The sequence below is a fragment of the Silurus meridionalis genome, chromosome 8, assembly GCF_014805685.1.
Source record: "Silurus meridionalis isolate SWU-2019-XX chromosome 8, ASM1480568v1, whole genome shotgun sequence".
NCBI lineage: Eukaryota > Metazoa > Chordata > Actinopteri > Siluriformes > Siluridae > Silurus > Silurus meridionalis.
Window position 1 is genome coordinate 2,277,501 of NC_060891.1, and position 54,783 is coordinate 2,332,283.

Below are 54,783 nucleotides of genomic sequence, written 5' to 3' on the forward strand. Positions count from 1 at the left end.
GCATATGTTCATGTAGCTCACTTTATGTACAGGGGCATTGTCTCTAACCCTAACCCTAGTTCAAGTAAAGGGAAAATTTCATGCTATTGCATCCAAAGACAGTCTATATGTATTAAGAAATGATACATTTCTGATTCTCATGTTCTTGCAGGTTTCAATGTTTTATCTTTTGTTTCTCAGACCCGGCCAGCCGATTTTCTACTCCTCTTGAAGTACTCTTGAACTTCAGCTGCCAGTTCTACCTCATTTGCTCATAGGCCGGACGGAGAATTTGGCCATGAAAGGCATGTTTGGTAACTGGATACAGCGCGCACAACCAAGCGGGCTTCGTCAACTCCCTCACACCCTCACACCCACACCCTCACACCCACACCCACACACAGAGCACAGACTTTCAGAGTTTGAATCCAGAGCTGCAGGCTTAAAAGAACACCGGGTTCAGCAGGGCTCTGGTTTTACTGTGGCTTGTCATTTAGGTCAGCCCGCGGCACCCCATCGCCATTCAAGCCTCTGTCACGGCTTTCTGAGACGAAACTTTCCTCCTTTTGTATCTTGTAAGTCGGCTCGCGTCACTCCCAGCCGGTCGGAAAACATGCGGATGCCTGTGTTTACTGGAGCTATGAAGGGGCTTCCTGTGGTCCGTTCAAAGGCCAAAGCGAGCTTGCTTCACAGAAAGATTTGATGCTTTCTCTGGCACTCAGCACACTTTCACATTTTACATCACAGCGGTTGATAGGTTTGGGCATCGACCCCCTTCGGAGTCGGCACTGCCTGATTGCAGGGTCCGGCAGTCAGACGAATGCGGCAATGATAAAGAAAGAAAGAGTAATATTTTCATTTCGCTCGCTTGCGTGGCATTTCCACAGACTCGTTTAGAGCAAGAGATCCATCCTGACCTATGGTGTAAACTTAATTCAGTAGTTTGGAGACTCAATCCTCAAATCCTTAGTTTGGAGACTTAAACACATAAACTCAATCAATGCATTCATTTATAGAGATGGCCAGAATTCCCCTACTTTAACCTCTCAAACTCAAATCTAGTGTCGTTTATAAATTGTTCAAAAACAGATTTTGATGTCTGAAGATCCAGTTCCATTTTTGTTAATGGAAACATAGTAAACTGGACATTAAATGTCTGAAGTGTAAATGGGTCATGGGTTTAGTAGAATTAGAACATTCGAGAAGAGTTTAAATCGTTCGGTTGGTTGCTAAAGTCTTTTATTCCTCTTATGCAACAGAAATCCACCAATTACCATTGGTTTAATTTGTCAAAGGACATTTCATTCATTTAATACTGTTCGAATGCGGATCAGATACAAATTCTGGCACCTTTGCAAACCCTGGAATTGATGCGAGCTTAAAAAAACACAGCCTTTCGTAAACCCGAGTTAATAAATCAGCTTCAATGTTTTTTTTCTTCAACCTGGTGTGAATATCGATTTCTTTCTTTTCTGTCTTCTTCACACAGAGATCCTGCATTCTTTCGCCTACACACTTCTCCTCCCCAGCGACCTCGGGATCACTTGTCAGGAGCTCAGACTGCACTTGACCGCCAGCCCTTTTTGTTCCCTCGGAGCGACAGGATGTGAACGTGTGAGGGCAGAAAGCGAGGGGTTAAGGCCGACACTCGGCGTGCGAACTGCTCCAACCTGTTCTGATGGTTTACATACCTCATCTCGATATCAGCCAGCTCGCCCCAGGGCCAGAGAGGGAGTGAAACCCAAGATCCAACCTTAACTCCTCCTCCCACCTTTGGTAAGCAAAAAGAGGACCCCTGTTCTTCTTTGTGTGTGTGTAAAAATGATCTGACCTTGAGGTGTGAAGCTATCTAGACATCTTTTCTTTTAGCGTCAAATGAAAACTTCCTGAAAACGGGAATGAGGGCGCTTACCGAGCTTTCAGTCTCTGTGATTCTTTTTTTTTGATAAAGTCGTAGCATTTACCTTCAATACGTCACATGATAAAATCTTTTTTTTTTTTATGCATATCATTGTTTGAACAGCGAATTATATATATATATATATATATATATATATATATATATATATATATATATATATATATATATATATATATATTTTTTTTCATCACTTGCATATGTGTCTGAAAGATAAGTTGACCTTTCCAGAATCGGCATCAGATGGAACGCTTATTGAAATATTCTCATGTAGCAAGATAAAAAATACGTAGAAAAAAAAGAAGAGGAAAAAAACGCATTGTGGTATTTGTGCATGTTGCTGTACAGTAAAGGCTATTAAAGCGAGAGTTCCTAGAGCAAGTTGGTGCCACAACCACTCCCTCGATCGCCCCAACCCCACCGCTCCCTTCCCTCCTTCTCAGACCTCTGCATATCATTTTCTCTGGTTGCAACGACATTCCAGGAGAACAAGACCAGACAGCGGTGCTGGGATTGAACACGGCTCTTATATTTCTTTAGGGAGAAAATGTTTCATCGAACAAGCATTTTTTTTACATGAAACGCAACAAAACCACATATCTCTCTGTAATTAAATGTAATATTGTCATAATTATAGAATATGTGCACATCATAAAGACATACATTGATCTAGCTAACATACAGAATGTAGCTTGCTAGATAGTTCTGAGGTTGCAAAACGTAATTTCAGAGTTTCCTAAAGAACACTGATCAGATTTCCATTTATTTTTATGCATTTTATTATTCCATTTTTTATCATGTAATTCCTATTGTATTCTCATTGGTTTGTTACCTCAATGTGTACAACTGTTCTGTGTTTCATATTGATATGATCGCTAGTTCTTAAGTCATGTCATGAATCTTGCCGAGCGCTCAGTGCCAGTCTGACATTTGTTTCGCGATCAAATGTTTCTGGTTTTTCAGTCTCTGTAGTATGTTTCTGGATAAAGATTATTTTGCTGTCAGGTTGCTTTTCTTTGATACTTTTATAAATTTCACGCCGGGTTTGCGCACCTGTGCCCTGCCTTCATGAACCCTGCATTACAAAAAGCTGCGTTTGCCGACAAGCATCCGTCGATGGCGGACCGTTCCGCTGACAACCAACTTCTCTCAGCAGTTAAACAATTCTATTGAAAATTTCCGTGAACGCAATCTAGCCGAACTCCAACATTATATTCAAAACCAGCCAGTTAGGGTCAAACAAGCCGGAATATTGGAATGCGGATTCACTCAAGTGGACCATTAGTCTTCATAATAAAATGTATCCCATGTCAGCGAGCATGCAGCTCGATTAATATTCGCATTGCTTGCATTTTCCCTTACTCAGACCGTCCCGGCGCATGCAGGCCCCAGACCTGCCTAGTGCAATTAGAGTGATATATAGGTCCAGGCTGTTTCCTTCAAGGGTGAATCCTTCCTCCAGGTCATTATCATGGCTAAGACTGGAGCTGCACTAGTCGGACATAGAGCTCTTCTTGTCCTCATTTTCATAATCCTGCGAGTCCGATGCCAGAAAAGCAAGCAGGAGCACAGTGGGGTTGATTCAGGAATTTGCTTATGTCAGGTGAGGGCATGTTGGACTGTTACCAGCTTGATTACGCAAATATAACGATTGTACCTGTAACTCATCCTCCACTGTAATGGAAAGCGATCAGTCTTTTAGAGCATGGGATCGTGGCTGGAACTACACTGTCTCACTGCCATGCACAAAGTAAAATGGTCTTCTTTTTTTCAGTCGGCATCCCTAAAAATTTTAGTACATAATTGGACCTTTAGGACTACTGATATTTCTCTAAAGCTTTACTCTAAACGCTAATTCAAAGTACACCATGTGCACCTACCCAGAAAAGAGACAAGGGAAAGTACAGTTTGCTGTCATTATCTGAGGTTATAAACAAGCTAATAATCAGTTGATTGGCTCCATCTAGCTCAATAAATGCAAGCATGAGCACTGTGGCATGCCCAGCAATGCCAAGCTGCCACTAGGTGGCCCTTAAACAAGGCCCTTAACTCTCACCTGCTCAGTTTTATCAATGAGTTTAGTGTAATAACTCTGGATTAGGGTGTCTGCCAAATGTCATCAATGTTGTTCAGGTTTGCGGTTTAAGAAAAAGTTTGAAGGCCCCCTAGTAGAATCTTTTTTAATGATTGCTAATCATCGAAATCAACTAAAGAAAACTAAACGAATTAGAATATAACAGTTCTAGATCAATCATGATCTTTATGTAATCATTCAATGTGATTACCTTCAGGGTAGACACACTACATGGACATAAGTATTGACACCGGAGATTTTTCTCCCAGATGTGGTTCTTGCGCAAACGGTTATCATAAAGTTGGAGGCACACAATTGTGAAGGACGTCTTTGGATGTCGATTATTCCCGCACTTGGAACTAGGAGACTCAAACCGTACAGTAGCACCATGAAGATATGCTTTACATGTGTTTAGGGGACGATCTCCTGCTATAGAGGTTTGACCTCAACCCAATCAAACAACTATGGGATGAACTTGAACACTGTCTGCACTTCAAGGCCTCCTTACCTCACCTATAATGATAGGAGCTTCTTTAGAAAGCTAAGAACCCCTTAACCATCGGAGGAACCCTTGAAGAACAATTTGAAGGACATTTCCATTAAGACATTTTCAGACATTTTGCTGAAGAGTGGTTTAATTGCAAGAGCGTAGTATGTAAGCATTCAACACAACACACAGCAACGTTCCACATAAAAGCAGAAACCGAAAGCACTTTGCTGTTTCATGTCAAATTTACATCACAGTCTGCTTTAATAAAGTCTGGACATTTCAATGGATGCCAAGGAAATATGAAAAAAGGGTCATCTGAATATCACTAGTTTATCCTGATGGCATATGACAATGCATTTCAATGGCTTGTGAAAAGTATGCTCTTCTCCAGACAAACAAATAACTAAAATTAGAACGTAACCTGGAAATGCTTTATCTTATTTAATGCATCTGCATCATTAATGCAACACTTTATTCAAACTATCTAGAAGTAAAACTTTGGCAGGCATAAAGAAAATAAGAAATGAAAACATTTGAATGCACGCAACTGTAGCTGGTAATAAAAATTTAAAGCAACCTTAAAAACAACAACAACAACAAAAAACTGTTTTTAAGTGCTGACACTGGAGACTCCTTCTTTTTTCATACTTTACAATAGTCAATGAATTTTATTTTCATTCATACTTTTATTACTAATCTTAAAGCAGTCTAGCTGTTGTCAAATGTAATCAACATCATCTGACCAATCAGATTTGAGAATTCAGTAAAAAAATTGTAATAATTGAAATAATAATAACAGTTTTCTAATCCAAAATGTTACATTTCAAACAAACATTGATACGAAAAGCTACGAAAAGCCGTTTCCAGACACAAAATTAATGCAACTAACCATTGGGGGCTGCTCATATTTATCTTTTCTATAGAGCCAGCCTAAAAGGAGGAAGAGAAAAAAAGGATAGCATGCTGAGGGAGGACCTGAATTACACATTCACTACATAACAAGGTAGGCAGACAATCTGTGCAGCTGCCCCTTTGCATTCCCAGGCAGATATTGATGTCAGCGGAAGCTAAATAAAAGGCGGTCTTAAAGGAAATGGCATTGAGGAGAGGAGCGAGAGCGTCTTTCGCCCATAAGGGTCTCCATATGGGACCGTGTGGATGGAGCTCCTTCATCATCCTTTCACCTGCGCTCCGACAGATGGACGGAGAGGGGACCGATCGGCCGTTAATTGCCCTTTTCCCTGCTTTTGTCGTGCCGTGGTCCTCAGGTTCACCGAGCCCACTCTAATTAAAGAGCTTTGAGAGCGAGAGCCAGGCATCTGGTCACTGCCATTCTCATTTCCACTCACCAAACAGAGACGGCCAGACAATGATAGCCAATTATCTTGTTTATTAAAAAAACGAAGAAAGAGGAGGAGGCCAGTCTAACTGGGTAATGATTAGTACCGATAGCAGTGCGACAGGCTGCAGAACATCACGAGGAGCTCGCTGGAATTTAGAGACGCATACAAGGATGTAAGAAATCGTCCTGGATTTTTGGCCCTATTTCCTGACACATGCCTCTTTAAAGCAATGAATGATGAAAGTGACATTTTGGGAAAATATTAACTTTATATTTTGTGTAAAAATAAACCAAGCAGGAGGAAAACAGCACCGGGAAACTGGAGATAAAAACATACTGATATACGAAAAAAATGAATGAACTGCAGTTATACGTTTGACCGGATCGACATTATAAATAAGTAAATTATAGATCCTTGTCAACCAATCGGAATTAAGCGTGAAATATGCTCTGACAGTTCTCATAAAGCACGTATTATCTACATCTAACATCTGCCGTAAAACATATGCTAAGTAGTAGTGGAAAATTTGCATGTTTTGTAGGCCGTTCTGGCATCAAATAAGACAATTACCAATTCTGTATGGCACGTTTTCCTACGTCGTCGAAACAGTCTTGTGACACAAAGTGTAGCTTTTAGCTTGTTTGACTATCGAACCTCATAACCCAATGTAGCTCCAAATTTTCTCACATTAACCCCAGTTTGATCTTCTTCCCTGGCTGGTCCTATTTAAGGTGTTATGTTTGTTTTCAGAGCTCTTAATGGGCCAGCCCCCTCTCTCTAGTTTTCCCAAGGGTCTCTGAGGTCTTCGAGGTTAGCTCCTGTGGTCCGTTCCACAATCTCCAACCGAAACCTGAAGGTGAAGGTTAAAATACCTTTGCAGACGCTGCTCAACGATGTACACTTGCACTTGTACTGGTACTTGCCTTTCTTTTCGTGCTAAATATCGATTTAATCGAAGAATTAGCGGTGCATCGAGCCGGAGTTTAGAGCGACACAAGGACATGGAAATGACGCCGAAGCGAACAGGCCCCTGCTATGATTTGTTAGCTTCTTTTGTGCTAAAGCGTCGCACCAAAGAGTCTCATGACACTTGGGGAATATGAGAGACAGTGACTTTGCGGTGATTAATTGACATCCTGTCTGTTGAGGAGGGTATAACAAAAAGCTAGTCATGCTAGGTCTCACTAACCTAACTGCTCTGTCAGTCCTGTATGTGGAATGACTCACTTAAGCTATGAACTGTTAGCATGCTAATTAATCAGCTTAGCGTCTTTATTTTGGCTCTGTACACAACCAAATTCTCACAAAATAAATTCATTAAGGTCTCATCAAACTTACTACAATTACATGAAAACAGCATCAAGTGCCTCCGAGCTCCCCTGAGAATGCTCCAGTGCTGAAGGTGGCACTACTAAAATGACATACTATGGAGGTAAGTTCATTAAAGTCATCCATTTATTTATCTATGATGAGCTAAAACTCATTTTAGTTTGTGAAAGCAAGGCTACATTTCTAGAACTTTCTCCAACCCTCATTTTTAAGTATAATGGTCTTTTAACTCATGGATAAGATCAGTTGAGTTCTGTCTGTCAATTTTGTAAATTTCCAGTTTATTTCTATGAATGCCTGTCAATGAACATGGAATGTTTCCAGTCTTAAAAATTCCCAGAATTTTGCAACCCTAATGCTAACCCTCAGGTCTTTAGATTCTGATCACTAAACATTGATTTTTCCCCACTCTTTTTAATTTCTTTAGCATTTTTTAATTTCCTCAATTTATAAACAAAGCATTGAGTTTGGACAGAGCTGGTTGTTTACAACAAATTTCATGCTGAGTTGATTGTTTTTTTTGCACTTATGTAGGTGACCTACTGCTTTCTTTGTGCCGTGTTCTGCTCCAGCGGATCAGCAGCAAATCTCGAATTTTGGGGTGTGCGACATTAAAATCGGATTCCACGGCTTCTTAAATTGAAAAGCAAATCATTTCACAGCTAATGCGCTTAATTTGAGGAAATAATTCATTTGAGCTACAGTTGTTCTTTGCATATAATTCGCATGTTGGCGTTACCGGTTCTTGATTAAGAAGCTTTTTTTTTTCTAAAAGCAACAAGAAATTAGAAAAGAGATATTTTGGTGCTAAATCCAAGGAAATGTTTTACTTGTTGTAGGAAAAAATGTTTGCTTATATGCAATTAAGGAAGCAAGGTCTTGATTTAACACTATAAAGCTTCAAACGTATACCAGAAAAAACAAGACTAGATAAAACGATCTCTTCCTAAACATAAAGATGTGCAAACAAGCAATTTCTCGTGCCGGCATTGTTTGATTGGACAAGGGCATACACAAAGTGAGGAACTCGACTGATTAGAATAAATAAATAGATAAAATGCTGAGTTATATAATTAAATGATGAATAAATAACTTTATAAAAGCTGATTGATGTCCGTGGATGCAGGGCTTCCTAATGGTTGGCTTTGACAGTGATTGCAAAGGCCCATTTAACAGCTGATGTTTTGTTATGATTGGACATGTCACTCGTCCTCCACTGATTAAAAAGAAGCAAAAAAAAAAAAGAGAGAGAGAGAGAAAAAAAAATCTACCCGACGTGCAACGTCCCCTATTTATTTTTTTTTTCTAGGCGAAAAAGATGAGTGCATATTATTTTGTCAATCCTGAGAAATCGGTGACATTCAAATTGATGCCAAAGATGAGAAGTGCCCTTTTCTCAAAGCAGATGAATGGAATACTATATAAAAATGCTATATTTACATAGATGACTGGCAAAAGAGTGACCTCGAGTGCTCTGGAGATTGACTGCGTTTGTCCTGTCCTTGTTCTCATGTGTCTTGCATAAGTATTCGCACCCCTTTCCCTTTAACCCTCTGATTTGTGATTGGATAAATATTCACGCTTTGTTTGGGGTAAATTAGTCCTGGAATGTCCGGGAAGTCTGGAATACGCTCAGTTTGGGTTTAGTTATGAAATAACAGGGACCTTTACCCTTCACTGACCACCTGGCTGCTTTTCTGACTAATCCCCCTTTTCCCAATGACTCTTGGTTGACTCCATTCTTAAAATTTTTTGAAAGAATGGGTTTAATAGCACCATTTAAAGTTTGGAGGATTTTATTAGCCGAATGCAGCAATGTTCTCCACCTTGTTTCACACTCTTGCGGAATGTTCCCAGTGTGTGTTTTACTGTGAAGCAGACATGGGCAGACTCTGGTGATAAGCAGCTCACCTTGCACTCTGCCGGCTCCCGGTGAGCTGTCACTGTATGAAAAGAGCTGCAGCACAGGACAGACTGAGGAGTGCTGGAGAGCTGTTTCCCCTTCAACCTGAATGTATAAATATATTATTCAGATATGGACTGCTGTTTACCTGTGATGCTCCCTGCACTTCTACAGCTCCGAGGGTTGAAACCTGGAGGTTGCGTTTTTGAGACTCGAGCTCCGCTTGTACTCCTGACCCAAAGTGTCAGAGTCGTGTTGAACGCCTTCGGTGTGACCTGCTTTCTGGCTTTCTAGAAACGATAACTTCATTTATGGATGAAGTGCCTTATAGGAATGTCAGCTGCACTTGTATGCTTAGTGGATACTTTTAAAGAAAACATTATTGTAAAAAGAGCATTTGGGAGTATAGCCAAAGGGCAAAATCAATCATTTGGTACCTTTTTTACTGGAACAAGCAACATTTTTATAAACTGACCCATGGCTCCATTGCTTTAAGTTAAACTTTGATGTTTAAAATGTCTGGTGGCATTGTTATGCTACGTTTTGGGGTGGGGGCAATTATTTTTGCTCTTATAGCTGGCCTGCACTTGTTTGGAGGAAAGAATTAGTGCACATCAAAGTTCTCCAAACTGACCACATTTACCCCTATAGTATTATGGACTATTTCTATCTTGGAGGATGTGAGCAATTTTACTTTGACTCCGCCCCCTTTACGGTGCATGGGGATTGATCAAATAGTTAGATGTGAATTATATGCGTTGACCTTCACGCTCACCAAATCTCAACCCCCATCTGAGGGAATATCTTGTGGGGGAACAGTTCTGTATTTCTACATCATCGTACACTAATGCTGTACTCTGTTCAGGTGGAAGAATTTTCTAGTTCCACCACAACCATTGGCAGAATGAAGCATTTACTTAAAAAAAAGAAAAAAGAAAAAGTAATCCATAACAATCCTTATATTCAAACTCATTCATATCTAAATGCCATGTAGACCTGGAAGGCTAAAGCCTGGTAAAGGTTTTGGCATCTTCCCAACTGCTATAACATTCATAATCAGGCAGTTCTGCTATAAAAAAGGATGTGCAACTGCAGAATGTCACTATTAAACCTTTAATGTAGCGTCGGTCTGAGCGTGTATTATCGTTTATTATAAAAAAGAGACTGTCGCATTCAGTGGCCGATAATAAAAACATGGCACTTTGACTCCTTGAGAGGTGGAACATGTTCCTATCACCTATGTCATTTCAATATGTTTTTTAATCATACCAGGTTACCGCGCTAAATCTTTCCCGTCTCTATTTTCATCATTCGCATCACGGACCTGACACAACACATCCCCAGCAGGCGGCCGAGACTACATGATATTTTCTTTTTTAAATTAAAAAGACAAATGCCAAGCGCTGGGCAATATAAAAGCTATAGTGCGGAGTGAATCCGGGGGCATGTTTTCACACCCTTTATCCTGTTAGAAAAGCCCTTTGTGTGGCGGCAGGGGGAGTGGACCGAGGCTCGGGAATAAAGACAGCGCAAGGCAGAAGTTGGGTGTTAATACGTAGATTGGCCGAAGATTACAGCAGGTTTCGGGGAGATTCAGCCACCAGATTTAACTTGGCGCTTTCTCTCACTTGTCACCATGCCAACTGCATCAGGAACCCATTACATGGCTCTGCATCTCAGAACAGGAGCTTTTGAATGCCAAAATATAAGACTATCACTTCCTAAAACATGCTAAGCCTCTCATTTTGGGAGGAAAAGTTATAAAACATTATTTCGATCAGGGGTTTTGTTGTGAACCCCATTTTCATATAAATAGAGTCAATGGCTTTTTAGGTATGAAATTAAAACGAAGCCTATTTAAATTGGTTATTTTGATTAAAACACAAATGCATGCGATTTAACCCTCTATTCCGATCACATATGACATATTAGAGTATACGTTAAAAACAGCTTTTTACTATTCAATAAATATTGTCAGCTGTGAGCTTTCAGAGGTACAAACAACTTTTCTAAAATAGACATTAAAACATCTTAAATTCGCTGTTTAACGGTTCTTACTTTTTCGACATCCATGTGACATTCCCTCTAACGCTTACTGAAATGCTCCTGCAGCACTTAAGAGTGTTTTGTTGTTGTTGTTGTTTCCGTGGTGTTGTAGTTCTTTTTTTCGCTGGTCCAAATATAATTTGCTGTATTACGACCTCAAATGAGACCGACGTGCAACAGCCAATCACCTTTCTGTTATTAGTGCAAATCTCTATTCGAGTGTACTACAGATGTAAAGCAGAATTTATTTTTCAGCTATGGGGAAGGAAGTCAAGTTAAGCGATACTTGGCTTGGGAAAAAAAAAAGGATTTAGGTTTTGGCTAAGGCCAGTTTGCTAACAGCGTATTTTTAGTGTGAGCTTTTGATGTCATGATATAGGGCTTGACTTTGATTCTTAATGATTTTAAAAAGTCTTAAAATGTCTCAAATTTGACTCGGTGAAACCTGCGGAAACCTGTCCACTTCTCCAGTCGTGATTATCCTACATTAAAACAGCTTCCACTCATCTGCATCTTTCCCACAAGAAGATGAAAATGCACAAAATAACCCATTCTGCTTGTTCCTATTCAGTTAATCGTTCTTTATAGGCATACAGGCCAAGGCACAAAAACAAAACGAAAAAAAGGCTAAATTGTAGTCTAGGTGGCTTGCTGGGGTATTATTTCACCCAAGAACCAGTGTTTAGTTGACAAGCGGCCTAAGCTTTTCTTTCTATGCTTGATCAAAAAGCCAGGCAACAGATGTCAAGCTTTTGAATTTGCACCCAGAGCATGACCTCGGGGGTCAGGCCCCATACACGGTGGCTCGGCTTCAAGCTGTGCCCAGACAGGAGAGTCTCCCTGGGCACAAACGCCCAGCCAGACAACCATCCCAGCATTCCCTTGCTCTCATCCTGACCGCGATGATGCCCCCGTTAAAACACCCCTGAACATGTTTCTTGTTTGATGCAGACACGACAAAGGACTGCAGGCCTTTTCTCTGGCTGTTGGAAGAGGTGAGGGTGGGGCTAAGGGGTTAGCATGGCTTCCTCCCTGGGAAAAAGAAACATCAATAGAGTGGGGCATTAGCAAAGCTGAGGAGTAGGTTACTCTGGAATTAAGGAACGTTCACTCTGACTCTTTATTTCAGTATTGACGAGTTGGAAGTCGGAAAGTCACTCAGGTGCTGTGCCTAGAATTTAATGCTAAATTGTGGCAGTGGAGTAAAAATGAATGGAGGCAGACTTTTGTCATAATGGATCCCTTTCCTTTTTGCAAAATACTGGGAGCATGGTGGAGGGAGATGTGCAGGGAGAGGTGATGCACTTGGGTGAATTTTTCTCCTTCGCCATAGCATGCCTCACCTAAGTCACGCGAGTCCTTTAATTTGAGCGAACACAGCGTTTCTAACTTTAGCTGTACCTTTTCTATGGTCATCGCTTTGTCCATGTACACAGGTATTTCAGCTTGTGACTGACAACATCAGCATTAAGCTAATTTTCCCTACAAATTTAATGAAGTCCCTGAAGATGCATTTCTTGGCACGGGTTCAAGGCACATATGCTAACCATACTATGCTGGAAAAAATACAAATTAGCGCCATTATGTTCCTCTTTATTAATTTTTATTGTTTAGACCAGCATTAACGCCTTCATGTCATAGTCAGCCAATATGTCAATATATTAAAAATGGTAGTTCCATGGATAAGTATTTGGTCTTCTGTTAAAAACATTTTAAGTCTTGCCACTGCTAATATTACCCTATCTTTTTTTGAAAAGGTATCTATTCAATTGAATCCATTTTTATTTATAGAGAACAAATGACATTGTCTCAAAGCAGCTTTGTGGAGATAAAGTGGTTATAAAAGACTGCATAAGTTTGTTCTTTAGAATTGTAAGTTTGTCCCTAATGAGTGACTTATGGTGTTTGTGGCAAGAAAAAACTCATTGTGATGGCATGAGAAAGAAACCTTGAGAGGAACCAAATCAGGTATCTTTTAAATGAAATCAAAAGTGATGTATGAAACCTGAATGCCTGACACAGCAGCACCATGACATCAGTATGAGCAGTGGTGGACAGTAGCGTAGTAAATGTTATTCGTTACTGTACTTAAGTAGCTTTATTGCGTATCTGCAACTCAGTCTTTCCTTTTTAATTATGAGTGGAAAAAAAATAACTGGTCAAACATGCAGCAAAGCCACCATTTAGGGTAGATCGCATGCTCTGTTTCGAACTTGTTTCGATTGCGGCTTGGTGGTATCTATTCAGTTCAGCATCGGTTGAACAGTAAGCGGAACATATTGAGAAGAATAAATGATGGAAGAAACTCTTAAAAAATTATGTTTTGGGCTCATGATCATTTGAAGAGTTATCAATCAGTGTTTTAGTCATTAATATCATTCTGTTATTAGATTGGTGTACTAAGAGTAACATTCATTAAGTAACATTAGAGTTGATGAAGTTGATTTTGTCTTGTGACAAAAATGATTATAGAACATAAATATGAAGGCAAATACTTATGTGCCTTTCCTCAAGTGAAAGTTCAAAGAGACACTTATTTTTACTGGAGTCATATTTTCAGGAAGCATTGCAGCATCTTCCGCCACTGATGTGCATAAGATGCAAACGGCTAACGGGGTTACAAGAATGAATGTGGATAAACTTGTACTTGCCATAGTTATTGTGTTTAGGAAGCAATTGGAGCTACTAGGAGGATGGTCCATTACAGCATGACTGGCAGCAGGGTTGAGGGTTTGTCAGTTCAGCACAGCTCCTGCTGAGGAGTGCAGCCCATCCTGCATTAGCATCCCTGCATTAACATAATTCCCCTGAACTGCCTCTGCAACTCCGTGATGCTACCTGCCACGCTAAGACTTCTTAATTGAGTCGTTATAACGTGGCATTGTTTTCCAGGGGTATGTGTTGGTCAGACAGGTGCGGATATGTCTTACTGAATAGCTGGGTTTGGGTGGGGGGGCACGGTGGGGTAGGGGTTGGGGTGTCTGAGTGTTTGAGTGTATAGTGATCTGGACGAGGTTTGTGCTCTTTGTGTCGTGAAAGAGAAGGGAAACGATGGGGTGGTGGTGGTGGTGGAGGAGGAGGAGAAGGGAGGTTTAACATGCCTCAGGGGACAGGAGACATACACTCTGCTATCTGTGCAGCAAGGTGAAAGAGTTGTCCAGCTAATTATACAAGCAAAGCCGAAGCATTCTGCTTGAGTGGCTCTGCCCTGATGAGCTGACAGAAGAAAGCTAAAGGATGCCATTTGGAAAAAAAAAGAAGAAATGAAGAAAATGGGAGAGATGAATGTCTTTGGTCATGGAGTGTAATCCCACGCCTGCTTTTATCAGCTTTTCTCCGCTGCACCTGAAACGTGGCCTGCCGCTTTCATGGTAAGCCTCAGCATAGCAAAGAAGAGATGCCTTGCGAAATTTGAGCTCCCATAGTTTTTTTTTTTTTTTTTTTTTTGCTCCCTCCTTCCCACCTCTGTTGTTGTGTGCCTATGATGCAGAATTATTCAAATCCCTGCATCGGCATCAGTGCCTTTTTTCTCTTTCTTTCTTTCGTTCCTTTTTGCTCCTGTGGCAGTGGTTGAAATAAAGGCGGACTTGGTGCAGATGCCCTCGGGACTGGTGGGGCGTGAGGTGAGCGCTGATTCAGACTGCACCGTGCCACCTTGAAGCTGTACTATTTGTCCTGCCTGGGCACCAAGCACCAGGCTTGGCTCGAGGCAAGGGTCCTAAAAACTATGCAAAAAAGCAAATGCTTAGCCCTTTAATATGGCCCTGGTGCACGACACAATCTGCATATGAAATGTGCAGACACAAACAACATGCTTTTCATCCACGGGGTTAAGGGAAGACTGAGGTGCACTTCAGAGTGTGTGAGAAGAAGAATAAGGAGATTTGACTGCATTTTCATTTTAAAGCAGCGCAGGATTTTAGAGTATTGAGTATCTTGTTTTTGCAGTAAGCATGTTTGTGAGTGTTGACAGGGCACCTTCGCATGGTTCATGGCGGAAGTAGTCAGAGCTCCGGGGGCTGCGAATCACTTGTGTTTGCTCGGCACGCACTAGCAGTCAGATCCGTATCTTGGCCCCTTTGTCTTAGCGTATCAGGAAACAGAGCGTGAACGCACTTGGACAGCAGAACCAGATGATCGGGTCAAAGAGGCGTCGGATCACCAGATTGGAGGCTTCTGGGCCAACGTGACCCCTTCGCTCTGTGAGCACCTTGAACTTCTTCAACCCTGCTGTCATGACAATGACTGCTACATCCTACCAGCGGACCACAGCTCAGATCTGAGAGCTGAAAATGGTGAGAATGGAAGGAGGCACGCTTAGCATCGCAGTATTTCCCAGCCCTTGTGCATTAACCTCTCAGTGTAATTATGCATAATTGCCCTGCCACATGGAACTCAGAATGCATGAGGTGGGGGCTCGGCTAAAGGCTCAAATATATTGTATGTTATGTTAAAGTATTCATAACACTGTCTCGTCTGCAGAATTGCCCTTGACTCAAGCATGCCCTTTTAGCAGCCATCAAAGGGCAGCAATATTATCCAAAGCTCTGGGTCTGGACAAATCGTACTCTTGTCAGAGTTCCTGGCTTCATCTGAGGCCCATCTCTGGAGATCCAGCCTGGGTAGGGGGCACATTTAATGGCCTTGTGAAGGAGCTGCAAATAGCCTGATTTGACAAGGAATGAGCCAGAAGAAAGTGGCCTAAAATGGGCCATGTGTAATGACCCACTGGGCTGCCCTTTTTGCCAGACATGACAACTTTGCTAATTAGGCAGGAAGTTAATTTCTTCAAGTAAGGATGAGTTGGGTCCACCAGCCCATTAGTCAGGGAATTAGGGAATCAGACCATTTTTGTTCTTAAAATGTTTTTTCTTTTTTTTCCAAAGCAAGCAAGAATGATTTAGGTCCACCTGCCCTTTACTTGGAGAACCAGGGAATCGGATCATTTTTGTTTTAAAATGCAACCTGGTTTTATTTACTCATTGAAAAGAAAATGTATAAAACATATTTTACAATTTATGCCATTTGTAAACGGTAGCTAACATCATCTACGCCGAACTTCCAATCGGTTTTTGAAACGTGTTTAAAAATACAACATGGCTGCAATGCCATCAGCTATAATTCTAGCTCTCAAAGTCTGTCTTGCTACCTTTGAGGCCTACTTTAACCACTTAACATCACTTAATGTCACCGACCATACTAGACGAGCTCTCCCCTGATGCCGCTAGCTTGCTAAATGGTTTGCTAAAAAAAAAAAACTTTTTATTCAATCCTGGCACCTTGCCAGCAGAGAGGTCAATGCTAATTCTGCCCACTTTTACATAGCTGGCATGGTGGATAGCCCTTCTCTTCCGTGTACGAGTTCCCGGCCTGTGCCGTCACTCTCGCAGTGTGTCAGGGTCTCATATCCATTCTCCTCTCAAACACTTATTCTTTCCTCTTGGCCTATTGGAGGCACGACTGCCAGAATTAGGGAGCAATTAATGTCAGCGTTGATGGCAGTGGTTATGTTAAACTGACTTCTGCCTCCCAAATTTAAGCCCATTTATTCCATTGTTCATTAACTGGGAGGGTTGAAATTACTGTCAGATGAAGAAATCAGTGTCAGGTGGAAATGGCCTGGGCGGGAGTGTGTTTTCGCTGCACCTGCCCCTGCCGTGCTCTCGCACTCTTTCTCTCACACACACACAGCAGCCTCTAATGGCCCTTATAAGTAAAGCTCTTGTGCCAAGATTTGTGTCGGACCGAACACTCGCTGAGGCAGCATCTCACCTTGTGTTACACCGGAGAACCTGGATTGAGCATCGCACCCCGATCCATGCTTTACCGCTAGCAATTAAATAGTCAAAACATTGCCGCAAATCGACTCGCCTGCATCATGTGATCGCAACAAATGCAAAGGCGAAGGACGAGGTTGCGACGACACACTTTCGAATCTATATGCATAGCATGTCGCGTGTATCCCTGTTAGCAAGGCCAAGTGCTCATGCTGAAACATTCTGCTACATGTCGGTTTGGATGTCGGCTCCGAAGCTTCCTCTGGGTGCGTTTTGGCTGCAGTTGTGTCCACCAGGCACACATTATGTGGCCAAATTTTACGACGGTTGGTTTTACGGAAACAAAAAAAAAGGCAAAGGGGAAAAAAATGAATTTAATTACTGTGATACAACAAAGCAGCTTAGCCATTGTGGTTTTTTATTTTACTCTTTCCCCCAGCATTCCCTTTTATTCCCCTGTGGTACATTTGGAGCAAATTTTGGTCTCACACACTTTTTGTGGCTGACCAAGGCCAAGCTGGTAACATGGAGAGCTTGGGGCAAGAGCCAAAGGATTCAGGCAAATCAGAAAAGCAATAATCCATTAAGAAAAAAAAGGAAGAAAATTGAAGGGGTTGGGGGGGGGGTTGGGGTTATTGAGTGACGCAGAGCTGGAAGCCACTCATTAAGGTGAAATGTGCCAAGGTCTGTCCTCACAAAAGACTCTAATTCAGCCATCGCCAGGTCTTTTTTTGTGTGTGCGCGTGATGTCATTCATTGTGATGCAGAATCGAGAGAGAGCCACACACTCATGTTGAGCTTTATACGCTTGCCAGGCAGAGTTTTATATCCCTTTAAAAAAATCTTTCTCCAGCCGCCCTCCTCCTCCCCCTCTTCTTGGTGTAATTCTTCCAGATTATTACAGCAGGGGGCAGTCTGGCATCCGCACCCGATCCCTGGCACTGTCGCTGGATCGTTGGCTTCCTGAGATGCCTGTTAGTGTGTGTGTGTGTGTAAGACAGATCTAGTATGAGCCTCTGAGAATTTCTTTCTTGTTTTCGTCTGTGGAAGTAGCAGCGCTAAGCCGTGCCAGTTGAGGTGTGGCAGAAATGCCCACAGTTATTTCAGTCAGCACACCTTTCCAAAAGAACGCACTGTATTCCTGGGCAGAGGCACCTGGAGATGGAGCGGACTTGTCTTGCGAGTGCTGGCAAACAAGGGGACAGCCGAACATGCCAACCGTGCCAAACGTACAGTTGGTAGCCATCCCTCTTGCTTCATTCCTTTTTTCTGAAGCCTTCAAACTTTATTTAGATAAAAACGCACGGACAGTACTGAGAATGGAGAGGGGGGCTTTGAAGCTTTAAAGGAATTTGCTCCATTTACATCCAGTTTAGACAATCTGCTAAAGCATATATAGAGCTACAAGATTGTTGTGTCTCCTTCACCCTATGAAAAAAAAAACTTTCCTCAAACGACATATTTCAAGTACACTAGACAAATGAACTTTATATGCAGGGTTGGTGGTGGTGGTTGGTGGTCTGTGCTTTTTTTTTTTTACAGGAAAGTAACACATCCATCCCCCTGCTGTTTAATCCTTGATTCTAATTAGTCAAATGCAGTTCGGAGAGTAGGTTTTATATTCAAGTCAAGAAGCTTTTATTGTCATTTCAACCATATAAACAACATACACTGAACAGGCATAACATTATGACCACCAGCCTAATATTTTGCTGCTAAAACAGTGGCGACTTAACGAGAATTAACAGCATTAACTTCTTCAGCAATTTGAGCTACAGGAGCTCATCTGTTGGATCAGACCACACGGCCAGCATTCGCTCCTCACGTGCATCAATGTGCCTTGGATGCCCATGACCACTTCCTTCCTCTTTTGATAGATACTGACCACTGCAGAACGGAAACAACACATTGTATTGGTGATGCTCTGACCTAGTCGTCTAGACGTCACAATTTGGCCCTTGTCAAACCCTTGGGAAATCCTTATGCCTGCCCGTTTTTCTCTTATAAGTTAAAATGAAAAAGAACAAAAAAATTAATACTGGGGTCTGGTGATGGCCTTTAGTTTTCAGCTGCTACATTATAGCTGCTACAATGCAAGTGCTTTCAAATGCTCACTTGATCTAACTGATGTAACAATTGCGGGATGAAAAGTATGAGATGTCAATAAACATGTATTAGATTGCGAGTTGCCAATAAAACACTTCATAATCTTCATATGTGGAATAAAAATAAAGGGTAACAGTATTAACTTTGCTTAGCCAACAAGCTACTGTCTACTGGGGGGCTGAAGTCTTTTTTTTCCCAGAATTATTTTTTTTTGTAGGAATTCTGATGATTTACTAATTACATCTTCATTTTTGGCCTTAAAAAAAAAGCTTGGTCAAAAGTTGCTCCCACGATCAGGTCAATCAGAAGCAGCTGGCGTGTTAAAAGCTGTAGTTATATTAGGTCTTTGTGAGGTTACTTCACTTGACACACACACACACACACACACACACACACACACACACACACACACACACACACTTTGGGTGGGACGTGGCACTGAGGTTTTTGTTAAGTGTGTCAGTGGGGCAGTGATGGCAGGATAAAATACTCCAACCTCATTATAGCGAAACCAAATTCTCTCTTTTTTTATGTCACTTTATGAATATTTTATCCGTTGATATCTGGGCCAATCAGGTGTCATATCATGTGCCTGAGCACGCGTCGTACTCGCATTTCCATTTTCTCCTCATCTCTGTTTGCTGCTCGGCCGTATTTAGGAGGTGAGCGTCTCACATTTGTGCAAACAGAAAATAAGCTACAGTGTGTGTGTGTGTGTGTGTGTGTGTGTGTGTGTGTGTGTGTGTGTGGAAGGTAGGGAAAAATGAGTGTTAGTGTGTGAATGTGTGTGTAATTACACCGAATCACTTAGTAAATATAAACGATTGAAGCTATAGGAAACACTCAACTGTCATTTCAGGTCTGTCAAGGTCAAAGCCGAGCAGGTCACCCCACAAACTAATTTAAAAAATATAGCACAGATGAGCAAAGAGAGTAAGAAAGAGAGAAAGAGAGAGAGAGGAGGAAAAAATCTGATGCAATCACCATTTTACATTGTAATACTCATTTGAGAAAAAGCTATTGAATATTAGTCTCACATTATTAGCTCCAGGGTCTCGAAAGTCAAATGATCTGAATAAAAAGAGCAATAAACGTGTGCGTAATATACTTTTATTGCCACGCGGGCCTTTCAACGCTTTTGCTTAATCAACTCAAAAAAATATAACAACTGTAAGGTTTTTTCCCCCATTTAGGTAGATAATACAGTATTAACAGATCAAAACAGATTATTAAAAGTGTTCCCATCTTCTGAAGTGCATCTCTCCGGTGGGAAATTTCATCTCAGGAGGTGGAGGGGGGGGTTTGGGAGCTGCTTGACATTCTTTAATTAGAAGCAATTATTTTAAAAACGCTGCATAAATATAGCCCGTTTATTGTCATCGTAGGTGTATTTCAATTATAAAATGCCCTCGGAAGCCGTTAGGAATGTGTAACAGATATGGGTTGTATATTTCGATATACATTTCATCACACAGCATTTTATTATGTGCTTTATGAAGTAATACGGTTGGTTTATACAACATGAATGGGCTGATAGTTATTCTTAAAAACAACACATACACACACACACACACACACACACACACACACAGAGCAGTGCAGCGCAGTGCAGCGAGGAACGTTAGGCGTCGGTGACAGAGCTGACGGCACCTGAGCTAACACACCGTCGTCACGTTGGCCTGCACAGGAAACTGGAGCAGGCAAAGGTGTCGCGTTTAATTACACTCCCCGCTCTGGCCCGGTGCGAAACCATCTGCCACGGCGAAATATGACTTTAATAAAGAGAGAATTTTCCGCTGCATAATTTAGCGGTATTGGACGTACAGTCATGCTACAGCCATACATTAGGACTTGTGAAATGCATGCTAAGTTGGAGGCCACATTGTTTATTATTAATTAACAATTGACCATTATAAATTTGTTTAATTGTAATATTTCAAAGCTACTGTACATTTCCATCTTCTATATTTCGATATTTGTCTACATGTTTAAATATGGAAAACGTGACCTTAATGATATGTAGAGTGTGTGGACAAAAACTTTGTGGACACCTAACTTTAAGATTGGTATGTGTTTTTTAACATCCCATATTAATCTCTATTTGCTGTTATAATGATCTTCACTCTTCTGGGAAGATGTTTCACAAGATTTTGGAGTATTTCTTGTGGAGATTTGTGGAGATTCATTCAGCCACGAGTGTGTTAGTAAAGTCAGGTAGGTGAGGTGAGGAGGAATGGTTGGTGTCAGAGGTTTGAAGCAGGAAATCCACTCATCTTCATGGAGCTGGCTTTGTACTATACTTTATACTTTGTACTATCTAGGGTTAGGGATATATATATATATATATATATATATATATATATATATATATATATATATATATATATATATATATATAGTTTTTGAACCAGGTAGAAATTAAATGTGTTTTACAGAATGCAATAATCTATTATCTTTACTTCACTATTGCACTCTACATAAGGTACATTTTACTAAAACACTGTACTCACAATATACTTCAGTGTTACCTGAAATTTATTACACCACTATTACACTGTACTTACAACATACTTCACTATAACACTAAGTTACAGCGCCTGTCAAAAGTTTGGAAAGTCTTTTATGGTTTTGAGAGACATGTGCATGTTTGTTTCTATGCAACAAAATCGGTAATGTAACGCTATAAAGATTTACAGATAAATATCCAGATGTTCTACTTAATTTTCATTGAAGAATCCTCACTTAGCATGAAGAACAGCTTTTACACACTCTTGGCATTCGGACAGTTCGTTTTTCTCTAAATGTTTAGCTGAAACACTTTGCCGTGCCTCTGGTAAAACTTGGCAAAGATGTTCTTCAATAGTTGGAGATTTCTTTCTTTCTTGTGATCCAGTTCATCCCAGAGCAGTTCAATAGGATTTGGGTGCAGTGTCCGGGCAGGTCGTTCCATGATAGATAAAACTCCAGACGACTGTTTGCTCTCTAAATAAGGCTTACATTTACATTTACATTTGTGACCAGTGTCCAGAACGACGTACAAAAAGTGCTTTGAGCTTCTAGCAATGAATAAATCTACACTGGTATGCTAGATTACAATTTAAAATAAATCAGCCTATAACTTTTTTGAGGGGTTTTTGTTGAGTTCTCGGCGGTACGCCGGCGGTACGCTTCAGGTCGTTGTCTTGTTGTACAGTGAAGTTGGTTCCAATGAGCCGCAGTCTAGACGGAATTGCATGGTGTATGTTGAAGTAAGCAATGGTTGCCATGTTGGTTCCTCTCACCTAGAATAAGTCTCCAAACTTCCCTGCTCCAAAACAAGCCCAAAACATTAAGCTGTGAGGCAGTCTGATCACATCTTCTCTCCTGTTCTCCATCTTACACAAATTCTTCTCCTAAAGCAAAAATGTTTCCCATCTGTCTAGAACTTTCTTCCAGTCATTCACTGACAGGATCTGTATAATTCACTACTTATATACTTTATTGTTAATATATTTTCATAGCATATTTAATATATTTTCCTCATTTAAGTTTACATTTACATGGTAATTCATCTATCAAGATTTTGTACTTCACTTCCAAAAGTGATTCTATAAAATTATTTATTAAAACTGCTAAATCATATAACACATTTGATGTCTTGTTATGTACCCGCAGTTATTTTACATGATTTTAACATTTAATATGAATGCATTTTTACGACATTATTTATCATTGAAATATATTATTATTAAAGGCATTCAAAATGAAATACACCTTCGTTTATGTAACGAGTCAAGCGCGCTTTTATTCCTCCGCTCGCTCCAGAACAGTAACGAGTGAAGTGTGTGAATAGAGCTGATTTCTCTCTGTGATATCCGTATCACTGTGTAAATGAAAAAAGAAAAAAAAAAAACCCTGACTGGGCTCACGTCGTGTCGACCCGTACACGCTTTACATACTCCCTTATCCCCTTTTATTGCGAATTATCGAGGTTTTTTTTTTATTGCTATTCATAAAAAACGAGGAGCATCTTTCCTTTTTTGGGGCCGATTTACGGCGGAGCTTTTGGCGCAATTTCCGATACTCAAGTTTTATTTCCTGACAATCACATTAGCATGCTATTATGTGACTTGAAGGATTTTTTTTCCCCTTCGCCTCCTTTTCACTTGACTGCGAGGACCTTTCAGATGCAGTCGTGGAGGAGGGACGGAGAGACAAAGCCCTCCAGCTGCATGCACTTTGGCTTCATGCAGTGCCCGGGCAGATCTGGGGGCGTTGGGGAAGGGATACACACACATGCACACATACATACACACACACACACACACACACACACACACAGATTTAGGATTAAGGCTTTCACTAGCCGCATTCACACCTGAACAATGCTCCTTATTAGCACCAGTCGAACTTTATAGTGTACATTTAATGCGATTTCAAATATCTATTGATCAGGCACAAGCTTTGGAAATTGTTTTGTCACAGCGACATCATGCTCATGTTTGGCCCTGATCCATCTCCTCATCATATAAATTCCTTGGCGACGTCAAACTTTTGCATCTGATTCCACAGAGGCCGGTCGATTTACTTGTTGTAATATGTTACGACGTGGTAATCCTACACAAACTAATTGTAAATATGGTGATTTTTGGAAAGAGTGCCCAGGAGTCTACACTTTGTCCCAGTCTTCATGGCTTTCATGTGCTTTTACCTCAGGTTTTTTACAAAACTCTAAACTTTTAACACGATTAAAAAGCGACACTTGTGAAAGAACAGTGAAAGTTGTCAAAACCTCAGAACTCTCACACCGTCCTCTCCAGTGTGTAGCACAAATGCTAGCTCGCAGCAACTTTCATATTCCTCTCTTTCTTTGTATTGCCATGCACTCTTGTTTATGTAATGTCTGCAACCCTGTCTTTTCATTGGTCCATTCCATTCACAGCTGTTCTCACTTGCGTATTTATATTCTTGGGTTTGGTGTTAATTTTTGCAAAGTAATTCGTTCAGTGGATTTTGTTTTCTACAATTTATCAAGCCCTCATTGTGGTTTTTGAATTTGGTTTTGGTTTTCACGTTCTCGTTCACATCTTTTGCCCAGTTGATGATGTTTGCTCATCTCCTGACCCACGCTTGTTTTATGTTCACGGACTTGGATTACCATTAGATTTTTCTGCCTGTTTATTTTTTCCCCATTTGCATCCTCCATCTACCGAAATGACATGGCAAAAGTAATCGTAACTATAAATGAATATAAAATTCAATCTGCTGCCCTGTAATCAATAATAAAAACCGCACACGTCATGTTGTTGTTGTATATGATGACAGATCGCGAGATTAAAGTCAAAGCAATAAGAGAATGAAGTCGTAATATTTTGAGGAAAAGTCACATTTACGAGAATAAAGTCTTCAATTTATCATAATCACTTGAGAAGCAACATCTCCTCTTCGAACAGCACAAAGATGTAACTGTCGATATCCTTTGACTGAACCAGTGGTCGCCATTTCAGACTTCATAAATGAGGCAATTTCCTTCAGTCAGATTTTTTTTCATTTTTGAATTAAGTTTTCTACACAAAAGCTGCGATGTTCGTTCAGATTATACGCCAATAGACAAAAATTTCTTTATTGATAAATCCGAATCTAAAATAGGATTTAACCAAATCCTCAACATCCAATTTATACAAAACAGCGAAATGTTTATTGCAATTCTGTGATTTTTCTCAAAATATTACTACTTTAATCTCGTATTGCTATGAATTTATTCTAAAAGTATTTTGACGTTATTCTCATAATTTCGACTTTCTTTTCAAACTATTTAAAATTTATTCTTATAATTTTGACTCCTAAAAATCTTTGACTTTATTCTCAAAATATTTCGAATTTTCTTTTTAAATATCTTGACTTTATTCTTGAAATATTTAGAATTTCTTGTCATAGTTTATATATATATAATATATCGAATTAATTCTCATATTGCCGTTTTACTTTTTTTTAACGTGGCACTAATATGCCATTATAAAATAAAGAATTTGTTGGTAAATATTTTACTATAAAAGCACCTGCAATGTGTTTCATTCCTCTACAGTGATCTTTCTCTTTCTCTCTCTCTCTCTCTCTCTCTCTCTCTCTCTCTCTCTCTCTCTCTCTCTCTATTATGGTTGTGCTTAAATGTAAATTGTCATTTCGACGTGAGAGACAACCTGTAGTTAGGAACATGTAGTAATTGGCTACATTTAAAAAAATATATTTACTAAATTTACTAATTTAAAACACACACACACACACACACACACACACACACACACACACACACACACACACACACACACAAACAAACACACACACAAAAGAGATTTGCTTTAAACTTTGCTTTAGATATCAGAAGGTTGTATTATTGAATCCATGCCATGGTTTGTGTCTCTAAAGTAAGAAGCTTAACCTTATAAGTTCTACTGTACTGTAAGTCACTTTTCTTCAAAGCAATGTTGTATTATTATATATTATCTAATACATTGCAGTTGTTTGCTGTAATTACAGTGTTCACAGTGCACTATCAGTTCAAGTTCCCTTCTTTTTAAAAAGCGCCCTGTCTAATATCAGCTCAGTTTCATCCGATTCATGTGTGTGTGTTTGTGTGTGGGTTCGACTTCACGGTTCAAGCGAAGTCCCCGGGGCTCTCCGGCCTCTCAGTCCTGCAGGCATGTCCACGCACGTCTCTGTTTAGTCTCTGTTTTTGCGAGCGAGATCCCGTGGAATGCTGGGTTAATGCCGCCTCAGAGCCACCGCATGCTCCGCATCACCTCGCCATCAGGGAGGATATCACTCATAACCCGGCTGATGAAAGCAACACCCCCATCTCAAAGCATTAACTTGTTTATCTTGAAAAGAAGAAGATGAAGAAAAAGGAGGAAGAAGAAAAAAAAAAAAAAAAAACTTTCAAGCTCCATTGCTCATTCTGCGCGAGAGAGATAGACGGGGAGACACGGAAAAACAAAAGGCAGCCAGTGAAATTTGCATGGTGCTCAATTATACATTAGCGAACATCACTTGGCAATCTGTTCATATCAATTTAATTGGATTTTAATACTGCCTCTGATCTTGTTTTCTAATTAACAGCAGCGGCTGGCAATAAAGCAGAACCATGCACCCAGCAACACCTTTGATCCTGGCCATATGGAGTTCCTTAGAGCTCATTGGGAAAGAAAAAAAAAAAAATCAGTCACCTAAATATGGGCCCATGACAAACGTAGCGGAAAAAAGAGAAGGGGGAGGGTGATGTAGGCAGGAGTGGGCGCCCAGGAGCGAGGAGGAGTGAGCCGAGTGTGCTGGGGCTCGAGCGGCGGATAAGTGTGACCCCCCAGATGGCCGGATATCGCTGCTGCTCGCGCCTTCATTGATTAATTTCTCCCCTGATTGGTCGTGATTACTGATAAATAAAACATGATCTCGGAATCGGATGCAAATCAGCTTCCGAGCTTTAGGGAAATGTTGATTGCTTTTTCAAATCTGTTTATCTCTCCTCTCGTTGCCCTCGAATCTGTATTTGACGTGGGACTACGGAGATGGGATTTTTTTTCTATCCCTTTTTTTCAAACTCCCTTCTACCGTCTCGTACTTTCATGCTGTAAGTGGGGATTTGGAGGCTCTGCGGCTGCACAGAGAGCAACGGCGAAGAGCTCAATCTTTTGACCGTCAGATCTGGAGCAAATCAAACACTTTGGCCGCAGGAGGGATGTTGCAAACAGTGTAAACACAGCCAAGCTAATGCTTGATGTTTGATAACGCAAGGCAACATATACTGCACTGGTGTACAGGATTTTTCCCCGCTTTCCTTATTTATTTCAGTGCTGAGCTGATAAAGAAAAGGATGACCTGATAGACTCATTTTTACTTTCCCTTTACGTGCATCTCATCCACAAGGTGGAAGTAAAACATGAACAATATGACGTTATAACGTCGAAATGAATTGTTTCCCTATAACAGCTCATGCTGAAGTGTTTCAAAGTACGAGGCGGTAATAAAATGTTTCTAGACTCCTTTTTTAATTCGCCAACAGATGGCAGCACTAGGCTGCATGCACAGTCACAGGGAGCACCGACCTTCATAAGTCAGTCGTCTTGTGTGCATCAGGAGCTGTGCAACTCGTGCTATTCTGATCGCGTAAGTTACCACGTCTGCTATTCTGAGAACATCTGCACCCTGTCACCAGGCTCTCCAGCATTCTTACCGGAAATAATGCGATCTCACTTCCGCACCCACCTCACTTGCCAGATTCTTTTGCGGACTTCACCCTCTTCCCAAAGATGAAGATCCAGCTCAAAACTCACTGATTGTAGTGATCCGGCGTGAATCGCAGAAGGTGCTCGACAAGCTTCGAAAGGAAGACTTCCCGGACACATTTCAGAAGATCGCTGGGGGCGCTATATTACTGTGCAAGGGGACTGTTTTAAAGGTGAAAGTGTGGAAACGTAGATAAATGAAGTACTTTCTTGTAAACAGAGCGAGTCTTGAAACTTTTTGAGTTTCAGCTCCTCACCAGCCTCTTCTCGTCTAAAACGTTTCCAGACTGTTAGGAAGCACTGATATTGGACACTCTTTAAATGATGTTAAATAAACATCTTATTAATTTTCATGTTTCTATAATGAATTCTAATGTATTTTCTTCAAGTTTCACTAAAATCTGACAAATGTAAAAGAAACTTCATTTTAGTTTCTAACAGGAAGTGAGAGTTTAAAACACGAGCCTCATCATCATCTCGCCTATTTTTTGCCAAAATTCAGCTGCAGTAAGATCTTTCAGGCTGCCATATATATATATATATATATATATATATATATATATATATATATATATATATATATATATATATATATACACACACAAACACAAACACAGTGTGTATATACATATTAAACTCCAAATCGATGAAGCTTCATAGCATTTAGCTTTATAATCTTCCTTTACCGAACGAACCACAGGCTTCATCCAGCCTGGATTTTCCTCCTTCCTCGCTAATTAAAGACATTTCCGAGGCTACGCCACCAAACGATCGTCAGTCACTGCCAATATTCCAACCTCTGAGAGTCGAGAGGCAGCGTTCAGGCCCCACCTCAACACTTAGCTTCCTAATTGTTATTAATGCCCCTGATCGAAGCACTCACATGCATTAATGTGTGTGTGTGTCTGTGTGTGTAGAGCAAAAGAGTGTGTGAGGATGCCAACACTGGAGTCTCCTCATGTTTTCCTTCATCACTCTGCAGCAAACAATTGGGGGGGGAAGAAAATCAGAAAAGAAGGGCATGAATGAAGGAGGAGGAGTAGGAGGAGGAGGAGGAGAGCGATCTGCCGTGCATCGTTCGGTCTGCGGAGGAATTAGCAAGCGTGGTTGATTCACCGTCCCCTGGAAGCGGGGGTGTTAATTTGGAAATCTAGGACTGGTATGCGGAGAATGCTAATTTGTAATTAGGCAGATTAACTAAATCTGGGGAATAGAGAAGATTATTGACTATTATAATAAAATCAACAACGCGGCCCCGGTTAAATAATCACAGGCTAAAATCGTACGTTCCAAAACGCGTTTACACGGGCAGGTTGGCGATGCGGTGCCAGCAATAAGGCTTTGATCTATGCCATCCAAAAATAATCAAATGAAATGAGACAATTTCTCTATTGAAGTCGAGGCACACATTTAGGATGGTGTTAGATGGATTTGAAAGAGATTTTTTTTTGTCGGGTGGGATGGGTGTGTTAGACGTTTTGTTCACTTTGCAAAACTGCTTTGCAAATTCCCCACGTCAAAATGAGAAGCAATTAAGGATACGTTTGGGAAATTGTGTATTAATGCTTACTGCATTTTGTTCTTATCTAATAAACCCGGACGGAACACAACAGGTGAAAATGGATAAAAGCGTCAGTGTAATATTGGTCAATTTTTACAGACTTGTAGGGTCTCAGGAACCCTCAGCAACAGTAAAACCATCTAGGTTGTTCAATGTCCACCAAACTGGAAATAACTGAAGCCATGTTCCTGGAAGTTTGCTATTGGGGGGTATGTGGCCACAGTTCTGGTACTTTTCTGTCCATTCTCATCAACCTATGTCGCTTTTGTTTTTGTCAAGGTCTTATATGAAGGTCTAAACATCGGACCATAAGATTAGTATGTACACTTTGGGCATCCTGCTCCACATTTAATCCCCATTTGTTATAATAAGCTCCAAATTTCTGGAAAGATGTTCAAGATTTTGGAGTGTGCTTGTGAAGATTTTTGCCACAGTGTTCGAAAAGTCAGATACTGAATAAAAAACTATAGAGTTCAAGAGGGTTGAGGTCAGAGCTTTATAGCAGGAGATCTTTTACTTCAACTGATAAATAATATCTTCTTGCTTTCTGGAGCTGGTTTTGTGCACAGGAACACCATCATGCTGGAACAGGTTTGGGTCTGAGAGGATCCAGAGACATCCTCTACACTTGTACATTGTGGTAACAGTTAGAGGAAAAAACACATATGACCATATGAACATGAATATAGGTCAGTTGTCCTAATACTTTGCCCATAAAGTGTATCTCATATATAACCATTTTTTTCCTTCCACTATATATTGTTGCTTAATGCTTAAATTCTACAACACCATGGGACCAAGCAACAGTGCCCAAAGCATCTTTTTCTTTGCAGCATTGAAATGGTTGCCAGTCACATTCTCAAAAACTACTGCCCATTGATCAGGGTCCCTGATGTGATTTCAATGAGCATCCCAACCCCACTGGTCTTCTGTACAGTTCTCTTTGAATGTAAAAAGTATTTTTTGTGAAGTTGATTCCACATATGGAGTTTCCTCTTGCTTAAGTTTTTGATTGTTTCCCAAAAGACCTTGTTTATATAGTCTCCATATGGAGATAGCTGTAGAAATTGCAATAAGTACAAAACAGTCTCTGTAACAAACCCCAAATACACTCAAAACCTCATTTTTAAACCTATGCATAAATCTACATCCAAATGTGAAATTTGTCCACAATTGATCCTACACAGGTCTTGGCAACATTAGAGTCAAAAATTGCTCTGATATTTTACATGATGAGATGACTACTGGAGATAAAATAAAACCACTCTTTCAAAACAAACACAGATCACACGGGAATGATTACTTCCCATGATACTATGATGAGAGATCACAAAAATGGAATATAAATACATTTACAGACCAACTGTAATTTAACTGTCCTGGAGGATCCTCTGTCCTCGTATGGTAGTGCGTCCCCTGCTCCCACCACACATGATCTAAATAACCAAATAATTAATAGCCCTCTCAAAGATTAAATGTGTGTTAGAGAAGAGAAACTGTGCAGGACAGGGGTTCTTCAGAACAAGGGCCAGTGAAGTACACTTAATTACAAGTGAAGTACAAGTTGTAGATGTGAAAATGAGTGGTAATACACCTGGCATGAGAAGCCAATCAATTGCGAAACATCATAGAAATGTCTTTACACCTCGGAGCAATTGAGAAGCTGGGGTTCATCCAGACAACCAGAAGGAATCTGCATAGTTAGAGGAAGAAGATGCAAAACTGCGGTTGGCCCCTTAGCTAAGAGCTGCACCTCCTTCAAAAATAATATAAAAAAAAACACTTTGCAGAAATTAAGATGTATAATAAGCTTTTAAAAGGTAGTGATAGTGAGAAAAATTACATAAGGAAAAGGTCTTGAGAGATACCCTACGCAAATAAGGACTCCCATTCTCTTCTGGACAAGTGTTCAAGAGCACTATGCGATTCCACATAGATGTTCATGGAATGGATGCTCATGTATCAGTGTACTTGTGTATCTTGAGGCATTAGCACTAGCTGAAAATGCTCACTAGTCCCAAGCCCTTTGCTGTAAGATTGTCTGACTGGCCACTAAGTCGATCGCAAGGTCAGCCCTGATTCATGTTGAGACTTGTGAACTTATAATCTCCAGACACAGGGTTGATCTCAAAAAACCAGGTCCAGCTATTTTTTCTAGCTTTTCCACTTCCACTCCATCCAAGCTCTGCTCAATCTGTCTCGCATTGAACTCTCCACCCAAATCCTCCAGGCCCATTTCAAAAAACCCATTCACTCCTCTTCCGTCCAAGACCCCAGTCAGCCTGTTTGTAAGAAGATGCAGCTGCCTCCCCTTACCCCATCCCTCACTTGCTCTCCTTCCCTCTCCTTGCTGTCCTTTTATCAATGAATATGCTACTCTTGACACTAAAGACTTCACATCAAATGGGCTTGGGAATCCATTCCGCACTGCAACTGCCCATTTGTTTTCAAAGCAGAGGACGTGAAATTCACAGACATAAAGGTGCCTTTGTTCTCCTGCCCTCTGGCCTGCGGTGCCCGTGCGGACGGGTGCCACAGGGAGAAGCCCAGATCAAAACATCCCTCCAAAAATGCGCCATTACCTGGCCCCCAATGATACCCCCTGGCACTCACAATTAAATCAGCCGGCCTGAAAATTTCCTCATAACGTCAATCAAAATTACTTTGTCTGACACGGTCGCTTTCTTAAAAGCACACCCCTGGTTGTCTAAGGGGGCCTGTCCACTTAATTCAAAGCTCCTTATTCAAATCAGGCCGAGGAGGAAAGCCTGGCGAAGGGTCTTATCCTCCAGCATGCAGTTGCCTTCAAAAAACAGCACGCCATGTGGAAAAATTACTTTAGAAACGAGTGTGTCATTGGAATAATACATTGCAGCTTTTTTTTTTCCCATCCAGCTTGACAGGGACATGAGGTCCCACATATTTTCTGGACTCCATAGAGTTATAGGTGAGATGTATAGATTCTGGAGCTGGATAGATAACCTTAATTTGATCAGTTTCATGAGTTGAACTTGGCAAATTAGACATGATATCAGCAGTATTATTATGACCATATTAGAGAGATTATCAAAGTTCATGCAATCAGTCCTGCTTTTAATATCGTAACCTTCCTTTTCTGTTCTAAAGGTACTTTATACTTGTGGCATGTGCATTACAGCACAGTGATATTCTTTCTTCGCATATCTCAGTGATGTTAGGAATCTGGGGTTTGAGCACAGGGTCAGCCTGTGAACACAGAGGGTTAAGAGCCTTGCTCAGGGAGCCAAAGAGTGGCAGCTTGGGGGGTGCCAGGGATTGAAAACTTGACTCTCTGATCAGTAAACCAGAGCCTTAATAACCGACACTTTCTGTTAGAAATCATCAGTTCTTATTGTTTCATGTGTAAAGGCAATGAATATTCATGTAACATTCAGATTGTACATGTTTTGAAAAGAGAAGGTATTGCCCAGCGCAGGATTTGTTATTAAGAAGTCACCCAAATGGATTCGTCAGTGGCATAAAAAAATATTGAAATCTTTTGTTTTTTATTTTTTACGATCACATTAGTAAATATACTGCTGACCCAGACAGGTCCTTGTGCATGCTATCGATAGCAAGATGAATGACCTGATTTTAGATTTTGAACACAACCCAGTTTGAACCAAAAGATATTTATCTATTAATCACAGCAAAAAAAAAAAGCATCAAAATAACACTGAAAACTGGGCCATTAAAAAAGTAGCATGGACATTGCTTCAGCCTTAAAACCTTAATCTACTGTATTTTCTGTTCTTCATTTTATCTGTGGTTCTGCAAGTTCATCACATCTTTGAAAAAAAAAGAAAGAAAAGTTTGCAGGAAATGTTCAAGAAAGTAAAAAAGATATGTAATTAATTGATAGAGAATCACTTCCTTTACAGATTTTATGGAGCTAGAGTCCACGCAGTGCCAGCTTAACACTCATCAAAAAGAGAAAAACAAGACGTTTCTTCATTGCCAAATGGTCTGTACTTCAGCAGGAGACTTGCGGAAATTGGCGCTTTCCATTTTGGAGAAGGGGGGCATTTCTTTGTGTGAGACCAGAGGTCGGAATTGAAAGCGAGGGAGTGTCCACTGGGAGGATCGTGACCTCCCCATGACGATTCTTAAGCAGCTCTCTTAGGATCTTTTTTCCGAAAACGTTGGTCCCCAGTCTGGCAGAAGAGTTTTAATGAAAATGGATTCCAACAATGTTACAGCAATGAGAGGGTGTTAATTAGTAGTCACTTATTGTGCACTGTTCTCTGGTCTGCATCCAACAAAATAAAGTTCTCAGACTAAACTATACCGTGAGGACAGTTGAGGAAGCGATGTCCGCCAAAGAGCCTCGGGAGACGGGACGAACAGAGTCCGGCGAAAAAAGAAAGTGAGATGGCTGGAAAACCGTACACATAATCGTCCAACACTCAGTTCTGATTGGTCAGAACAGAGATTTATTTTTAGATAAAAGCAGTTTTTTGGAAGGAGTCTCCAGTATCAGGGTTTAGGAGGAGTTTCACTGTAGAGTTTCTACCTCTAAAATACACAGTGAGTGCAAAGATCCTCAAACGTTCAATGAAGGTTGGGATTTAACGCAGTATCAGTCGACTTGACAACATGAGCCTGGAGGGTCATCAGCCGATTCGGTTCGAGCGGAAGCTACCATTTCCATGATGCGACCAGAAGGGCAGAGTTGTTCGAGCGTGCCCCTAATTAACAAACGCAAAAAAGCACGAGGCCTCGTTTATTAGCATAAAAGTGAATCTGATGTTGTTTTTTTTTCATGAGGACATAATCGAATTGTCTTTTTTTTTTCCATGACTCCATGTTGTGCCAATCACGCATCAATCTGTGGGGCTGTTTGCTGAGTACTGCAGGCAGCACATTACCAGTAATAACATTTCTGGTGTAATCATGCATATATATTTCTTCTTCCCTTAGCCGGGGATGGAGTTGTAGGAGCTAATGTATTCCAAGTCAGACCCACTGCCGCTCACAAAGGGGAAAAAAAGAGCCTTGGTTGAGTAACCGTAATAATTGGAAAATTATTTTGATAGCCTGAAACAATCTAATATATTACAGAATTTTATTAAAATAATATCAAATCAAATTAACTACTATTCCATAATGAATTAGGTAACAAGGTAGGCAGATATTAATCGGCCCACCCTCCCTGAGGCCAGGAGAGACAGCGAGGGTGTGTGTGTATGTGTGTGTGTGGTAGGGGGAGGGTTATTAAGTTGGCTTTTGCGGCTCGTTAGAAGTCAAGGCAAAGCAGAAAGGAAACTCCTCCAGGATATAATTGCTCCTTTCTTCTTCTTTTTCTTCTTCATGTTCTTCTTCTTCATTTGACATGGTGTATTTGCACCATGACATTTCTGCCACTGCATATCTTCTCCACGATTAGCCAGTTGAACTTTATAATCAGCTTGCCATGCCATGACTCCGTCCCATAGTGCGAATCTGTTTACCCTATTTAGTGCCGCCGCCTATAAGACTTCAGCCAAAAAAACATGCCCCGGGATGGGTGGCTTTTTAATCAGGACCAGGTCAGTGCTTCCCTTTGAACTTGTATTCAGAGCTTGTATGCTTGGCTGTTCTAGACGATGTCCCAACCTCATGCCATGCACTAACACTGCAAGGTTCCTGGAACTCGCAGTGCAACCTTGAATTATCGGAAACATGCGACTTCTTCAGAAGCTAACCAAATGGTGTTCGGGTCTGTTATTCCTAGGATTTTGTTCCCTAATTATTTTTTTGGTGCATGGTAAAGAATTGTACTGGAAGTAGGGAATAAGGGAAGTTAGATAGTTATGACTGGGACACAAAGGTGTCTTTGGAATACCTGGGCCGTTTGTGAAGGATTTTCAGTACCTGGTCCACTGCAGGTATTTGAGCTTGAAACCAAAACAAACAGGGGTCCCAAAAATGCAAAATAAAATGTTGTATGTAGATGTTGCAGATGCTTTATTTCATACAGGGTCACTGGTTGAGAACACCTTACACACCCTTACACATGGGGTGATCTAGAATAGCCATGTTATGTTCTTTGCAGGTTGGAGAAAACCAGAAAACCCAGAGAAAAGACACATGGACATGATCAAGTTCACATTGATAGTGACTCATGGTGGAACCATTTTCGTATGAAATCACAGCATTTTGCAGATGCTGTTCTCCAGATCTAAATTCAAGCGACTGGTGAAGACCTACCTCTTCGTAAAACACACTTAAACTAGCACTTTTTTGTTTTATCTTTGTTTCTATTTATTAAAAAACATGCTAGAAATCCTCTCAACAGAGTTTTAGGTTGATATCTTAAATTTGTAATCTGGCGAGTTTTGATTTATTCATTGATAAAAACTCAAAGCACTTTTGTACGTCACTCTGGATAAGAGCGTCTGCTAAACGCTGTAAATGTAAATCTAAATATAAGAGCGACAGTTATCTCATTTATACAGCTGAGCGGTAGTGGAAATTCATGGTGCTGGTTATTGAACTCAAAACCAACAGATTATCAGTCCAACTTTTAAACCCCTGAGCTAGCACTTCCCAGAACCAGTGGTTCGAGAGCTATGAGGCAGCAAAGCTACCTTTTACCAGGCTCTGGGATGTAGATAATCCAAATGCAAACGTTAATCCATCCCGTTCTCTCATGATTGCAAAGATGAGAGTTTTTTTTTATCAACTGTATACGATCCATATCTTGTACTGGAGACAACAAAGATTTATATCTTGAAGTGCTTCCATGTTTTACCTCCCCATGTCCCCTTGACATGTTTTCAGGCACCTGTCTTCAAATAACCGTAAAATATAGATGATCCTACCACAGACATATCACTTGAGTTGAATCAAACATGGTTGGGGGCTAATGTAGCAGGACACCTATGCAGTTCTAACCAGCTGACTAGGAATAGATATAAAAACAAACACTGAAATTTATTTTTAATTACTAATTATTTTGGCATTTTTATGGCTTTATTTTAGCTGTCAGACTGCTTTGAGGGAGGGGGATTAAAGTCCTTGGGGGGAAGAGGAAGAAGATGAGAGGAAGGAGCAGGCAGAGGGAGGACAGCTAATTTTTGATCCAAACGGGGCTTTGCAGGCCGGGGGGGTGACAGCTGCACTGTCTTTAGCTTGGATTTGAATTTGAATTCTATCTAACGATGCAGCGTCGCGCGGACTTGGCAGGGCAGTCTGGTAATCTCCTTGACACAAATGCCTGGGCTTTTCTTGTGTGCCCTCACAGAGATTTGGGTAATTAAAGTTAAATTGAAGGAATAAAAAATATCCTTCTTGTAGTGAGGCTGTCTCGCTAATGCCAAGTGTGAATAGTCAGGGTTGTCCTTAGAACTATAATCCTAAACGCTGCTTCTCCTGGAAGAGGGGAACTGCCAAAGGTTTTGGGAAGCTCTAAAGACAGTGATAAGGCAAGACCAGAACGCTTTCATCTTCCAGGCATCTTTAAGTAGAGGTGAGAAGGGAAAAAAAAAGTTGAAAATGTTAGTGCTCATACTTTGTAAGACTCATGAGATATCTGGAAGATGCACATCTGCTGTCTCTGCATCTTTATTGTGCAAAAAAAATTGCAGTGAAAGTGTGAAGGCATGTGTGTGCATCAAACGTCCAGTTTATTAGGAACTCCTGCACTTTTTGGGAACCGAGAAAAAACTGTCTAGTTTTCAGCCTGATGTAGGTTCATTATAGGCTTAGATCTTGACTGACAAGAGTATAACCCAGTGTGATGTTTCACCTCTTTTGGGGTGCTTTTCTACTCACCATGGTTGTAAAGTGTAATTAGTAGATCAGATACTGGAGCCTTTCAGAACACCAGAAAGTGCCGTAGTATTCCTCTTTTGCCCCGTTCAAAAATCCCAGAGTAGTTTTTTGCCACAAAAAATCCTGTCACGCTTAAAGAAGACATTTTTGCGCATTCCGATGTTGGATGTCAACATATGATGCGTTGCGCTGATGCTTTCGTGAATGAACAGGGGTACAGGTGTTCATATTAAAACAACATACGCTAAACGCCCAAATATACGCTCTCCTCAGCTGGATGCTAAACGTTGGCACACGTAGCTACCTCCCTTTCTCCCTTACCCCCAAACCCCCTCCCCTCCTGTGTGCATGAATTCCACACCGGATCAGCTGATTCCAGCGGGGAACCAGAAGCTTGAACCGAGTAAACATAGCAGGAATTAAGTTCTGCGCTGGCCATCTGTGTTATGTTAATGGAATGGAAATGTCAAGAAATTAACCTGTGGTTTGAAAGCTTGGACGCTACCGACTTCCTATTAGCGCACTGGAGGCCCTGGAATCCGTGAGCGAGGGGACTTGGAAGAAGAATAACAGTGTATAATTGCGCTTCATTCATCACGCTATCTTTTACATAACCTTCAACCCGAGTTATACCTGAGCCGTCGCTTTCTTTCTTTCGTTTTTTTTTTTTCGACGCTCGGGTTATTGCCCAAAGCATAATAACTATGAAATTACTGCCGAGCTGTCTTGTCAGTAACCAGAGAAATGGGAGTGTGGGAGGCAGAGCAACAAGACTCCCATTGTAGCCTTGAAAATGGCTTGGCACCTTCCGTGTCACGCTGCAAGGAAAGAAAGCGAGGAGGATAAAAAAGAGCAAGCAAGTAAATGTGTGTGTGTGTGGAGGTAAGAAGAGGCCTCAGGTTTACCTGGTCCAGTCTGGACTGGTCTGGTCTGGTGCTATAGACAGAGTGGCAGCCAAAAGGCTCGAGGAGAGAACAGGCCAAGACGGGCACCACATCAAAGCTCCACCATTAGAACCACACCCCCATCCAGCTCACCTGGAACCTCCAAGCCAACAGGCAGACAGGCCCACCTGACAGAGGGGCCACCCCGAGCTTTCAAAGAGCACTCCAGAGACACAACACACAAATAAACGTCTAGACACTTTCTCTAAACATGTAGGCCTGTAAGTTGTGCAGGAGGGGGAGGGGTGGCAGAGGAGGAATGGGCTTTTCCCTTTCTCTTCATCTTGTCTGCAAATCAGCGTGATTGATTTAGGAAGTGTCTGGTAAATCTCAGGAGAAAAATAAAAAAAAGCCTTTGCTTATCCTCTTTTGTCCGTAACACAAGTACACTCAGTCTGCAACCTAATTGTTTAGCTAATGTGCACATAAAAACCATAAGGACCACAGTTGTGCGTTAAATACCAGGAATTGACTTTTAGTATACAAACCAAAGAATCAGGGCCTTAACCAGGATTGAAATCTTACAATTAAAGGATCTTAACCAGGGAGTGTCCAATCGTTTACACAAGGGCTGATGTGGGTGAAGGTTTTCTTTCCAACCAAACAAGTCCACACCAAATACTAATCATTCTAATGATTTTCATTTCCAATGACTATCATTTGTGGCAGTTGATTGGTTGGAATAAAAACCCGCACCCATGCCGGTGCTTTGTGTAAAAGACCCCTGATCTCGACATTAGTTTAAAAACCCAAATGTCCAATAAATATCTTGCGATTGTTCCCTATAAACTGCTCTGACCTGTTCAGACTAATTCATTTGAATGAAATAAAATTTGTTGGTTATTTTGCCTTCATGTGACACTTCCTCTTCAATGAGCAGGTCCTTTTCAAAAGGTTGCAATTTAAATTGAAGACATGTGACAAGTTCTTAGACGGAAATGTCTTGACTTTTTCAAGACAGACGCAGATTTCATCAAGACGTCTTCCTCTTATTGTAAATAATAGACCTGAGATGTTTATTTGCATTATTTTCTATATTGTAGCTGATATGCTTATTTGAATATATACACATGGATCTACTTTAAGACTTATCTAATAAAAAAAAACTGATTGGTGATACACAATATGGTCAAAAGTATTGCAACACTTGACTTTCCCAGCCGAGTGATTCTTTTTCCAACAACGTTAGAGGCCCATAATCTAGTGGAACGGCATGTTGGCTTTCATGCACATATATTAATGTAAAGGTCAAATATTTGATCATTTTTAGCATTTCCTGTATTGTACTCTGAGATATTTTTCTTCAGTTTGATTTCTCAAGTACTTCATATGTAAGTATAGTTATTATGGTACTATTAACACACTCCAATATCTAGTAGAACATCTTCCTGGAAGAGTGGAGGTTATTATAATAGAGACTAAATGTAAAATAATGGGAACTGATTTCTTTAACTCCAACCCCTGCAACTTTACAGACCAACTGATCCACCAGACCAGTGTTTTGTTCCTTCCTGCCCACTCAGGTTTTCATTCCATTCAAACATCATCACAAACCTGGTGCTTTAACTTTTCTTATTTGACTATATACTCACCACGGAATAACTCTAAGCTGCGAATCATGTTTTCAATTCATACCTGTCGAGGGTAATTAATTATATGTGCTATAGCCTTCAGCCAGAAGATTTTTTTTTAACCTGTCTTAGTGCCTCCTGCCAACAAGTGTTAAGAGACAGGTTTAATTGCTATGTGAGAGCCACAATAAAAACAGAGAGAACCTGAGTTTGGTGTAAACACAGAGTACACCTAGATTGGGTCATAGTTTGACTTGGGGAAAAAAAGAAAAGTAGAAAAAATTTTCATGGGGTAATTAAAGAGAACCCGGTCTACTGTGGAACTTTGTATGGCGTACACAGGTAATATGGGCAGGTGTGTTTGCTGTGCACCAGAACTTCAATAGAATTAAACATCTTTCAATTGGCATTGAGGGTCTTCTGGGAAAATGTTCCACTAGATGTATGTGAGATTCATTCATCCACAATGGTGTTAGTAAAATCAGGTAATAATGTAGGTGAGGTGCAGTCAGCTTTTACATTCATCCCAAAGGTGTTGATTAGGGTTGCAGATCTTCCATTCAATCCCAGGAAAGTATATCTTCATGGAGCTGATTTTGTGCATCATCATCATGACAGAACAGGTTTGGGTCTCTAAGTTTAAGCGAAACTCAATTGACTTTTATCGCATACTTTCTATGCATTTGTGTGCCATTTGACAATATCTTTGGCCCCAATGGTCTATTTCAACCTCAAAGCACTTCATTCCCACTGTCACATGGACAACCGACAATGGAACATTATTGGAAGGTGGTCATTTTGGATAAGTGACTTGTCTTTTTTTTTTAAATATAAACCACACCCCATTTCATTGTGGCATTTTAAAATAACATCATTCCACTTTCATTTCATTCGTTCATGCTCAGGAACTTTATCCTGGTCAGGGTTGATCCCCAGGAATGGATTTACACTCTGAATGGGTTGCCAGTTCATCATTCAGAAATTCATAGGTAAAGTATTCAGTCTATCGATTTTAGGAATCTGGCAAAAATGAGGAAAAAACCCATATGGACATAGAAAAAATGCAGAGAGATCAGAAATTACATACCACATTAAATCTGTATTTAGGTCAAATTCTTGTGGAAAGAATATCAAAAATTAAGAAAGTGTATGTGTGTTTATGGAACAGCTTTTACAATGGATGAGTCTAACTCCGCCCCCTTTAGCTTTCCGCACCAACGGTGTTCCTGATAGATTGACATAAAAAAAAAAAAAAAAAAATGTTCCTAGTTGTGCTGTGAAATGTCAGATAAGTCTGGTGTTCATCAGAGAAGAGCGAGTGATGAGCAAAACCTTCTCCTTCAGGCTTTTCCTCTGTTCACACAGTGACCCTTCACCCTCATGTCTTTGTGCACAGGATTGTGGGATGCCTTCAGAGGGGACGGGGTGTACGTTAGAGGGCGAGTCTGCTCTTCTGGGACCTGGTGCTGTCAGACGCCCGTGACAAAGGGGAAGAAGAACAGGAGGATTAGAGAGGTGAGTGGATCTGGTTAGTGGATTAGCTGCTCTGCTACGCTGCAGGAAAAACACTTCTGAAAGAGTAGCTTCAGGGAAAGAATCATAACGTCAAACCGTCTGCCAGTGACCAGTGTTTTCACATTAATAACATTAATGCATAAATATATAACATACTGGTGATATTGTGCTAAATGATGTCATGAAATGTTTTTTTGGGGGCCATTATTTAAAAAAAAAAAAAAATTATAATAATAGTTATTATAAAAAAAAAAATCTGAATAATAAGAATAACTTTTTAAAAAGCTGTTAAATATAGAAAAAGGCTTTATTTTGTAATTGTACATTCAGAAAAATACTTTAATTAATTAATTAATTTATTTATTTGTGTATTTATGTATTTATTTATTTTCCCATTTAATAATATTAATATTTTACAATTATTTTAGTTTAGCAAAAATTACATTTTGTTTAAACCTGTTCATGAAAAATGTGTTCCCCTTTCGATACATAAAAAGGGTATATTTTTATTTGATAACATTTTTTATTAATATGAATTTGTTTACTAATAATATTTCCCCATTTTAATGAATTAAAAAAGATATTGTTTTAAGTAATAATTATCCCTATTACCAATTTAATACATTTATGAGAAGCTGTTTATTAAACTTTTTGAATAAATAAAAAAGGTAAATTATATTTAATATATCAATATATATATAATTGAGTTGATATAATTATTATATATAAATAATAATATATATTAAATAAATATTAATATTACTAATAATATTTTATATACTAAAATTATTTAACAAACAATTGTGATGTGATTTTGAGTTGATTAAAAGTCAGATTTGTTCGATATGTTTGAATATTTCACCATTTACTGTTTAATTGAAAACTCTGATGCTGAAGGTAAGTATGTACAGTAGTTTGACTTGAGGAGTGTGTGTGTGTGTGTGTGTGAGAGAGAGTTAATACGCCATGATGTGTTGTGTGTGTGTGTGTGTGTGTGTGTGTGAGGAGCTGAGGTAAGCCTGGCTTGTCTGCCGGGTGAGACAAGTTATCAGTGGGAGCCATGAGTGTCCCTCTTCACTCCAGAGACGGAGGAGAACAACAGCGGCGGTGTGACGCATGGCTACACTTTGGCACGGCTGAGCCACCGAAGGCCTAATCTCCCCGCACCTCCTGATCCGCCTACTCACACACTCCTCACACGCTCTGTAGCCATTATTACTCTGAGATTATTGTGGCAGCGTGGCAGGAATGGCCATACGCACGTCTGCCCTATTCACTCCATCTCACACAGCTGTTACATTCGCAAAATAATCACTCAGTCTGACGATCAACCAAATACTCGGCTGGGGAGCGGCTTGTTTATTTCTTTTTTTTTCCCCCTTCCTGGTATATACTCTATCCATCTGCTGAGGGGACAAAGAACCTGGCAATGACGAAATATGGTAAATCAATTAGGAAATTCACAGTCTTTTTTTTCTGACTTGAAAATAATGTGACCAATTTTACTGACACCGGAGACTCCTTCCTGTGTAGGTTGTTACTATAGAAACAGGAAGGAGTCTCCAGTGCTCGTTGTTTCTATTGTTAATGTAGAAACCATTAACACATTAGAATGAGAACTTTATTATAAACCTGTTATTTTCATTGTACTTGTTCGGGTCTGAAGGTCTGGACATGTTTTGTTGGTCTAAAACCAATTCTTCCCTTTTAGAAGAATGAGAAGATTCATTAGGAACTGTTAAATCATTACGATTTGATTAGGACCCATCGCGATAACATTTAGATCTGGTATTTAGGAGACGCCAGATTACAACCCAGTATTTGATGGTTAAGGGCCTTGCTCAAGGGCCCAGCTGGGATTTGAACTTACAACCTTTTAATTAGAACACTGACTGACATTTCAATCAGAAGGATTTGTCACACAATCGTCATGAATCGTGAGGATTAACTAGGAAAAGAAATCGTAATAAATCATAACAAATCATGTGGAATCATCTCATCAATCAGCGTCTAGTGCTGGACTTAACGGCATTATTAACAGATTTATTCAGTCTAGACGGTGTGCTGGAGTGTGTGTGTGTGTGTGTGTGTGTGTGTGTGTGTGTGTGTGTGTTTGCAGATATGTGTGCGATATGTTCCCACTCTATTCCACACACACACACACACACACACACACACACACACACACACACACACACACACTCTTTAGCGGAGTGATGGTGTGAGCGCGGTTCACATTAGGCAGAGCACTTTTCCCGACAGGAAGCCGTTCCAGGTAGTTACCCTCCTCTCTACTGGAATAAATCCACTGTGAGGAGCTTCTCTCCACAGGAACACACCCGAGCTGATCTTCACCACGTCTTTTCCACACACACACATCTCTGAACATGCTAACATCTCCACATACATCATGTTCCAGCCTAAAAGATCTCACATGTATTACTCTGTAGATCAGCAGGCTTTAGATAAACACAACACACACTCTAACGTGATTTTCTCCACAAACACATCCACACATCGTATGATTTTTTTTTATACATTACATTTTTTTATGTTCATCAGCTTAATCTTAATGTGATTCCAAGCGCAGGGACATGGACTTTTTAACCCTAAACGGATTTGCGTTGGATTAAAGCTTGGCTGTTTTCTTAATTAATGTGAAATATTTGTACAAATCTGAGTATCCATGAGGCCCGCATTTCTTTCTTTCTTTCTTTCTTTCTTTCTTTCTTTCTTTCTTTCTTTCTTTCTTTCTTTCTTTCTTTCTTTTCTTCTTTCTTTCTTTCTTTCTTTCTTTCTTTCTTTCTTTCTTTTTCTTTCTTTTCTTCTCCAGTACTGCATGCGATGTGTTAAGAGTATTACCGTGGACATGTGGTGCTAGCTGGAGAATATTTATTAGTTTGCTCGGGATTAGGTGTTTCGCTTAGACAAACAAATAAACAACAATAAATACGTTAAAATAGTAATAATTGTATACATTGTTAGAAATGATATTTAAACTTGCAGCATGGACAGTCAGAAAGAAGCTGTAGTGTAGTTGTACTAAGTCTAGAAGTAGTGTTGTAGTAGTAGTAGTAGTAGTAGTAGTATAGTAGTAGTGTGGTAGTAGTATAGAAGTAGTGTAGTAGTAAGTCTAGTAGTGTAGTAGTAGTAGTAGTAAGTATAGTAGTAGTAGTGTAGTAGTGTATTAGAAGTCTAGGAGTAAGTGTAGTTGCAGTGTAGTAGTAGTAGTAAAGCTAGAAGAAGGGTAGTAGTATATTATGCTTTATATAGTCTAATTGTAGTGTAGTAGTGCAGATGTAGTAGGGTAGTAGCTGTAATTATATTAGTAGTGGGGTAGTTGTCAGTCTAACAGTAGTGTTGTGGAAGTATAGTAGTAGTGTAGTAGTAGTATAGAAGTAGTGTAGTAGTTGTAGGTACAGTAGTAGTGTAGTAGTAGTATAGAAATAGTGTAGTAGTTGTAGGTATAGTAGTAGTAGTAGCAGTGTAGTAGCAGTATAGAAGTAGTGTAGTAGTTGTGGGTATAGTAGTAGTAGTGTAGTAGTAAGTATAGTAGTAGTTTAGTAGTAGTAGGTATAGTAGTAGTGTAGTAGTAGTAAGTATAGTGGTAGTAGTAGTAGTTATAGTTGTAAGTATAATAGTAGTGTAGTTGTAGTGTAGAAGTAAGTGTAGTAGTAGTATAGAAACAGTGTAGTAGTAGCAGTGTAGCAGTAGTGTAGTGGTTGTGTAGTAGTAGTAAGTATAGTGGTAGTAGTAGTAGTTATAGTTGTAAGTATAATAGTAGTGTAGTTGTAGTGTAGAAGTAAGTGTAGTAGTAGTAAATTTATTTGTAATGTAGTAACAATGTAGCTGTAGTAGTAAATAAATTTGTAATGTAGTAGTTATGTTGTTGTATTAAGTACAATAGAACTGTATTTATACTGTAGTTGTTAAGAGTGTAGTAATGTATTAGTAGCATATGGTAGTAGTGTAGCAGTAGTTTTATTGTAGTACAGTAGCAGTGCATTAGTACTGGGGTGTAGTAGTATTGTAATAGAAATCTAACAGTATTGTAGTAGTGTAGCATTAATGTAGTAGTGAATTTGCAACACAGTAGTGAAGAAGTATTGTAGTATCGGTCCTGTAGTTGAAATGTAGTAGTAGTATTAAAGTATTTGTGTAGTATTTGTGTATTAAAAGTGTAGCAGTAGTTGTGAAGTGTAGTAGTAGCAGTAGTGTAGTGGTTGTGTAGTAGTAGTGTAGTAGTAAGTATAGTAGTGGCATAGTAATAGTGTAGTAGTAAGTCTAGTAGTAGGGTAGTGTAGTTGTAGTGTAATAGTGGTAGTAGTAGTAGTTATAGTTGTAAGTATAATAGTAGTGTAGTTGTAGTGTAGAAGTAAGTGTAGTAGTAGTAAATTTATTTGTAATGTAGTAACAATGTAGCTGTAGTAGTAAATAAATTTGTAATGTAGTAGTTATGTTGTTGTATTAAGTACAATAGAACTGTATTTATACTGTAGTTGTTAAGAGTGTAGTAATGTATTAGTAGCATATGGTAGTAGTGTAGCAGTAGTTTTATTGTAGTACAGTAGCAGTGCATTAGTACTGGGGTGTAGTAGTATTGTAATAGAAATCTAACAGTATTGTAGTAGTGTAGCATTAATGTAGTAGTGAATTTGCAACACAGTAGTGAAGAAGTATTGTAGTATCGGTCCTGTAGTTGAAATGTAGTAGTAGTATTAAAGTATTTGTGTAGTATTTGTGTATTAAAAGTGTAGCAGTAGTTGTGAAGTGTAGTAGTTGTGTAGCAGTAGTGTAGTGGTTGTGTAGTAGTAGTGTAGTAGTAACTGTGTTATATAAATACAGCGTTTAATGAACTGATTCCAACCTGAAAAAAATCCTCTCAATCAGGTTGGAGCTTTTTTTTGTGAACCAGCAGTCAATATGGGAAAATCCCCTTCCAGCACTGAAGAAACCACACACACACACACACACACACACACACACACACACACACACACACACAGTAAATTTTCCACGTACACACACTGACCACGTGTCGTATATATACAGTCTTTAAATTAAGTAAACTTAAGAAGCCGGGGCTCATAAATTTTGCAGTGAATATTTTTTTACACCCGTTTCTCTCTCTCTCTCTCTCTCTCTCTCTCTCTCTCTCTCTCTCTCCGAGCTGTTGTGAACTACTCCATGGATTTACTGCAGTAGTAATAACTGTCAAGGCAAATGCCTGGTAAAGTGCCGGACAAGGGACCAACAGAAGGAGAGTATTTATCACGGTATTGACTTTCTGACTGCGGTGTCGTGAACTCTTTTGTCATAAACTGGAGCACTCAGAGGCAGCGGCGAGATCGATCCGAGGGAAAACTGCTGTCAGCTTCTCTCCCAGGGAGCATTGCTTTTGTTATAGCCACTTAGGGGGCTGATAAATGCTCGGCTCAGGATGGGACCTGGCTTCCGTACCTGCGGCTAACAGAACAGGCCTTTTTTGGGGGGATGGGGTGGAGGGGGTCTTTTTTATTGTGAAAAACACATTGATATTCGTTATTGGTAAAACTTTTAATAGACATAAACTCTTGAACATCTTATTTATTTAAAAGCTGGAATTGGCTTTCTGATGCATGGGCTTATTTAAAAAAAATTATGATGAATAAGAAAATGATTATAATAAAAAAATCCATCAATAATTATAACAAATAATTTGAAATATTAATAAAAAAAATTAAATATCTCAAATTTCAAATGCTAAAAATACAACAATTAAAATATATATATAAAAAATAATATGAATAATAATAATAATGATGAGTGATTAATGTAATAATTTAAGTAAAACACCACTTCAAATGGTATAATTTATGTGATTAATGCAGGGATCCTCACACTCAGCTGAATAGTAAATCAATAGTGTGTATAGGTGGCAGGTCTGATTAGTGGCCCAGCGAAATGGAGTGTGTATGATGAATGGCAGATCAGAGCGTTCAAGCGACAGAGATACAGCCAACAGCTTCTTGACCACTCTCTCTCTCTCTCTCTCTCTCTCTCTCTCTCAGTTCAGTGAGGATCAGAAAGAAGTCAAGTTTACTCCCAGAGGGAGAGGCGGCTCGACACGTATTCCCATGGTTAATATAACCTCTGACCTCTGTTTCATCTCAGTCTATAACCCAACCCCCCCCCTCAAGATTCATGAGCCGAAGTGGTGCGACGGAATTTGGTGTTATAGATCTTGTGCTCGTTCTTGTGCAGGAAAAGTCCTGAGGGAGCAACAAACAATAACAAAAAATTAATAAATATATAGAAAAACATAAAACTGCAGTAGTGGTGTGAGGGAAAGATAACGTGAAAGGCTCAAGACTTTTCTCAGGACACAACAGTGGAAAGTGTAATTACATTAAAAGAACAACAATTAAATTGAAGACGACTTCATTGTTTTCAGATCCTGAGTTCACCACTGGAACACTGTGTGGGAATCTATGGTTATTCGTACACTTTCATAAGTTTAAGTTCAACTGTAAAAATAAAAACTAAACGATTTAATGGTTGAACCAAATTCATAACCATGCTAATAAGAATCAAAGATAATATTAATGTAGCTAATTTTATCAAATTAAAATAAAATCATCTGCTGCTTCATCACACCACCTTGTTGTGACCTTCTGGTATATTATATACATTATATAAAGAAATGTTTGTGGACCCCTGACCATAAGATTGATATGTGCTTCTTTTTGAACATCTCATTCTACGAATAGTCTCCATTTGCTGTGACTATAACCATAATAACCTCTGCTCTTCCAGGAAGATGTTCCACTAGATTTTGGAGTGTGCTTGTGGAGATTTGTGTGAACATTCAGCCACAAGGGTGTTAGTAAAGTCAGGTACTGATGGATCAAACAGCGTTCATATTAATTTGTTTAATAGGGGTGAGGTCAGAGATCTATAGCAGGAGATCTTCCACTTAAATCCAAGTAAAGCAGATCTTCATGGAGCTGGCTTTGTGCACAGGGGCATTGTTTGGATCTCCTAGTTCAAGTGAAGGCCAAAATTTAATTCTAAATTCATCCAGACAGTTTGGGAAACACTTTGTGTGTAGTTACTACACATATTTATTTCACAAATCAGATATAAGAGCTGTGTAGTATCCATGAAGTGACTCTAATGTGTACACACACACACACACAAAAAGGAGTGGAGGGACGATTGCGTGACGTGAAGTTGGAAACCGTGATCTAATTTTTCCGTAATGACGTGATGAAATCCCGACTTCTTTGCGCCCTTCATTTATCCATCAGCTCAGTCGAACAACAGCGAAGTTTCCGAGATTTTCAGAGGACCCCCGCTTTTAATTAGGACGGAGAAGTCGCACTCCGACGTGCAGCGCTTTTTCTCTTTTTCCCCTTTCTTTCTTTCTCTCCCATTACATTAGTGACAGGTTACGTTAAAGGTTTCATTTCCAAGGTTTCATTTTCGGGTTTAAAGAGAAAATTAACCTCGTCCAATTAAAGCCCTCGATTGTTGAAGAGAGCGCCGCGGCTAAGTGTCTTGCCATTTATTCAAGCACACCGAGGCACACTGAGCACACCGAGAGCTTTGGGTGTGTAAATGTCAGAATTAATACGTGGAATGCGGGAATAATTAATTTCCCAGCGCCGGATCCTCACGAGCCGATCCGTCTCGTAAAAAGTAAATTCGCTCATTCGAACTCGCTCACGATCGCAGACTTCTTTTAATCTGCGTCTGGTATTAGGAGCGAAGTGGTGGCCCGGACGTCTCGGAAACACTGGTTCAAATCACGTTCTATGGATACATAAAGTGATGTCAAGTGGCAGTATTGTTTTTTTACCCATATACAGAACAGTACACAGTTTATTACTGTGTTATCTGTGTAACGCTGCTTCGAGACAATGTCCACTGTTAGAAGGTTCTCTACAGAGAAAAATGAATTGAACTGAATTCAAATGAAGCAGCGTTCCTCAAGGACCAGGAGGCTACATGAAACAACATCAGTGAACACAAAACTAAATAGGAAACTACATACAGTGGACGTCTGCAAACATTTTGCGAAAACTACAGAAGACAGTGTGACAGTTAACCCAATGACTTTAGCACCGACTACAGCAGGGGTCACCAACCAAAGGGCTACCAGTTTGATAAACACTTCTGAAATATCAAATTTGCTCAATTTACCTTTTATTATATGTTATTATTAATAATTAATGATATTCATCTATGTGAAGACACTGATCATTTTAATGATTTCTCATAATAATTATCAAAAGTAAAAAACAGCTATTTTTTAGAAAAGGCCCGCGGGCTACTCATGTGGTCCTTGCGGGCGACCTGGTGCCCGCAGGCACTATGTTGGTGACCCCTGGACTACAGAATATATTTGAAACTGGAAATGAGTTTGACCATTTAATAATAAATAGTCTACATGTAAACTCGTGTGTGTAAATCAGTCCAATCCCTTTATATTAAGGAGTCTTAAAGCTTGTGAAAAGTACCACAGTCTGGCTCAGGTGAGGTGGTTCAGGTGAGACCTGAAGGGGGAAGTGTGTGTGTGTGTGTGTGTGTGTGTGTGTGTGTGTGTGTGTGTGTGTGTGTGTGTGTGTTCTTTGAATCTGAATGTACAGATGAATGTAGTTTAAACAGATACAAATACAAATCTGCTCATGCATTCGAAACATAAGAAGAAATACAGCATCCTTAGTAAATGCTAGAGATCGAACTGTGAATTTATTTGTTTTTGTAAATAAAATTAACAAAATTGGTGAAGTAGAATTTACACTAAATGTCATGTGAATTGCACGTGCATCCCCAGAGACCAGGTGTGAACTGGAGTGAGGTACTTGAGGCTGAGGAACTGTGCCAGAACACACACATATTGACACTGAGGATATTTATACACATATATAAATATATATATATTTTAAGTGTCTTCATGCTACACAGCTAATCAATAGTTATACAAAATATTTTATGTACTTTAATATTCTTTTACAAAAAATACAATTATCCAATTTTACCAGTATTTTTCTACAAATATGAATAGACTCAAAGCTCCTAGCCCATTCATAACATACCTAAGTACCTGCATAACTTTCATACTGTACATTTAACTATTTCAAATATTAACATTTATTACTTTTTCAAAAAACAATGCAATGATTCAAAACAAAGCCAAAAACAAGAATTATTTATTTATTCATAAATTATTCCAAAACTGTCACTCGTCTGCTTCTGTTTCTTCACCAGACTAATGGACTAGTGGATTAATCCATTGCCCGCACAAAGAATGAGAGCTTGTAGTGGTGGCATGTCTGGAGTCTGTGTGTGTGTGTGTGTGTGTGTGTGTGTGTGTGTGTGTGTGTGTGTGTGTGTTTACTGGCCCGTTAAGCTGCTGTGGAATGTGGAAAGTTCACAGTAAAGCCCAAGCTCTAAAGTGTGCCTAAGTGCATGACCCAGGAGCAGTGTTCAAGTTCATTGGCATCTAGACAGGTGTGTAATGACTTGTAAGGCTGTCTGGGCTCAGGGCCGGAGGACAGACGAAAGGGTGGCGGTGTTGGGGGGTGGGGGAGGTTTATTCGTGGGGTCAGCGTGACGGTGACATCAACCTATTCTTGTAGTATATACATCTCAGATGTCTAATAGATAGATAGATTAGATAGATAGATAGATAGATAGATAGATAGATAGATAGATAGATAGATAGATAGATAGATAGATAGATAGATAGATAGATAGATAGATAGATAGATAGATGTGTATTACAGAGAGACCGGGGGAGGACTGAAATAAAGAACCTGCATGGACAAGTGCTTTGTTTTGTCTATAATTTGCTTGAAAGAGGGTCACACACTCACACACACACTCACACACACTCACACAAATGCACACAAGCTCATCCTTTGGTAAAAATGAAAAAGAAAGACGGTGTGAGCTCTTTTTCCTACTGTTTCTCCAGCGTGTTGTGAATATTCACGCATCTTATGTTGACATAAAGAAATGTTTTGTATGGAAGTTTCTAAATAGCGTGTCTGGTGCAAAATATGTGAAGGCATACTTATAATGAGTCTCACACACACACACACACACACACACACACGATTATGTCCTCAGCAGCACTTATAACAAGGTTAGCTCTTGCAGTGATAACGGCAATAAAACAGGCCCAGGCTGCTCTCTGGCCTGTGCGTGTGTGTGTGTGTGTGTGTGTGTGTGTGTGTGTGTGTGTGTGTGTGTGTGTGTGTGTGTGTATGAGCCCTGTAAATGAGCATACTGATTCCCTTTCTTTTTTTCCCCTAGCTCATTGCAGGAATCATTTCATGCCATGCGGCGTCTTTTTAAACCAATTGGGCAGCAAATTAGCTAGCAGGGGTTAACAACCGCCATTTTGTCACTGTTTATTTAGTGGCGCAGCATGGCCTTGATCACAGCTCCTCCACAACGCTTGAGTGCACTGATAACCCCGCATTCCCTCGGCCTGGGGTACACCGAATGCCGCTAAAATAAAAAAAAGCATTTCTCGATGCAAAACGTCCGTGCGTTGGCAAGTTGCACTGTGTTTGTATCGAGCACACTTTTCTATCGCTCTAGCATTAAACGAGTGCAGTTACAAAGAATATATACAAGACAAAAGTTTTTAGTACAATTTTCTTTCCGCCTTTATCAAATAACTGATTTAAGTTTTGGGGGATTTTCTACCACGTTTAATTAAGATATAAATGGATGAAGTACTGTCAGCTGAGTGTTTAGCAGAGGATTCTAACAGCATTATACTGAATGAGAGGTACGTATACGTCAACGCTCTTCTCTGTTCTGGCACCGAGGTCGTGGGATGAACTTCCCCTAGATGTTCCCCTGGAGTCCCTGGCTATCTTTAAGACATGGTTAAAGACCAACCTCTTCCTGAAACACTTAAATTAGCACTTACCGAAGTTTGCATTGTAAAAATCAAGAGTTGTAGTCTGATTTACTTCAGGTTTGTATTCGCGTACCACTGTAGATTTATTCATTGCTAGAGACTCAAAGCAGTTTTGTACGTCGTTGTACTTTTGTGCTAAATGCCCTAAATATAAATGTAAATACTGTTTTATTAAGAAAATAATAAAGTAGCACCAAAAAAGGGAGAGCATTAGCTAAGGCTAAAAACGAAAGAGTGAGTGAGTGAGTGAGTGAGTGAGTGAGTAGATAAATGGATGGGTGGGTGAGTGGGTAGATGGATGGATAGATGGATGGATGAATAGATTGGTAGAGTGGATAAATGGATAGATGGATGGGTGGGTGAGTGGATGGATGGGTGGATTGATATATGAATGGATGGATAATGGGTGTGTGACTGGATAGATAGATAGATAGATAGATAGATAGATAGATAGATAGATAGATAGATAGATAGATAGATAGATAGATAGATAGATAGATAGATAGATAGATAGATAGATAGATTTGATTTTGAGAAAGAGAAAGATAGTGTGACTGAAAGAACAGACCTGCATGGACAAGTTTTTTGTTTTGTCTACGATTTCATTGAATGAAGGCCACACACTCAAAGACACACACATTTGCTTTAACCTTTGGGGGGAAAAAAGAAGAAAGAAAGCAAAAAAAAGAAAAGCAATGTGAACTCTTTGCCAGAATGTTCCTCTAGTGTGTCAGCAGTGTCTCACGGCGTAGAGAAACGTGGTGTGGGAACACGTGGATCTCCACGTTACGAGTAGGAAATGGAATCGTTTGGAATCGGGGATGACTGAAAGACAAAATTCTATTATTGAAGCGCTCCCAAAATTTTGGAGAGATTAAAAGAACACAATGCGGAGAACTAAAGGCTGTTGATGTTGGTTGTGTTTTTTTTTGTCTGTAAGATGTTTAATGTTTACGAAAGGAATCTCCAGTGTCAGAGGTAATAATAATAATGTCCACATTTTCTAACTGAGATGCCATTTATTCATTTTGAGAGCGAGAGAACAGGAGAAACAGAGACTTTTTGATAGAACGACTTGTTCACAGTTGCTGCAGTGTAAACAAGAACAGGAACTGACATGTCATGCAACATTAAATGGGTAAAAACGGTGAAATGTTTAATGTATTTCGTAAGTCAAATACTAAATGCGTGTCTATTTGCACATCACACGTAGGTTATATTCTTTTCCAGCAACGTTTCGCTAGTCAGAGATGCTCCTCTCCAGTGTCCACCTGACCGCATGTGACCCTAAAGCCCAAGCTTCTCACAGTCTCGTTATCGATCGGTGTCACTTGACCAATCCTCCGATAACGAAAATGTCCTCCGGGCTGCCTGTGACCTTGACCTGGCGTGAAATCGACCAAAGACACTCCTTCTCCATCTAATCTGCTTCCTGTAATCGCAAGCCAGAGGACGTAGAGAGCGAGCGCTGGAGGAAAAAAAGAAAGCTCTCCGGCTCCTGCTCCCTCAACCCCTGGGGACCCATAATAGAAACCTAAAGGCCTATTTAAAATTTCATCTGATCCCATTAATTATTGTCGAATTTTCCTTTTTTGTCTGTGTCAAACCTTTGGGCCTGATGGCAGTCTAGCACTTCCTGCCATTTTGGCGAGATAAGGTGTCAGTTATCTCTCCGGGAGGTTAATAGACCGACCACATAATCCTTTCCCCCTTCTCTACAGATGTTTTGGTATTTGCATTTGGTAAGCCGATATGGTCATTCACTCGAGAGTGTGATTGCATTCCTAATGAATTTTCACAAAAAAACCCTCAAGAGACCTAACGAGAGAAAGACGAAGTACAGGAAGCACAGAAAATCGCGTTCATTTCGTTATCAAGCTCAATGTAGTGTTTTTTCTTCTTCCTTTCTAACAAGGAATATCGGGAATTTCAGGAATCAGACAATCCGTATCCGAAAACGCACATGAATGAAGTTTCTGAAACATCAAGGCGAGGTATCCGTATCTGTGAAAAGGTCAAGTCCATGCTAACTGCTAGTAAGTGCTGTAATTTATGGCGTCGTCTTCTTTTTTGGACTTGTCCTTTCTGGTGTGATAAATGTTAAGTGAGCACGGCGAACATCGCGTAAAAGCAAGTTCACTGCTTAATGTCTGAAATAATGACAGTATGGAAAATAGAACAAAGTGCTTCCCAGAGCGGACTTTTTTTTTTCTCAGAAACATGACAAGCTGAATTTTTTACCAGGGACACGAAAAAAGAGACACTGGTGCATACAGAGCGTTTATAGCTGCTATTAAAAATATACATTTTCTTCCGGGATGATAAAAGTGTTCTACAAAAGTTTGTGGACACCTGACTATAAGATGGTATGAGCTTCTTTTTGAACATCCACATTCAGTCTTCATTTGCTCTTATAATGAGCTCCACTCTTCAGCGAAGATGTTTCACTAGATGTTGGAGTGTTGTGAATTTTTCATTCAGCCACAAGGGTGTTAGTAAAGTCAGGTAGTGATGTAGCAGGAGATCTTTCACTCCAACCCGTGTAAAGCTTATCTTCATGCCAGGGACATTGTCATGTGGTTAGGGGCTCCTGGTTCAAGTTAAGGGAGAATTTCATGCTACCACATCCAAAGACGTCCGATACAATTGTGTCTCCAGTGTCTGAACTTTTACACTTAAGGGTTACAGTGCAGTTCAATTTTTGCAATATTTGCTCTAAAATCCTACAGAAACAAACTGTTGACGTCACAAACCCGGACATTTATAACATTTATGGAAGGAGTCTCCAGTGTCAATATTGTGTAACAGCTGAAACATATTTTTAGTAATATGGAATATGTTTTCTGTCCTACTATTAACTTTCAAGAAAGGGAAGGAAAGAGAGAGAGACAGAGTGAGAGACAGAAAGAGAGAGAGACTGACAGAGAGGAGAAGGGGACAGAGAATGAGAGTGAGAGGCAAAGAGACAAATACAGAGGAAGACAGAGGCCAAAGCAAAGAAGCAGAAAAAGACAGAAAGAGACAGAGTGAGACAGAGATTGAGAGACAAATAGAGACAGAGAAAGAGAAAGAAAGAAAGAAAGAAAGAAAGAAAGAAAGAAAGAAAGAAAGAAAGAAAGAAAGAAAGAAAGAAAGAAAGAAAGAAAGATGAGGTTTATTTGATGTTCCACAGCATGGAGAAAAATTAAGACATGTTTAATGGAAATGTAAAAAAAAAAAACTTCTGTCCCAGCATGTCAGAGGAATCAAACTCTCTCTCAACATCGTTGTTGATT

At 39.9% G+C, this 54,783-nt stretch overlaps 1 long non-coding RNA gene across 2 annotated transcripts; it reads left to right on the forward strand.

The window, feature by feature from the left end:
* Window positions 1-1,658: 1,658 nt before the first annotated feature.
* Window positions 1,659-42,532, forward strand: LOC124390379. Of its 2 annotated transcripts, none has more exons than XR_006926731.1 (3): window positions 1,659-1,755; window positions 40,469-40,587; window positions 41,596-42,532. It is a non-coding gene; the product is annotated as an uncharacterized LOC124390379 (long non-coding RNA). The 2 variants fall into 2 exon arrangements; XR_006926730.1 differs by lacking the exon at window positions 1,659-1,755 and adding an exon at window positions 7,118-7,236.
* The last annotated feature ends 12,251 nt before the right edge of the window (window positions 42,533-54,783 follow it).